Source organism: Vigna unguiculata, chromosome 3 (assembly GCF_004118075.2).
Source record: "Vigna unguiculata cultivar IT97K-499-35 chromosome 3, ASM411807v1, whole genome shotgun sequence".
NCBI classification, from domain to species: Eukaryota; Viridiplantae; Streptophyta; class Magnoliopsida; order Fabales; family Fabaceae; genus Vigna; species Vigna unguiculata.
The window spans coordinates 34,693,585-34,765,673 of NC_040281.1; the positions used below are offsets into that span (position 1 = coordinate 34,693,585).

The following is a 72,089-nucleotide window of genomic DNA, read 5'->3' on the forward strand; positions in this document are numbered from 1 at the left end:
GATATTATAGTAAAAGTAATATATATTGTGATATTTTAGTTATAATAATAGATATTTGTTATTTATACTTTTTTATTTCATTAAGCATCATATATTGGACTTTTATTTGGTATCTATGAATGATTACATAAAAAAAATACCATTGATTAGAAAGAAATTGCTTGCATAAGATAATACTTTTCTAAGAGTTTATATATTGATTACAAATATGAAATTAAGATTCCTCCGAGGATCAATTGGTTTACAATCGGTGATAGAAACACTTTTTTTTTCATTCTTTTGTTAAGAAGCGAAATCATGTTGTTGGTATTACTAAATTAATTGCGGATGGTAAACTTTTGGAGGATTCTAAACAGAGGATGATATTATACAATGCTTCTTAAGAACTTGTATTCTAAAGAAAGATCAAATTTAAGTTAACAATTGGATGATTTGATTGCTAAATGCATTCAAAGTCTCATTTCTGATGATGAGGATAATAGTATGATTAAGTGTCTTGATTATAAGAAGATTAGACATGTTTTTGCTCTAAATGATGATAATGCACCAGGTCTCAATGGATTTAGAGATCCTTCTATCATGCTTATTTGGACATTATTGGTGTCGCGATGTTTGTAAGGTTTTGTAATAGTTTTTTCTCTCTAATTGGATTCTGTCTGGGATGATCTCCAATGTGGTTTCTCTCATTTCAAATGCAACAACATATCAGATTAAAGACTTTTGACCAGTTGATGCGGCTAATTTTCGTTTTAAAATCATTTCCAATATTTTGGCTGATAGGTTGGGTCATATTGCTAGTTGAGTCATGTTTGTCCATTAAAATGGCTTCACTCAAGGTAGGCAAGTCAGGGATTATATTTGTGTTACTTTAATTAATTTGCTCTCTAAAAAATCAAGATCGGGTAATATTGCTTTTAAAATAGATATTTCAAAATCCTTTGACACTTTGAATTGAAATTTTTTTATAAAAGTGTTACATGGTTTTGGATTTCATAACACATTCAATTCATCGATTTTAACTATCTTCAAACTTATTATACTTTTATGTAGTATAAAATGGATTAATTATATTTTTAATCTCTTAACTTTTAAGTGAAATTAAATATGTCAATGTTCCAAACTTTAATTTATTTTCATCCCCAAACTTTATTATTGAATAGATATAGTCCTTGTGACCAAACAAAAATAAAAATTTGTTAATATGACAAACGACGTTGTGTGTGTCTAAGTATTGACACATGTACTTTGTCCAAAATGTTGTCATGGACAAGAATTTTTCAATGATGTGATGATGTGACAATAGAAGTTGAGAACAAGGAAACACTAACACAAAATAGACATTTTATGTCTGCGATTTTACGTCTGACCTACTAGAATCAAAAATAAAAAATTATCGGTGGCAAACTTGTAAATAAGTTATCAATTGTTTGTGTCTAGCGCCTTAGGGTCAGACGTAAATTTCATTTCTTACATCTGATTGCACACGCCGCATGTAAATTTACGTCTGATTTGTCTCGGCCAGACGTAAATTTACGTCTGAGTATAGCGCATTAGACATAAATGTTAAAATATAAATCCCTAATCTTCTTCCCCACAATGCCGCGATTGTGCGAGAAATCGAATTTGCGGTTTCGCGACTACACCACTATTTCATCACGTGATTGATTGTTGAGAGGTTTGTTTCTCTTCTGATTCTGTTTTGGAGCACCTTCATTTATGTTGAAACCCCCAATTTTTTGCAGACACAACGATGGCAAATTGGTGGAAGTGCAACGACATAAATGGATCTGTTGACAAAAAGAAGAAGATGAACATCTTCCTCCAATAAGGAGTTTTGATGATGATGATGACTTATGAAGAAGTATGGAAGACTTGATGATGATGCATGGAAAAATGTTGAAGACTTAAAAGAATGCTTTGATTCAAGAGATACATTGAAGACTTAGGGGTTTAGTTGTTTAGGTCTTGTAATTTGTGTATGTTATTTAAAATAATTAAATTAGTATGTCAAGAGTCAAGAAGGCAAAACCCAAGTAGTAGAGCACCAAGAGAATTTTATTTATCTGCAAAACTTACTGGAATAATCGATTATTCTTAATGATAATCGATTATCTTAGTTCAAACTGATTTTTGAGAAAAGCCTCTGGAATAATCGATTATCATTACTGATAATCGATTATCACCTGCTGATAATAGATTATCCTGACTGATAATAGATTATCACAGCGAGAAAAATGTTTTTAGAAAAGTTTCTGTGATAATCGATTATCACTTATGATAATCGATTATCTATGGTAGTTGTGACTTAACTTTTCATATTCTTAAACTAATTCCTAAATAGGCTTCTATAAATAGAGTAGTAGGCTTTCATTATCAAATACACAAGAGTTAGAGAAGTCTGAGTACTTGAGAACTCTCTGTAGGAAGGCTTTGAAAAACCTAGTGTGGGTAGAGCGATAACTTTCATCAAGTGGGATCTTGAGTGATTGAGTGCTGCTGCTGTTGCTAGGAGAAGCCGATCATCCTTTGTGGGATTCAAAGGAGGTGTTCATTCCTTGAGTGAAGGTGTTTTCATCCCTTGTGGATTTCAAGGGAGGTGTCTTCATCTCTTGTGTGATTCAAGAGAGGTGTTTTCTAAACCCTAATCTTTCTTATCATTGATTGTAAGTTTGGTTTATTTTAGTGATTGAGTTAATCTCGTGTTTTAGAGATTAACAACTGGACGTAGGATCTTTTGATCTGAACTAGTATAAATACTTGTGTTCAATCTTCTTCTCTATCTCCTTACTTCATCTCTTATTGTGTTTAACGAAATTAATTATTGATTTAATTGATAAATTTTGGAAAAATTTTAAAGTGTTAATTTTATTAAGAACCCAATTAACCCCCCTCTTGGTTTTGTCTGTACGCTCAAACATTCCGCTGCGCGATACCAACAGGATCTACGGTGTGGTTTGCATCTTCGTTTTCGGTAAGATAGAGTGTTGCAGGAAGTGGATCGGCTTCACCAAGTGGTCGTTGTGGCTGGTGGTTGATCTGCGCGGTGAAGGGCGATCTGTTCATGTATAGGTGGTGGTGCTCCGACGATTGCGTCGTGGTTGCGTGGTGACTTTGCGGAGGACCTGCGGTGGTTGGTGCAGATCTGGCGTGCGGATGGGCTGCAATTGTTTTTACGTTTCGCGTGGTGGGTTGACGATGCAAAAGCATGAAAATTTGTCAAAAAAATCATGCGTAAAAATTTACGTCTGACACTATGCACCAGACATAAATTTACATCTGTTAATGCATAGTCATATGTAAATTTAAAACTATCGTTACTATGTCTGACCTAAACCAAACAAGAAAAGCAAAAAAGCGCCGGACATAAAAAAAACCTTTTTTGTGTTAGTTAAAAGCGTGAGGAGGACGAGAAGGATAAGGGGGAGTTTTGGGGAGGGGGACGAGTTAGTGACAGTAGGGTCGGGGCATTTGACAACGACCACAATTACTAAGCTGGAGGAAGAGGGGAAGAAGAAGATCACACTAGTGCAACAGAGAGATTTTGGTCACGGTTATTTTGGTTATGTGACTACGGTTCTATACCCAATGCATATTAGGGATAGGTAAAAAAGGGTGGCCTTTTGACCTCAGTTAAAAATCGGGGCAAAAAGGTCCACATTATGCTTCAGTTCTACACAATCGAAGCATAATACCCTTTTTGATTTATAATTTTATTTAATCTTTTAGGACTTATTATCTCGGTTATAGGTATAAATGACGCCTAATATCCTTTAAAATTAAATAAAATTTTAAATAAGAGAAAAATATTGGGCCTCGATTGGTCTAAAACTGAAGCATAAAATTGTATAAATTATTCTACTCTTTTCTCATACTCAACACTGATGCGTGGTGGATTAATCGAATCTTTATTCATACATATATAAACTCAAATTGTGTGAACAATTTCAGTAATCTTTAAATAAATCACTTCGCTTTTATATTCAAGGTGTGACACCCATTCAAGAAGATTCAATTTTTTTAGTTTGCTGGTACATATTAATTCTAATCAACATATCTAAAATTTCATAAAATTTTGCTAGCATTTCGCATTGGTTTTCAGGTTACCCGAAATGAAAGTAATTATTAATCACAATAAAATATGCACCCAAATATCAATACAAAATACAGTTGGCAAAAAAATCATGAGATTTAAGACATGTATATTAAATTATATATGCATTAAACTCTAAAAAATGATTAATATTCTAGATTAAAATACCTTTTTGATCCCAATTTTTTGTTAAGTTTTGTCAAATCAGTCCTAATTTTATTTTTGTGCTCAAATATGTCTCAATTTTCGTCAAATTTGTTCAATTTGGTCTTTTTTTTCTAACACCATTTAAATCATTAACGACCATGTACAGTGACTATCACGTGTCACTTCGTGATTTTTTTTATTATTTTTTATTTCTTTAAAAAAATTTAAATTTTTATTTTATTTTTTATTCATTTTTTATTTAAATATCCACATGTCCACAGATAGACCTTCTTATAGACATAGGGGAGCCATGGCTCCCCCAATTTTTTTTAATTAATTTTTAATATATCTTTTTAAAAATTATATATATATTATTTATATTAATTTTTTAAAATTTTTCTTAAAATCTCATACATAGTCTTTTATCTTTTATCTTTTATCTTTTGTATCTCCACCTTTTTTTCACCTCTCCCTTATATATCAATCTTCACCCTCCATTTCTCATCTTTTTAAAATAAAAATGCAACATGGTAAAATTAAGGAGTTAAGTAATATTTTGGACCGATCAATTTCTTCTGTTGAATATGTTTATATTGTACCTTGTTTTTTAAAACAATTTGTTTTCCTTTTACATGTGAGAATGTGTACCACTAGGTAGTGATAAAATTACTTTTTCCAAAATAGGCAAGTTGAGACAAGTTTATATTAGAAAAATTATGATGAAGAGTAAAATAATTTGATTTTTTTTTCAAAAGAAATGTTTGTGATGAAGATGAAAAAAATGCATCTATATCAATTAAACTTAAGAAATTTCATGAGAATCCAAGAATTAAAGACAATGAAAAACAATTCTCTAACATTCTTAGAGTTATATATAATGAATTTGAAAAAATCTAATTTGGCACCCCTGAATATTTTGTCCAAGTTCTGCCATTGCACGTGTCAACCCAGTACCGTACCACGTAAGGATGACAAAAATACTTGTGCCCATGGGTATCCACGAATAAAATCCGTGATGGATAGTTGGTATCTGCAGGTATTTGTTACCCGCGGGTAGCAGGTATCGGGTATTTTAATACCTACTTATAAACGGGTCGGGTGCGGATATCATACTATCAGTACTCGCAGATACCCGTTACCCGTAAAAAGTTAAAATTAAAATTAATTTTATATTTTATTAAGTTAAACTTAATGAAATTAAATTTATATTTATATTTTATTATATTAAACTAAATTTAAATTTAATATAATTTATATTTTATTTTACATTGGTTTTGTAATTTTATTTATATTTAAATTTAAATATTTATAATTTTTTTTTATATATTTGTGGGCATCCACAAGTAGCGGGGTGGGTAGCGGGTGGATTTTTTGTCGCGAGTCGGGTTGCGGGTAGGCATTATCCGTGCCCGACCCGACCAGTTGTCATCCCTAGGGCCACGTGTCTGAGTCAACGTTTTATATTCAATTTGGTCCCTATATTTATTATTTTTATTCAATTTAGTCCTAATTTTGTTTAAAATTAAGAAATTTTGTCCCTCTCGAAATTGAGACCAAATTTATTTTTTATATAAAAATTATAATGATGTGAATTTTAATATATTTAATAAAAAAATTAATTTTAATATAAAAATTAAATGTAGTCTCAATTTCTAGAGGGAAAAATTGGTTCGTGTTAAAGAAAATTAGGACTAAATTGGACAAAAATAACGAATATAGGAACCAAATTGAATATAAAACATTGACTCTTACACGTGGTACCCTACTGGGTTAACACGTGGACATTTAAAAAAATAAAATTTTAAAAATTTTAAAAAAATTTAAAAAATAAAAAAACAACGAAGTGACACATGGTAGTCACTGTTCATGGTCATTTATGATTTAAACGATGTTAACAAAAGAGGACCAAATTGAACAAAATTGACAAAAATTGTGACCTATATGAGCATAAAAACAAAATTAGGATTGATTTGACAAAGTTGAAGAAAATTGGGACCAAAAGGGTATTTTAACCAATATTCTTAAACTATCCAACCGGACAATTTAAGATTCAATACTTATAAATTATTATTGCCTCCTCTTATATAAATTTTAAAAAGTATATATAATTTATTCAAAAATCCTAGAGACAGTTAATAATTTTTGTATTGAGTCTTAAACGGGAAACTAAGACTAACTCAATGCAACAATAACTTCAAATCAAATAAAATAAATCAATATATTTAAGCATTAGCACAATTTTTTCCATAAGTCGATATAATTAATCACTTATCAAACATACAAAAAAAATATTTTCATTACAAAAAATAATTATAGACTCATTCAAAATAAATTTTGAAGATAAAAATAGGAACCTAAGATTGTGAAACGTGAGCAACAATAGAGAATGCAATCCTATGAATGCTTTCAGAAGCTGCACAAGCCAATGCAATAGTACTTGTACATCAATGCAACAGTACCTATATCAATGGCAACAAAAGACTCAAATTTTACTAATTATATGAACAAAGCACCCAAGGGAAGACACAAACTCAATCAAAATCGCAAAAAAAAAAAAAAAAAAAAAATCTTACATTGCCACAAATCCTAATAGCAAGGGAACATGAATAACTCACCCAAAAATCAAAAAATTCAAAACAAAAAAAAACATTCACAAGTGTCGATGGAGGTAGTAGTGGCAATTTTTGAAGAAATAGCAATTGTGTCAGCTGCAAGCATGACAGTGGTGCAACTACAACGGCCTTCCCTCCCTCTCGCTAGTGTTGACAGAGGTAGCAATGGTGGTTTTCGAAGAAGAGAAATTGTGGCGGTGGCAAGTGTAGTGGTGGCACAATAGCAATGGCCTTCTCCCATAATAGTAGTAGAAACGGTGGCAGTGAACGGAGAAAAAGAAATAGTAATGGAGAAGCTCAAGGAAGAAGAAGAAGACTCATAAAAGAATGACGCCTTCATGGCAAGTGCAGCGGTAGCGCAACAGCAGCGGCCTCCTCCCACAACAATAGTAGCGGCGATGGCAGTGAACAGAGAAGAAAAAATACCAACGAAGATGTGAAGAAGATTGACCTTAGTTATTAAACCGTAGAAAGAACTTATGGCCTCAATTATTAAAGAAAATTGAGGCAGATTCAGTTTTATGGTTCAGTTCTACATATAATTGACGTCAAAAATGAACTTTTAGGTTGTGGGTTTCCAAGATACGAAAGCCTAAAATGCTAGCTTTAGTGGCAAATTTGAAATTTAGGTCAGCTTTTAGGTATCGGTTGCTCAGTAACTGAAGCATAAGGGAAACATGCTTCGGTTCTTTTATAACCAAGGTCTATTCATCTTCCCCTAGATAAAATAATTATAAAAGTGAGGAATTTTGAATATCTGGCTAACTTTTAGGTCTCTGTTTCAAAGTAACCAAAGCATGAAGGTAAACATTCTTCGGTTATTTTGCAATTGAGGCCTATAAGTTTGCGATATTTTCAAAATTGCCACTGTGTTTTGATATGTCTTGTTTCTGTTGGAACCACTACATATAAGTCGAATTAAAAAGCAAAAAATGCACTAGTGTCAGTAGGCTATTAATAATTTTGATTTACTGACAAATTTTAGACATTTCTAACAAATTTTGACTCTCAAAAATATTACTTTTTGTAGTGAAACACTACAAGAAAATATCTTATCAACTACCAATTTTAGTGACAAAAAAGTTTTAGCTACTGTAGTGACCAATTTAGATACCAATATTGGTTATTAAATAATTACTATTATGAATAAAAAATTATAATTGGTCTATAATTTGGTTTCTAAAATTTAGCTACCAATATTTTGTCTACCAAAAGAAACTGGTCACAAACATTAGCTACCAAGGCTTTTGTTACCAAAAGAATTAGTTTCTAAATTAATATCTAATTAATTAGTGACTAATTATAATTTTTATTCATAATAGTTACTATTTTAGTAACCAATAATTTTTTATTTTATAAATTGGTATCTAGATTGGTCATTATAAAACTAACATTTTTTTATCACTAGAATTGATCATGGAGGATTTTCTTAAGTGAAAAGTATCTTATAATTTTGCTTATATTTTATCTTTTATATTTCTCTTTTATTTGTTTATATATTTTATTTCGTACAATTATTTAAATAAAATATTATAAAATATTACTATGCAATAAACAATATTAAGCTACAATTTTAAATAAAAACACATATTTGAAAACATCATACTTTTTTATAATTTATTTTGAAATACAAGCTAAGAAGATTATGTAATATAATGTCAATAGTAACATTTATAATGTTTAAAAAAATAGTAATACATTAATCAATGACTCACATTAAATCATATCAAGAAATAAAAGATGAGAGTAAAAAAATGAGAGTGATAATATTATTTTTCTATACTTTATACTTCATTGGTAACAGATAGAATATCCTTTAAAAGGCACTCACACCTATCACAGTAACAGTAATAACTAAAACATTTACAAAATTATTTGTTGTTTAAACAAAACATATTAGTTCAACTAGTATTAATTTTTATTGAGATTTAGTGACAAATTAGAAAAATATCAGTCTATTGTAAAATTTTATTAAATTCTAATAAAAGTTTATTAAATACTCAATATATTTATTTCACTTTATTGTTAGCCGGATTGGTCTGCTCTAATTCATGTGGAAACAAAGAAAGTGGAAGTGATGTGGAATTTGCGATGGATAGATATTATATGTTGGACAACTACCAGCTAGCCATCAAAACAAACATGAATTCCATATGATATCACATGCAATTAACTTTAGCATTTTCTTTTTCGCTTTCGGAAAGAATTAAGGGTAGGATCTAATCTCTTTTAATTTCCCATAAATATACCATTTAATATAAAATTATATACTTTATATTTTCATGAATTCGTATATGTGAGAAATTACATCATCAACCACAATCACTTTCTCTTTTTCGACAAATCCTTATTCTTACTCAATGTTACTTTAATATTTAGATTTTCTACAATTATATTAGTGAAAAATTTAAAAATCTTCGCGATAAAAAAAATTCATGAAAAATAGCCATTTTATTTTTGCAAAAGATGTAAGAAATAATTAATGTATTATTAGACTTCTTTGTATAGTTAATCTTAGTTTTTTTTTTATTGATAAAAAAGAATGAAATAAATATAACAAGATATTTAGGATATTCTAACCAATATACAAAACATAGAGTACATAATTGGATATCGTATTTGGTTTATAAGAATTGAAAATTAAACCCTACCTCTTTCTTAGGAGGTGAGACTTTTTACCACTAATAACCTGAATTCATATATTTATGTATGCATAATTGTTCTGACCTCAAGTTCAATTAGATAATATCGTTAGAGTCAATCATTGTATTTGAGGTATTTTTGCATTGAAGTCTGAAACTCATGTCACAATTTTGTCTTTAGAAAAGGCTTAAGAGGGTTAAAGATGTGTTGTTCCAACCTTAAGTCCATTTAGATAGTATCATTAGAATCAATCATTGCATCTGGTGTATTGTCTTCTTTGAAGCCTGATTTTATCCCTAAAAAGTGCTTCAGAGGATTGAAGAAGGAATGTATATTTAAAATACTCTTGATCTCAACTCTTAGGCGAGGTGGGACTATTGAGAAATTAGAATAAACCCCTAGTTAAGAGCTAAGGAGTTTTCATTTTCACATACGGTGCGTCCATGTTTCAATCTTAAGTTAATTGACATAGCATCGTTAGAATCAATCACCTCATCCGAGTTCTTGTCTGCTTTGGAGTCCGAAGCTCTTGTCATGGTTTTGTCCTCAAAATGTGTTTTGGGGGATTGAAGGAGGAAGATAAATATAAATTATCCTTTACCTCAACTCCTAAGCGATAAAGGTATATATCGGGATACTGGAACAAAACCCCCAATCGGGGCTAAGAGAGTTTTTGTTTCTACATATTGTTAATGTTCTGACTTCAAGTGTGTTAATGTAGCATCGCTAGGGTCAATCACCTCATCGAGATATTATCCGCTTTTGAGGCTAAAGTTCCTATCACAATTTTGTCCTTAAAATGTGTCTTAGGGAGTTGAAGGGGGAAAGTGTAATTCTCTTTGACCTTGACTACTAAATAATGCAGGACTATTAGTTGTATCGAAACAAACTTTTTGTCAAAGGGTGAAGGAAATTTTTATTCCCACGAATGATGACACCGTTCTAACCTTAAGTTCATTTAGATATAATCATTAGGATAAATCACTGCATTCGAAGTACTATCCACTTTCAATGATGAAACTTCTATCATGATTTTATCTTTAAAAGATATCCTGATGTTTGAAAGAGAAATATATATTTAAATTATATTAATTTGAAACAAAGAAAAGAAAAAGAAGGTACAAAATAAAAAGTCTCATTTATTTTAGTTTAGAATTCAAAAGGTCGGATAACCTAATAAGTACTAATATTAACATATATATATACTAACAAAAACAGAAAAAGGTAATTAAGTTTAAAACTTATTGGATACCCTAGAAACGAATTTTGAATTTCTTAATTTTTGAGATTAATGTGACAATGTTTTGCACGGTTTTTTTTATCTCACGAAAGAAGTTTTTGAATTTTTAATATGCTACATACAATACCTTCTTGTGCGTCACACAATTGTTGACGATTTTAGTACTCATACCATATGCAGCAGTGGCAGGGCAACAAAGGCTATGATCAATTTATGTAAAAGATATGTCTGGTGATTTCATAGGGAGCCAAAGAGGCAAAGAAGCATTGGTCGGCCAAAGATTGCGAATAGAAATACCATGTTAGAAAAGATAAAAGGATACGTCATATGACGTGTATGCATGCATGCATGCATGCTTTATTTGGGATAATGGAAACCACGTATTCATCCTCTAAATGGAAAATGGGGTTCAGTTCCGTTTCTCTTTTGTGTCAGATTTGCGTCGCTAATCCAAGTGATTATCGGAACATATTGGAATGAAAACGAAAGTTACCATGAATGAATACACAACTCTATAAAAAACTATCCACATTAGGGTTTGAGTGTTTATGCTTCATTTTTTCCGAGTTTGATCATGGACAAAGTTGTGAGCCATAACCAAGATTGCGATACTTATCACGTGTCTTTTTCAGTAAATGAAAAATTATACTATTTTCCCTTAGTATACATTGTCTTTAATTTCCACTATCTTAAGAATATGAGATTGTTATCTATTAATTAGTATTACATTTTTGTACATTATATCTATGAAAAATAGTTATATGACTTCTATTTTTTACTTTCATCTTTTATTTTGTGACATGACTTAATATGGACCATTGATTCTTTCAAAGAAAAATATAGTAGTACATTAATCAATGATCAATACTAAATTATATTTAGTTGTAATGGTAACTAAATTTATTTAAATTAGTATATTATCTATTTAAATCTATTTGTGAAGTGAAGTTGAATTACTTCTTATTATTCATTGTAGTTTCATTTTCTTATTTGAGATAGTGTTGTTAACTCTCTCATTTCATTACCTTCCCACTTTTCACATTTTGATGAATGTCTTTTCCTTCCAAATATAATTACACTCTCATCGTTCTCTTCCACTTGCATGTCTCTAGTTCCACTCGAACCTCTTGCTATAACTACCACTATCAATTCAGCATGATGTTAGTTTCCTCAATTTTCAATTATTTCCGTTTTTAGGTTCTTACTCCGATCGTAGTTCACTTTTAATCTTTTATACAATTTATCTTTATTTTTTGTCTTCTTGAATCTTGTATGTAAACTTTGATTTGGGGTTTTTACTCTCTTAATTCCTAATTATTTCTTGTGTTAGTTAGATTTTGAACACTGAATCTTTTATTTTTGTATTCTGTTTTCAGATATAAAAATTTGATCTTGTTGACAGTATAAATTTGGATACAAGTTTTCTAATGTGACTATTTGTTTGTTCAAATTTTCAAAAATATTACATTTTTTTTATTAAAAAAACACCACATTCTATATTTGAAATAGTTTTAACCGATTAGATCAGTTGTAAATTATAATTGATATAAAAGGTTATACATTTCTACATCAATTATACTTTATAAATGATGTAGAAACTTGCTTTCAACATAAATTATCAACTCACATTGAAAGCTACTTTCTATATTGACTCATTTATCGATATAAAATATTTTGTAATTACATATTATGATAGTGATAATAAAAATTTAGATTATTATAATTAATAAAAATAAATAATAGTTTATTATGGACAAAATAATTATATATATGTATGAAATATTTAACTTCTTTCACTCATCACATAATCAAACTATATATACCGAAGATGAGGATGATTATAAATTATTTATGCTAATGGGAGCAAATACTTTATACTCATCTTTTACACTAAAACAAAGTTTATAGCCTAGTTAAAAAATATATATACTTCAGGATTGAGGAATAAATAAATTATGAAATTTATTAAAAATATGGTAATAATGTTTTAATAATATTAATTACATTGCCCATTTTCTCTTTGAAAAATAAACTACTTCCTCTATATATTAGCTATACTCGTATTCACACGAATATAAAAGGTTTTTACTCCTCCAAAAATTTATCAACCCTACTTAGAAAGTTTGCATATATACTAATTTATCGATAGTAATATAAATATTCATTTTATGATGTATGATACACGAAATAGAGAAGAAAGAAAAAGAAAATAGTACTATTTCGTAAAGAAAGTATCCCAAAGACGGGTTGAAATTTAGGGGTTTTGGAATTAATTCAAATAAAATTGTATGTATGAACTTATTGAAAATAATGGGTAAGAAAATGAGTGTGGGATTCTCCATATTCCTTGTACAGAAATGGGAGTTTTCAGTCGCGTATACACCAATCAAGATCAATCAAAGACGATGAAAATGGTAAAAAAAATTCCATAGCTATATCAGTTTGAGCTTACTTATACGTCTCAATCACCTAAAAACAGTAAAACTTAAACAGACATGGAGTTTAAGTTCTTATACGTTTAATAACTAAAACCAGATGTTATAGTTTCTATAAAATAAAAACTACACCAGAAATAGTTAAAAAAACAATTATTAATAATATTTCCAAAGTTATCTACTTTTTTTATTTTGACGAAAAAATGTATATGAGTGATATTTCTATTTAGCACAAGAAAGTACATGAGTGATAATATTAAAGAAAAAAAAATAGTTCTTAGATTTAAATCAACTTTTGATACGTATCGTTTCGTGACTTTAATTGTAGATTTGATTCTTCAATTTTTTTTAAATATATAGTTTTACTAAGCTGATATTATATAAAATTGCTAAAAGAATATATATATATATATATATATATATATATATATATATAGGGTTTCTTATTCACGTAAACATTAGTAGTAAGATTTAACAACAAACTTTAATACAGTGTATTTGCATGAATGTATCAATGTTTTCTTATAATAATTAAATAATATATTAATAATAAATCAAAATTACTTGACTTGAAAAAATTAAAGAATATATACAAATAATATTTATGGGAACCAAAATTTCAGTTTGCAAAACAATAAAGAGTCAAAATTAATTAAGTCTATTAATTATAAGTCTATGATTTATCTGGAATCAATAAATGTGTTTAACCATTATATGTAGTAATAGTTCTTAACCACCACAATCATACAATTATTAAAAAGTACTAAGTAATCGCTACCATTTTCAGATTTAATATTTATTTCTTAAAAATAGAAATAACTTTTTAAAATAGGTGAGAAATTTAATTTCGTTTGTTGTTTTACCAACCCATTCAGTAATAGTAGTTACTCTCTTCCTTGAAGAAGGAACGTGGAGAGATAGGAATAAGCCAACAAGATGCTGGAATTTAAGGGTGTGAAACCAATTCATTTAATGCGTTATTCAATTGGTTTATCTATAAGAAAATTAAATTATAATAAAACTATAAAAGAAAAAATAGATTGAGTAAAATTCATTCGTGAATGATTAATAATTTATAATTATTTATTAAAATCTAAAAGATCTTCTTATCAATATTAATAAGTTAAAATTAACTTAACTAATTTTTTTATAATTAAATATTTCTTAACTTTATTTTTCTAAGTTTTCAAAAATATTTTTGTAATTTATTTTAGAATTTTTATAAACTCATTTAAAAAAATATTTTTAAGTTTTTAACAATATTGTTGTTAGGGATGGATTCATCTATACAAAAATTGTTAACGGATGGACAGAATTTGAATTTTTATTAAGTGAATACGATTTTTAATCAGTTTTATTATCCAGTTCTTATAATTGGAATGAAATGTATTTTATCCATAGAGTTTTCACTCATGGAGGAAATAGGCCATGGAGATTGAGGTGGAGGTTTCAATTCTTACACTTCACAAATTTCTTATTTCACTTTTCGTTCACGGTAGAAAAGACTTTTTAAAATATTAAAAAAAAAAACACTCCATAAAATCTATTTTGAAATGAATAAGAGGTGAAATAAGAAAAATGTAACACGTTGAAAAACAATACTATGAATTATAATGATATATCTTAAAAGAATAATCAAATTACACTTAATCTTCTTTCTATTACAATTATCTTTCTTATCAAGGTTCACCATGAATGTAATATAATATTTTTCAAACCTAATGGAGTGCATGTGATGTAAAAATTGGATGACAATAAAATACTTCTAAGAAATTGAAAATTTGTATAAAAGTTTAAAAAACTAAGGTATTAGCCATAATTTGAGAAAAATGAAAAAGTCTTAGTGTAATTATGAGCTGATTTTTCTTAGGGCTGCAAAGAGCGATTTTTCCCATAACATTTCATAAGAGCCCAAAAGGCATTGCATACACTGGCATTCCTTTTTACACTTCCATGCGTACCTCCTGCACCCCATAATGTTAAAATCACTATTTTGCCTTTTTTTATATGAAGACTTATGCAATCCTAATCCAGAAGTCACTTCCAAATTATGTAATATGAAATAGAAATAAACTTCTGAAATGATTTTCTGTTCAATTTAGGACATATTGTGCTTTCAGGAAGTTATATAGGTTTATTAAAATTTTTAAAAGATGTAAAATGGGTTTATAAATTTTGTGGTGGTGCAGGAAGGAAATGGGAGGTGCAGGAAGTAATGTCCTAATCCTAAAGTAGGTGCAGTAGAAAATCATGGGGTTTCAAAATAAAATATTTGGCCCACTCTGAGTTAAGTTGAGAAGAGCTCACTCCAAACCTTAATAGGTCTTTACAATGTTATTCCTGTATTTCACTACAATTAAAATAAATATATCGATACAGTTTTTAATAATTTAATTATACTTCACTAGTAATATACAATATTTATTATCCTTCAGCCACTTAACTAATTTTCATAATAATTACTCCAAAATGTTATATTTACATGATTTTGAATTCATTGGACATAAAATTTGAGGTATTAATAATAGGTAGGAAAATGGGAAGATTCTGACGTTGAAACTTTACTGCATGCACATCCTTTCCATAAAATAACTTTTCTCTGGAACTCTATCATGGCATGGCCCGTTACCCATAGGCACTTGCGCAGACACGAAACACAAGCACAACATAAAATGCTTTGTACGGAGTGTACATGTCTTGAAACATCGTGTGACACAAGAATCCAACACGCACGCAACAATTTTCCCTTGGAGTGTGTCTTTCCATGATGCATAGCTTATGGCCAACATCTGTTTCTTTCTTGTTATTACAAACCCATACAACACAATGATCCATTTCATGTTTTGTGTTTCAAATCCATGTTTTACGTAAAATAATCTCTCACTCTGGATATGTTTCAACACATAGCAGATGAAGCATTCTAAAATGGCTTAAGCATTGATCACCGTAACGAAGGACACGCACACCTACTCATGCTGTTTCAATTCATAATAGCAATGAACCAATTGCAAAACTTGAAAAGAGAAATGTCAGCAACACTATTCCACCTGTTTTTTTTTTTTTTATCTCTTAAAAAATATTAAATGAGAAGTAACACAAAGTTAACTGAAATAAATTATCCATCAAATTGTGATGTTTGGTTGTTATCTTTTTAAGCAAAGATAACTACGTTTTCACAATTAATTGTAATTTTGTATTTAATTGTAAGCGTTGAATTTAATAATTGATATCAAAATGAATGTAGTCAACTAATTATAAGAAAACGTACCTTTTCTAAAACCGATGTGAATTTTTTAAGATATGTAGTTTTTTTATATCATATTTCTAATTTTGCATTAGGATAATTTAAGTTTGAAGTTTAGAAAATGGTAGAAAAAGTCTAATTTTACTTTTAAAATGTATTCTGAATTTTTCTTTAATTAAAAATGTCACCAATTCATTTTTAGTGGAGCAATAGCCGAAGAAATATAAGTCTATTAAAATTCACATGTGGGATTTTAAAGATACGTAGCTATTTTTCATTTAATCACATTTCTAAATTTTCATTCGGGTGGTTACAAGTTTAAAATTTTCTAGAAAAGTCTCGTTCTAGTTTTAAAATTTCAGTCATAGTTTTTCCTTATTTTTTATTTTGAAAATAAACTTGTTTTAAAAGTTGCATGCCGTATTAAAGCAAAATTGAAGATGTGTTTATGCAAAGGTGATGGCATAGATATTATTGGTAATCAAGAAGATAACTTTAGTTCAAATTCAACGTTACAAAATTAGTTTGTAAAATAAGGTTTGGACTTAATTCTAGATCTTCAATAAATAATCTGTATGTATCAAAATCTTTATATAAATGTATAAAAAGTTTAGTTTTTATATTAAAATATAAAATATATTAATTTTAAAAAATATTTTAATATATATATATATATATAATTATTAATTTAGTTTAGATTAACTGTTATTTTTATATGTTTTTTATAAAATTATTCTAACAATTTTTTTTCATTAATTAATATTTATTCTCTCTTTTTTCATTTATTTCATTTTGTTTTTAATAAATATAAATCTTTTTATATATTAACTTAATAATATTACGATATCATCAACTAATATAATATCATATATATATATATATATATATATATAATATTATAATATTATTAATTATTAATATAATATTATATATTTAAAAAATAATATGCGTATATAGGTAGCTTTTATGTTTACGCTACTTATTAAAATGTTAATTCAGAATCTAGTACCCAACAACCATATATTACTAGCCATCGAGAAATAATAAATTCAGAAAAGACCAAAAGGGGATATCAAAGCTTTAACAATGAGAAGTGAAGGCATGCATCTAGAACAATAAATTTAACCTAGATTTCGTGATACTACACTTCATGAGCAGAAATATGATTTTTTTTTTTTTTTGGAAACTTCACAGAAAGTTACACACAAGAAGAGTCTTTAAAACTATTTGAATCACCTTATATATATTTATTTCATATTCTTTATCTTCACGTTTTGCTTACATGATTGATATCCAAAGCTAGAGTTTAGTCAATAAAAGCTTCTACTATGGGTAGTCCACAACCTAGATGCATTATCTCTTAGGCATGTTACATCAACATTTATAGGGTTTTCTTTTTCAACTTTTGTTTAGGTTATCAACCCAAAAGCCCCAAACCCATGCCTAGGTTTCATCTAAAATAGACAACCTTACTCTATTCAAATTTTATGCACCATACTTCAATAAATTCAAAATAAATACTAAATACAATATCTTTTTTTCTTTTATAATGGTTTCTTCGCTCAGTTTTCATAATAAAAAAAATACAAAAACCAATTCATACAGTTAAAAGTTTCAGTCAAGATAACAATTATCATGATAAAAATAAGTTACCGAAAACATTAAAATAGCATAACAAAAACGGAAATAAATTGCAAAAAATAGAATCTTTATTAATTGATATTAATTAAAAATAAGTCAGTTACTAATTAGTAAAAAAAATCTAAAGAAATAATTACAAAAGTGAATCTCTTTTATTAACTGTTATAAATTATAGATTAAAAACCGTCCCCAAAACATTAACAATTAAAAGTAAAACAAGAAGAAAAAAGCACAGGCATAAAAAAAACGTCTACAAAAATAATTGCTTTATTAATGGTTATAGATTATTCTTGTGCATACAGGTGGAACGACCAGATACTGATGCAATAGAAAAAAAAAATGATAGTTGAATGGATTAGATATCTAATAATGGTGAATCAACCACCGAAAGAAATAATAAAATTTAATAACTAACTATAATTGATGGAATTAGGACAAAATAGTTTAATAACACTTCTATTCTAACCACATGTACACGTATTAGATTTGAAACTAGGATGAGAAAGCTAACAAGCATCTTTGGCTCCAATCATAATAGAAATTGTGGAATCAACGCGAGATATTAATTAATCCTCATTCCTCACACAAACATCAAATTAACCTTTGTGATGGAAAAGGTTCAAGTCTTTACCATGCGTTGAGCATCGACATCCCCCATAACTTTTAATTATGATTTCAAAAAAGACAAAAGAAATAAAGCACCGATCATTTATTGTTAGATAGGGAACTTGTTTTTTCATCATGCAGAGTAGCAGACTTGTGTCGTAATCAACCATTCAATCATTGACAATGCAGAAGAAGAAAAACAACTATGTTATGGTCCCAATGAAATGGTTAACTGAAAATAGGAGAATCAAGAATTAATAAACAAGTATGAGGAATTATTCCATCGTTGAGGCTAAGAAAATTATGATGATGAAAATCAAATATCTAGCTGTGTGTTCTTACAAAAGGAAAACATCAAATAAACAACACCAGTAACCTACATTTGTGTTGAGACTTACTTCAATTATTTAACCTATTCCTGTGATACATGATAGCAAGCTTTGAAAATTTTCATGTAAACGTAAATGGGGGGAGATAGGAATTTGAAAGGAAGATAAAAATAAAGAAGAGAATAGCCTCCTTGATGGAAAACTTTTCAGACAATGGTGAAGTGTGAAGTGAATCTCCTCCCGTCATCCCCCAGCGAGGAAAGAAAATTATGATCGAAAAAGAAGGGGGGGAAAGTACCAATTAGCAAGAATGAATGTTGAGGAAGTATGAAAATGTGGGTTGAGAAATTGTTCAGCATCCCATGACAGCACAATTATAAACAAAGTTGCCAGAGCGTTTTCTGGCAAGTAGATTCCACTGTAGAGGTCCTTCACCAGGGACACAGGAATTGAGTTCGATAAAACCTTCACCGTGAGTTCTCGGACCACCAATCACAATTAGCTTATCTCCACATGCCCTGAATGCAAGACCCCAACCATTCATCGAAACTACTCGTTCAGGCAGCCTCCCAATGCTGCGCCAAAATCTTCTCTCTTTATCGTATTTTTTCACCTCCATGTCAGCGTAATCAGCAGCATAAAGTTCATTATTTACAACCGCAACCAGAGGTGGTGCCTCCGCTGTTGCAGGCATGTCAGAGGTAGCACTGCGTCCGGGGGACATGTTAGGGATTTCTGTCCATGTTCTACTTTGTAAGTTGTATTCCTCACCACATGTAAGAAGCTTACAATCTTTTCCGCCGATTCCCCCAATAACATAAAACTTTCTATCCATGAAGACACCAGAGCACATCTTCCTGGGCTTGTTCATGCTCGGGAGAACCTCCCAGCTTTGATTCTCGGAGTTGTACAGTTCGGCCGAGTCAAGAATCCGACCCTCCGAATCACACCCACCCGCCAGAATAGCAATCTCCCCGAGGCTCGCAGATCCAAACAAACACCTTGGACCGTTCATCCTCATCCCAGATGACCACGAGTTCGTCAAAAGACTGTATCTGTAAATCACATGAGACCTCAGCTCCCTCCCAAACACAATAAGCTCCGTACCTACGGCCAGAGACTCCTTGTCCGAACACATGAAGCATTCGTTGGAAGCCATTCTTGGCAGATGCATCCACCTTTCACGAATTGGATCGTAGGCCTCCCATTCCAGAAGGGCACAGGAAAAATAAATCCAGTGTTCCACTATCCCTTTCAGTCTCCTCCACCTGTACAGCTCCCCACTTCTGATTGTGTTCCGAAAGCTCTTATTCAGTGACGCCAGAGAACCATAATCGGACCTCGAACATCGGCTCAGACATGCGATTGAGCTGTCCCGGTTCATTCTCGGCAGAAGAGAACCCGAATCTGATGAATCCCCACCTTGATGCTCTTCCTGCTCCATCTGCCGTTCACTCCAATCTGACGAATCTCCGGACTCATTCTCTTCCTCCTTGTTCTTAACTTCAAGGTCCTTCCTCTCATCCTCCTCCACAGAATCATCAGCATCATACAGTCGTTGTTGTTGAGAAAGAACTCGAACTGTGTCCCCCCCTGGATGGACAGATTCAGCTCTCCTGTTAATCTTCCTGGGCTGAGATTCTTCTTCGCAATCGGCATCATCAGAAGGGCGTTTGCCATTCTTCGTGTCCAAGTCTGGCAGGTATGCCATGAAAGACCACTTGTTATCTGCCTGACAAGAGCTCGGAAACAACCTAACCACGCACGAACGGCCTTCCAACATAGTCTCCACAAGAGGCAAAAGCAGCAGCAGCAGCAGCAACAAGAACTCAACCTTCAATTATTAGATGTCTTCTTCTATATATCTTTGCCTGAAGGGTCAAATTCAACACCACATAGATGATTGATGAACAGCCTCAGCGTCCCCCAGAAGGAACTACCTTCCGAATCAAGAGTCTGTAAAGGAATCAATCAATTTCAGTTACAAGTTTCAAGTACTTCTCTCTCTACAGTTCCATTTCTTAAATTAAATGCCCAGAATCGTCAACACGGCAAAATCACTGTTACAGATCGGGAATCCATTCAAAGTCACATTTTTTTTTATTGTATGAACCCCTGAGTAGAGAAAAGAGAAAAGGGGGAATTGCCGGTCCAGAACCAAATTCACAGAGAGATCCCAAAAATCAAAACACCATAAATAGCTGGCGACTTTAATTAAACAAAACGGGTTCAGTGAATCCGTCCGGTCCGGAAACATGTAATGAATCCAACATTCCAAGGCTATGACGAAAAACAATCAATTCTGAACAAAACCCATTAACCAATATCCCCAGGATTCAACAAAAAGCAGAATTTAGTTAGATCTCCGTAAATCTACAATCTTCACCAATACCCAACAACATAGCAGACAATTCACTTTGTTCATGAGAAAGCTAGTAAATCATTTACAAAGAGGGAGTGAAGAGATGGAGAGAGAAAAATAAATAAAAAAAGGATGCAAGAAACTTACAAGTTGGATAAGAAGCAAAATCAAAAATACAACAAAAGTACTTGATGAGCAGATTTTGCAAGATTGAAAAACAGTCTTCAACTCCTTCTTTCTCTATCTCAAACCCACTGTTTTTGCATGTACCTCACACACTCACCCACACACAGAGAAAGGAAAGAAAGACCCAGAGAGAGAAAGAGAGAGAAAGTGTCTTTCTTTCTCTCTCTACCCAGCTCTTAGAAGTTCTTTGGTTTTAGGTTGGTCCTTTCTTGGGTTAGTGCCTGCAAATCAGGTGAAGGGAAGGTTTTGGAGCAAAATCTCAGAGAGGACCCCTCACATGGCCTTATCTCCCTTAAATCATATCTTAATTTATAATTAAATAATTCCTTAATTCATTTCTTTCCCACAGTCATTAATTAACTAATTAATTGATTAATTTAACATCCTTCTCTGTGTCTTTTTCTTCTCCTTTTTCCATTTCTTTCAATTTTGTGCGTGTGCGTATTTTTGGGTTAAGCAAATTTTGATGGAGGAGGTTGGGTGGAGCCTACCAAAAGGTTTTCCGGTAACTGGCTACTGGTAACCGCCGGTGTCAACACGTGTTGACCAGTGGGATAGAGAAGGATGAGATGATTTGTTTTCTCTTTCTTTTTTTTCGCTGACTTACAATCCAATTATTTTACAAATTCATTTAAAATATTTCCTTAAATTATTTTTAATCAATAATAAAATACTTTTAAGAAAGTCTTAAATTCAAATCTCAAATATTTTTTAACTTAATAATCAATCTCAAATTCAAATGTTATTAAATACTCATAAAAAATTAATCATACTAATAATCTTATCCAAAAAATAATTCTCCCATAATAAAACATGAATTTAATTTTATACAACAATCTCAAGTACATTTAAATTTTATTTTATAATATAAAAATTAATAATAATACACTAAGTCACACAAAAATTGAATGAAAATTGTAATATACAATCTTGCAATATACTTTATTAATTTATAAAAAAAAACATTGCACAGATGCTTAAAATTCATTTTAAAAAAAAGGACAAATGAAAAGTAGTGTTCGATTTTCGTTACCCATACGTCTCTGTGCAGTTGGATTCTTATTCCAAATTCTCGGCTGGTCAATTTCTCGTGGGGAGCGGAGAATCTGATGCGGCAGCGGGCAATTAAGATTGGTGGAAGAGTTTTATTTTGTTGGTTAATGATGCAAAAGTAACCTCCTCTGGCTAGATTTTTAACCTAAGGTGAGACTTTTGACCGGTCAACTTTTGGTTATTATACTTATTAATTGATATTTTTATTGTTAGTTATGGGTGGGTGTTTACACACTGAAAGAGAAAAAGAAAGAAGAGAAAGGAATATTTTAACTTAACATTTTGTGATAATGTTGTTAAGTGTGGTGATGATTATGATTATTACTACCAAACACGGCTGAATCATGGCTAAGTCAAAAAAGCAGATTGTGCAACACTTCATTCAATTTCCGCTTGCGTTTTCGGCTGGGCCTCTCTATCCTTTTTACGCTCTGTTTTATCCCTTGATGGGACATCTATCTATACTATTGTCCTCTTTATACAATTATTTATTATTATACAATTTTTTATTATTTTTATTTCTCATCTTTATCTCACTGTTTAATAATGTGACAGACTATTATTTATAAACTACCTATAGATTCAAACTACGTCTCACGTTAAAACTGTCCATTTAATTTAATTTGTTGTCCCAAGGTGGATCATGACTAACGTACCCTTCAATTCAATTTCATTCATACAAGTTACTGGAAAATATTGTAAGTGCTCGTTTTTTCCCTTTTTAGAAATATATTTCATTTTTTTCCCTCATATTTAAACATAATAAGAATAATAGAATTCAGGCAAACAAGTACACCAACAAAATTTTGTTGCGAGCACTGTGTTGAGATTCCCTAATCATTCAACTTTTAATTATGTTTTAATAGCAATTACTAGCAATCTAATATCTAATCTTGTAGGCTTTGATGGACCTAACTTTTAGATTTTCGGGTCTATTACCCTTGAATTAAAATAATTATTTTCAAAAACTTTTTTTTCTACCTCCTTTTCTGTTTTCTACGTGATGATCACGGGTGGTAGCTTGGTCGGCATTTGCACATAATCACAACAGTTTGTAATCTTAATCATCCTCAAACTTCTTTCCTTTCATACAACAACATGATTAGATTGTGGTTTGTCGCCAATCTTTTTCTATTTTTTTTTTCATAAATGGAAAACTCTTGTCTTTCGTTATAGTACATCCCACCACCTTAGATTCACACACCTTTTTTTGGTATGGAGGTTAAAATTTTCAAACCCAATTAGTGTGTACACTCGTAATAAAAGGAAAAGGCAAAATAGATAACTAATAAAAGAAAAGACCGAAAAAAAAATAAAGTAATATGCAAATGATAAGATACATAAAGTGGATTAACAATTGAAGTGTGAAAAAACAAATGAAAACTGTTATAATAACACCTCCATTCTTATTCTATTTCTAGTACTGAAATATTACCTGTTGTATTGGTAGATCAAGGCATTTTACATTTTTAATTACTATAAATGTAAATGCCAAAAATATCATAACTAATTTCTTGATTTATACATGCGGGTAATCAAAATAGAAGAGTAACGTGCTATGACTGTCTTGTATATTTTCTTATATCATTTTATTGTTTTTTTTTTATTTTTCCTCACACATTATTTATCTTTTTTATTTTATTTTAAAATTTCTAGAGAATAAACGCTCAAAATTATTAAATTCGTTCGGTACACACAGTTAGGCATAGTTAGGATGCATTACAATAATTTCATACTCTTAACTTAAATCATTAGTTAACACTTCTTATAATCATTTATTATTGTTTCTATCAATAAGATTATGTAGTCTAAGGGGTCTATCTATCTATATATGGAAAGTGGTTTAGGAGGTTTTATTAAAAAAATTATTACATTCTTATGAATTCAACCAAAAACATTTACTCTAATGAGTACAAAATTAAATCTTACGAAAAAAATTGTGGTAAAATCATATTTTACATCTTACAATTTTTTCTGTATCAAGTATGTTGTATGAATGTTTATTTTTTTGAGAGACAATTTAAATACTTTTTTTTTGTTTATTTGAACTAACAAGTTTTTCGTGTATACATGTTAATTTCAAATTTAAATAAACATTCGATGAAAATGGCCTATGTTTTATTTATAATCAATATTAAATTGGAATACAGCACTAAACTAAAAACAGAAGACCTTTCAAGCATGTTATCATTATTTGATAAGAATTTAACAAATTTAAATATTATTAATTTTTAAAAAATTAAATATATTTCAAATCTTTATAAATACCGTTCTGTCGATTTTAATTAGCTAGAATAATAATAACTTTATATTAGTGATATCTGCTTGATGATTTCAATTATGGTGAAAATTTTAATAGCTATTATGCTTTTTAATGTTTTTTTAGTCTGTATCGTTAATCTCGGATAATTTAGTTTTGACATAACTAACAAAATAAACTGTTAATAATTTATACTATTATTAGAGAGTTGACCCTGTCTACTTTTTTTCTTTTTTAATTTTCCAATAAATAATTATATTTTTTAAATTAAAACAATTAATTATTAATATTATGATTTTTTTTAAATTAACTTATTTTTATTTGAGTCTTTTTAATTTATAATTTTTTAAACTAATAAAATAAACTTTTATAAAGATAATTTACCTATAAAATAAATAAAAGTTACATATAATAAAATTATAAAAGATTATTTACATTTAATTGTATAATTATAATTTTATTATTTTGTATTATAAAAATAGGAATTGTAATAATAATAATAATAATAATAATAATAAAGAAAAAATAATAAAAAATATTTTAAACTAAAATAGTTATGTTATTTTTAAATGTGTAATTCAATTAAGTAACGTATGTCTTATTGTTTCATATGAACAAAATAATTATATATAATATTTTTAAGTTTTAATATATTACAAACAATATTTTTGTTATTTTTAATATCATTCTTACTTTTGAATTATATATGTAATTTAATTTGAGTTATAACTTACTTTTAACACGTCTTTTACGATATCTAACCACATCTCTTTTTTACTTTATTCACATTACTCATATTTTTTCAGACACTTTATAAAATTTCTGTTCCAACCCAACAAAAGAAAATATTTCTGTTCTAACCACATGCTCTTTATTTATTTATTTTTCACCTCCTAAACTACAACTAACTTCAGAATTGACTGGTTGAATTGTTATAGAATATGAAACACTCTTAAAAACAATTTTTTAGCATTAAAATATTACATTTATAAGTAGAAAGATGAAGAATTATATGAGATTTATCTTAAGTTACAGTAGTAATTTATGACAAAGTGTAAAAAAGAGAAAAAAAAAAAAGAACAGATGGTTGATTATTAATATGTTCATACCGAAACATAGAAGATGTTAATAAGTTATAGTTTTGAAGATGAATGCTGGCATGACAATGAATAGTTTGTCTGAACATAAGATGATAAAAGTTTTGAAGGTTAATGAATGAGAGTGCAGTTGAAGAGAAGAACTTAAATGCGGCAACAAGTCTCCAAAAACAATCACATGGCTTATGCTATTACATCGCAAAATCAATTATAAAACAAAACAGATGAGCTGTGAATGAACAAGATCATGCCCCCACCCAACACACTCTCTCTCTCTCTCATCAATCTATCTATGCCACTCCATTCTGTCAATGGTCCCCACCAACCCTTTTCATTTTTCCTTCTTCTCTTCTCACCACCATTAATTACTATAACAATAAATAATAACCCTTCAAACCACAAAATAAAAAATAAATAAATAAACTCTTTCCTTTTTCTGATCATTTCTTAAATACAATAATTCTTTTTAATCATCTTATTTATTGTTTATTATGTTCTTTTCTAACTCTTCACTTGAAAATTTTGAGTGTGGGGTTGTTATGACATTTCACCACAATTTATCTTAACTTACCTTGTGAATTTGGACGGTAGTGTACACGTATCGTGTTGGTAAGTCTTATTTCTTTTAGCGTGTAAGCTTTGACGGCGTCGTTGGGAGCATAGAAAGTGGACGCATAAACACCACGTGCTCTGCATGTGCGCCATCTTAAATCTTTCTTAAAGTATTTATTTAATGGAAAGCACAAGGATTTGATTTGGTGTAATGATCTAGTCTAATCACAGACACGTGCACATTCCTCACACGTGCCACAGATAAGGTACCCTTGGGATTTCGAGTCACGTGTCGGCGCACGTGGGGTGCTTCTCAGTTGATTCTTTTCGTTTTTTTATTTGCAAAAAGCTGAAATGCTTTATAGTTTATATACATGTTTACAAGTTTCTATAGTAAATAATATATAGAACATGGGCGTAATTTATTGTGGTTCAACTTTAGAACTTTAGGGTTAAATTGTTTAAGGATAATCATTGTGATCACTTATTATTTACCCAAATTATTGTGTTTAATAGATGGTGCTTAATTTATAAATAAAAACCCACTATTTCAGCAGCACTCACTGAGCTTAATATTTACACTACCTGTTGTCATTTTTTAAATATACACAAAGGAAGTATAGGACGTGCGGAAAAAAATTTATTAAGAGAAATAAAACAAAAAAGAATTATAATCCTTAGATTGGATTAAAACGAGAGTTTCCATGTTTATTCTCTCACCACTTAGCGTTTCTTATTTTGTTGTAAAGGTCTTCATGTTTCTCACGCCGAAGCCACTTCCATCCTTTCTGCTTCCTCCTCCACTCTCTTCAAACTGTTAATGTTTTTTCTTTTCCTCTGCACCAATAGTAATAGTGGAATTTGCAATCAACGGAGTCAACGGATAAGAACGTTGCGTTAGCATGACTGAAGCATACGGTTACGGAGGGCTTCTTCACTTCTTTTTTCCTTTCTAACTTGCTTTAAATGTGTAAAATAACACTTATTATTCTTAAGAGAATTGCATTTTATAATTTTCAGAACACAAGTAACGTCATCTTATCTTCTTCATATATTTCTTCTGTATACGAATATTTATTTTTGGAAATTTCATATTATTAGAAATTACATTAATATTATATTAACAAATATAAATATTTTTTTATAATTTAATTTTGTAAGTTAAGTTAAATTAGAAATATATTCTTAAGATAGTATTATAATTATTTAAAATTTATCATATATATATATATATATATATATATATATATATATATATATATATATATATATATATATATATATATATTGATGTAAAGAGGCTCAATAAAAATGTCATATCAACTTAAAATAAAACTAATTTATATCAAATAAATAAATATAAAATTTATTTAACATAGAGTTAAACTTAAAATAAATTCCTTAATATTTCACCACACTCTCACTAAAAGCAAAAAAATTGAAAATAAATCTTTCAGAAACTAGATGAAAACAAGTTGAAAGTTGAAAATAGAAAAAGGAACTACTATGTGGTGGAAAAAAAAAACTACGAGCAAAGGGCACTTTAAATGAAAATAAATAAAATTAGTTATAATTTTATTCTTTCTTTTTTATAATAAACTTTCCTTCCATATAAATATTATATATATATATATATATATATATATATACACGGCGGATTAAGATCCTAAGTTAATGAAATAATTAAAAGTTATTTAGGTTTTAATTCAACATTTTAAAGTAAAATAAATAATTAGTAAAAACAAAATTGGAGAAAACAAATATATAAGATTAGGAGTAAAATATTTTTTTTCAGATAGATATTTAATAATAATCTTAAAAAATTTAAAAGGTGTGTATGTCCATCCTCACATACAAGTAGGTTTTCCACTCTATCTATCTAAAACAAAGCATAAGACAATTAAAATTCTTAAACACATTCAACATAATCAAATTAGGGCCATTTGAATGTTAAACGATACTTAAAAATATTATATTCTATATAAGCATGGTGGTCCTGTCACTCTCTCATAGACATGTCAAAGTGAGCCAACCCGACTCACACGGGTTGGCTCACCACGAGCCGGGTTCAAAATGAGTGAACCCAACCCGGCTCACTTTCTGGTGAGCCAGAAATTTTGTAACCCGGCTCAACCCACCACGGGTTGGTGGGTTAAGTGGGTTGGCTCACCAACCCACCTAAAAAAATTATTTATTTATTTTTTTTATTATTCAAATATTTAAATAAATTTTTAAGTAACCCATGAGATGACAATCATAGTAAAATTAAGAACCAATATTTTGATCACGCTCACCACCAATATATGAAGAATTATTTCCAAGAAAGTATTCATTAGTCTAAGAAAGCATGACTAATATTACAAATTTTCTGTCATGCTATTCAACAAAATATAAATAAAAAAAACTATACATTTTTTTCATGCTAATTTAGAAAAAAATTGTTTATAAGACGGTTACTTGAGTAATTTACTATAAAGATTATAGTTAAAGATTAAAGTATCAACATATATATAACTTGACAATCAAATTAATTAAACATTCAAATAATTCAAATATAATTAAGCAACATTCTAGCATTTAAAAATATGAAATTGTGAACAAATATAATTGGAGTAGTAAATAATTAAAAAAAATTAAAAGAAAATTTAAAAAAAATAAAAAAAAATTGTAAAAAAATGTTGGTGGGTTAAGTGGGCCAACCCACCTTCAACCCGGCTCGAACCCGTTTAACCCGTGGGTTAAGTGAGCCGGGTTGAGTTCAACCCACTTTTGAAAAAGTTGAATTTTTCTCAACCCAACCCGGCTCGAACCTGTGATGAGCCGGGTTGGCTCACGGGTTGAAACTCATTTTGACATCTCTACTCTCTCACCACAAGAAAAATAAAGGTGTCATAAATTTTTGGATCTCAATATTTGAAAAGGTTTATTTAATGTGATGTTTTGTTTTTCATTTTCAAAGTTTAGCTACCAATTTATTTTAAAGGAGATGAGTTGAGTTTGAATTTTCTATTGGTTTTACTTATTGTTCCCGTCTTCAAATTACACTTTTATGACCAGTAATTTTAAAATTTTAAAATATTAAAACAGTATATTTTTAATACTTGAGTTAATATGATCTTGACATCAATGAAAAGATAATTATATATTAGTAATTTTGGACATTTATAATCTTTTATTTTCTATTTTTATTCATCCACCTATATCTACTTTTTTTAACTGGGATTTCTAGTGTACATAGACACAAAAAAAGTGAAGGGTAGAGAGTATGATGTTAATATTAATTTAATGGAAGGACTACTTTTATCACTAAAAATTCTTATATTATAAAATTCGTAAGTATTTCCTACAAAATTATAAAATTTGCAAGTATTTCTTACAAAATTTGTTGTGAAAAGTGTTTTATACAAAATATTTTGTAAAAAAATTGGCAGCAATTTCTTGCAACTTTTTTTTCATAACAAAATTTATAAGTATTTCCTCAAAATAAATTTTAAAACAAAATTGGTAGGAAATATGAGTTTTTTTAGTAGTGTTTGACTCATTTTAAATAAAATGTGAACTAAATTGAAGACAAAAAAAGCTTTGTGCAAGTAAGGGAAGTTAGTGTTTTATTTCAATTTAGATAAATTGTTGGTAAGGGGTGACATAGTCACCAAACTAGATGATTGATAAATATACTTTGTGCATGTTTTATATAGTTAGTGTTGATGAGATTGTTAAAAATGAGTTTGATTTGTGAACAAATTCTTTAAATTGTTGTACTTGTGTATTTATTGATATTGAAATAAATGTTTATAAATAATATATTATTGTTTTAAGTAGTATCAATATGGATAAGATTGTTTTGAATGAGAGTTGGATAAGGATTTTGAATGTTGAATGAAAAAAAAAATTCACATGGTTATGTTGAGTGAGATCTTGAATGATTCTACAATATCATTTTAATCTATTTGTGATAGGTGCATGCATTTGTTAACTAAATAGTTGTATTTTAATATGAGAAAAGAGTAGAATTTCCTAGATAAACCAATTTGATGATCTAATATATTTGTTAAGTTTTTAAAATTATGCATACTCGCTAGGCTTAGGTTACTTTACTCGTTGAGAGAGCCAACACTCAATGAGTGAGCCTTGTTTACAAGGCTTCCAAGGTTTAGGTTGCTAGGTGAGTAAATCGCTCATAGAGCGAAATTCATTATAATCAAATTCATAGAACTCAAGGTGGTTGGGTCATTGAGCAAATTTGTTCTCGTTAAGCGAACTATTTTGTTGAGAGCTTCTAGTAATTGCTCACTAGGCGAGCCAATACCTTCATTGAGTGAAATTCAAGATATTAAGATCTAGAGAGCTCATAAGGGATTAATTGTTTGGTGAATCAAAAGTTCATTGGGTGAGTATACCTCCAAAGGTGTCTCAATGAGGAAGTGAGGATACTCACTAGGCAATATTTTATAATTAGTTTGTGAATTAGAATCTAAATTGGTCTAACATTAGCTACAAATATTTTTGCTACTTAATATTATTGATTCTAAATTATTTAATAATTTTAAATTAGAGACTAATTTAGACATTAATTTCTCGGTAGTTAAAAATTTGGTAGTTAATGTTAGAGACCAATTTAGACTCTAATTCACAAACTAATTATAACTGTTATTCATAATAAAAACTATTTTAGATGTTAATAATTTTTAGTTTGTAAAATAGTATTTAAATTAGTCAATATAGTAACTAATTATTTTTTTTCTCTAAAATTGGTTGTTATTTAATGATTTTCTTGTAGTAGTAGTAGTAGTTATTTTCAATGAGAAAATACTACATTGAGTGATTTTAGGATGTGTATTGAATGAGGATTCTGAGAATGAGATTATCCTAAATCTACTAATATTGGACACACATATAAAAGGAAATTAGGTGGTGAGTCATGTCTTGTAGGTCGAAGGAATTTACCATGTTATATGAGAAAAGTTAGTTTTTGAGTTGTGACGCATGTGACAGGTGCATAACCATTGATTTTAATTCAATATACGAGTATTCCAAGAGCAAAGTCAAGTGTCTATAAATATGTATTATTGATGATTGATAATATGAGATCGAGCCATATGGGTTGTTAGAAATAGATACTTGATTTTAATTGTAGTGGGTGATATTCTTGTGTGAATCTATGGTATATAATGTAAATAAAATAAAATACTTAGTATATTTATAAACCACTACCTTATCTTATATGGTGTCTATGTTGTTTTCAATTGCAATGATGGTGTGATACAAGAAGTAAATGATGTTTTAGGTGGAAGTGCCCAATAGGGTTAAATAGAGAAAAGATTATTTTTATTTATTAATGTATATATGTATATTTGTGTGTGTGTCTATATATATATATATATAATTATCTCCTTATGATAAGTTTTTATTTTGAAAATTTTATTAAAAGACATTTGCAAAGGTTCTTGGGTTGTCTGGACTAGCTTGAGTATACATAATTATGCAGATTCTGCAAAATTATGCAGACTCGCTGGGCAAGCATTACTTGCTGGGCAAATGGGCTAATTTGCAAAATTATACAGAATGATGATTTGCATAGTTATGCAGATTTGCAGACTCGTTGGGCGAGTTTTCAAGTTAGTGTTCCCAGACTTGGGAAATCGTTGGGCGAGGCATCTCGCTGGGCAAGGTGTCTCTCTAGGCGAGTTTCACAGTCATTGACTTCTTGATTTGGAAGTCATTGGGCGAGTAATTCTCGTTATGCGAATTAATTGAAATACTTTCCTCTGGAGCAAAAGTGATACACTTGTTGGGCGAGCAATTTGTCATTGGTCAAAAACGTACTCTTTGCCTAGTGGATCAGAACCTAAGCAAATGCTGATTGAACTATTTAGAAGCTCTTTAACTGTTATGAATGATGGGTATATGATATGAGATTGTTTATATGAGACTAAGTTGAGATTGGTTGATGCTAATCCAAAGAGGATTAGAAGTGGTTGTGGTAGTGTGTGCATTGATGTAGGGATTGTCTTGGCAGTTATCCTGATGCTCTAATAGCCATTCAAATTCTCAGATAGAAAGGAATGAGGTATGTGGTGAGAGGAGTAGAAGGTCCCAATCTAGGGGTTCTTCCTTGACCAAAGGTGTTAACAGACTAACCTTGTATGTGGTAAAGTATAACTCCTTATCTAACGCTCTGTAGAGCATGAGATGCCATTATAAGTGTACAACTTGCCTGGATCCAATATCAACGCATGTATCTGAATAATTGAGTTATACTTTTAGGTCTTTGTATGAAATAGGATGATTGGCTATGTATGATTTAAGTGATTGTGTTGTTTAATGATTAAAAACCCTTTTACACATTAGCTTACTCTTCTTTTTTGTTTCTATCTTGTGTTGTTTATCTTCCTTTTGTGATGATCACCTATTTGATAAAAGCAGTGGTGGTTGCGCTTTCAAAGGCACCTCTCGAGGATGAGGAGTTATCTATTAGATTCGAGGAAGGTCTCAGTGGGAAGATGTTGTAACTGGTTAGTCAATGTTTAGAGTTAAAAATGTTTGATTTGTATAATTGATATATTTATATAGTCATATCATTTGTAAAACTGTATGAATATACTTTATACATTGGTTTATCAGTTTTGAACGCTAAGGTAAAAGATCTTATTTTATTAGTTTTAAGATACTAAAATTGTGATGATACAAGTAATATTAAAATTTTAACATTTTTCTAAAATGAATATAAGTTAGTTAAATTAAATATTTATTGAAATGTTTAGAGTTTTTAAAATTTTAAAAAGACAAAACTTATTACAAATAAATATCTTACTATATATAATTAATATATTACAAAAATTATAATAAATTCACTAAAATTCACTTTGTGAATATATAATGTACAAATAATTTTTAAAATAATTTAATCTATTGAATATACAAACAAATTTTAAATTCATTAAGTGAATATATATTCACTTAATGAATGTATAATCTACAATGAATATATAAATAATTTTTATAATTCACAAAGTGAATATGTATCTACACTTATTCAAAATATTAGTGAGTTTATCACAATTTTTTAATATATTAATTTCATATATTAATATATTAATTTATAACAAGTTTTAATTTTTTAAAATTTAGAAAATATTGAATATTTCAATAAATACTTGATTCAACACATTTATATTAATTTTAAGAAAATGTTAAAACTTCAAACATGATTTAAATTTTTTTATTAAAAATAAAATAAATTATTTTTATATAACATAATAAATTAGTTGAAACTATTATAAGTTTAGTTGATATTGTTACATGTAAAATTGAAATTGGGTTCTGTGCACAAAATTAGGATGCATTACAATAATTTCATACTCTTAAACTATGACCATTAACTTAAATAATTAGTTAACAAATCTTATAACCATTTATTATTATAATATTACGTAGTCTAAGGGATATATATATATATATATATATATATATATATATATATATATATATATATATATATATATATATATATATATATATATATATATATATATATATATATATATATATATATATATATAGGTGTTAAAATGGTTTAAAATCAGCGAGTCAATTTGGTTCATCAGGAGTTCAAGTTAAAAACTTTTTACAACTTTAAGTGCGGGTTGATTTTTAACCTGGTCCACCTAGAACTCGATTCATCCAGATTGAACCTGTGGTGAATCGGGTTAGTTGCAAGTAAAGGATCACATAAGTGTTTTCTTTTAACACCCTAGACGAATATTACTTGGTAAAGCGAATTATAATTAAAATAAACATCAAATATCATTCCCAAACGAGGAAAAATTAAAAACTTTATCGATTAGTCTAAATGAAAGAAAGACCATAAATCTCAATTCATTATTATAACTCGAGAATCCAAAGCTAACTAAAAAGAAAATGCAAATTTTCCAAAAATATATGTCTTTAGTAAAATTTTCCCAACCTGAAATAACATTTTCTCTTGGTGATTGTCACACGATCATCACCAATCACAAACCGAAAGGGTGGGCTCAAACAAAATAAAACACGCATAAATAACATGAATACACCACTCAAAAGAAATAACTTCACTTGGCACGACTCACACACTTAGAGACCTTATAACACAAAGTAGATATGAAATCATAGACTCATAACCTATATGAGACTAGTACAACCAACCACATCGTGTACATACTTGACTATGATCTGAAGGATATCATATGCTTCTACGAACTTGCTCGCTCGTAATCCAACATTTACGAACCTCCCCGCTCATAGTCCAACCTCTACGAACCTCTCTGCTCATAATCGAACACATTCAATTACGAAGCTCCCTGCTCGTAAAACCCTTAAGTGTGAGCACATAATATACGAACCTCCCCGCTCGTATTCCCACACAAGAGTATCACCAATACAAACCTCTCCTTCCATATTAATCGTGCGTTCAAACCCGATTACAAACCTCCCTACTCATAATACTTTCAAGAATATCCTAGACTCAAGGTCGTCACATCTACGCATGCAAAACATACAAAGCGCACAACATATATTTATTTTAGAACGGGTTGCGAGCAGGCCCGATTAAACTCATGGGTTTGCCCTCTAGAATAACAGATTCAACAAACCGAGGTATATTGGGTTGGCAAGTTAAAATCTTTAATCCGACCTGTTTTTTTTTTGCCAGGCTGGTGGACTACCCATCAAACCTGACTTATTTTGTCATCCTAATATCAAGTTAAATAATCATAAAAATTAAAAACTAGCGTTTTGCAAAATGTACTTGGATTAAAGTATACAAAATGTTATAGCAAAGTGAAAAAACTTCTAATAGGATCAAACAAACTTTATGTCAAAACTAAATTGAGAAGTTTCGCTAAATTAATCACAATTGAAGACAATTAATAATATACAAAATAATATTTTATATATTTTATAATTAAAGTTTTTTAAAATTTCTTTTGTACAACGAGGAAATGAAAATGTTTGTTTTAGAATGAATCTCAATGATACAATATTAAGAATAAAATAAACAAAGCGGTATCAGGTATCTTTTCTGACATAATAATTGCATTTATGCTTTTTTCTTAAGCTTATGGGAATTTTAAATGCTAAGTGCGTATCACAAGGGAATTGAAAATATAATATAAGCATAGTGGTTTCTGTATGATTATATGTCATGGAATTATTTTTACGTAGAATGATTCTTATTTACTTTTTGTGAGAAGAATTGTTATTATATTTTGTTTTTTGACGAATGATTATTGTTCATTTAATCTAATCATTGAGTATAGTGAAGTATAATACAACATAATATAGAGTAAAATACCATATAATATGTATTAATTATTGTAATTGACTTATGCTGATGGAGGTATTTGATTGATAAATTATTGACATGTTTACATGGGTTGGTTCAAAAATAGTGAGCACACCTTGATTTATTTTATAGTGAGTCATAATTTTTATAATACGATTCAGTCTATCACGAGTTAGTGAATTAAGTGGATAGACTTATTAACCGTGTAAAAAAATATTTTTAACTATTCATATATTTAAATAATTTTTTTAAGCAACTCATGGAATCACAATGTTGGCACTAAATGTAGTTTAATGGATGAATGATTTACTTAGTTATGGCATAAGCATTTGAGAAACATTTCCAAAGAAAGAATGCAAAGATAAGTATAAAATTAAATCCTTCCGAATTTAGATTTTACTAACCTGAGTGAGTGTATGTGTGTGTGTGTAAATTGTATTAAAGGCAAACAAATAAAACATACAAAGAAAAGAGCCATAAGAAGCACTCAACTTCTTGAACTCATACACACTGATATATGTGGTCAATTTGATGTAAATTCTTCCAATAAAGAGATGTATTTCATCACCTTTATTGATGAATTTTTGCGTTATTGGAATTTCTATCTACTGCATGAGAAATATCACTTAATGAATGCCTTTGAAGTTTATATAAATGAAGTGGAAAGGTAATTAGACAGAAATTTAAAAATCGTAAGGTCGAATAGGTGTGGAGAGTATTACGAAAGATATGATGAAAGTGGACAACACCTTATTTATTTGCTAAGTGTAACATCCCAGTAGGATATTACTTAAAATAAATAATAAACAACAATTTATATAAATAAACCTCATTCATTAATGAAATCATTTCCCAAAAACCAAGGGAAATTTCCACTTTAAACCTTCACAATAAAATATTAATAGTCAAAATAGCACAAAATCCGCCTTTACAATTAAAATCCAAATCCATGAAACTGTAATCAGATTACATATAAATTAAACCAAAAACAGTATAAATCCCCTCGTGCACTGAACCCCCTCTCCGCCACTAAGCGTCTCCTGGCTCACCTGTAACATCATCTGCTCCCGGATAATAAATTACCCAATCATCGCCACACACAAACAGATAGGGTAAGCTATGCACATATCATAAACAAATATGAAATTAAACCCCAGGCCAAGCATAAGTATTCACTTGTTTAATTTGAAAAATACCATCTTCCCCACACTCATAACCAATATGAGTTCATGCATGTACTCTAAATTTGAGATTTCATGTGCTTCCACAACCCTCCTCGCTCGTGGTCCAACCTACAAGCCTATCTCGCTTGTAGTCATGCTTCACGGACTCCCTCGCCCGTCATCCGAACTCCTCGCTCAGACCCGGACTGCATACTTGCCTTTCCTACTATGAACTTCCTCGCTCATAGCATTCTCAAGTTGAGCATGAAATGAACTCCCTCGCTCATTCATCCCAACAAAAGTACCTCCGATGAGCTAAACAGTTCCGCATGCGGTCCACCCATCACGAACTCCTCACTCGTGACCAAAACCAAGCACATCCCAAATCCTATGGACTTAATCCTTCAAGCCCAAACACCACAAACACATGCATATAACTTCCTATAAGTTAGGAAATATCAAACAACAATCCAAACAGTGCATAAGAACATAGTTCCTCACCATTCTCGCTTAAGCCATGCCTGTTCGCCCAAGCTAGAACCCCAGTCTCGCTTAAACTAGCCCACCTCCCCTGAGCGAGCGTGTAACAGTGGCTATACCTCTTCATCTCGCTTAGGCGAGCTCTTCTCGCCTGAGCGAGACCTCAAGTCACTCAACACTCACAAAGCTCCTCGCCTGGACGAGGATTAAATCAACAAAACACCAAGTCTCATCGCGACCTCGCTTAGACAGGTCTTTCTCGCCTAAGCGAGTATGCTTGTCGCTCAAAACCCCAAAACCCTCTCGCTTGGGCAAGAAATCGCGCTCAAAACGTCTAGGTTTCCTCGTGACCTCGTTTAGGCGAGCAAATCTCGCCTGAGCGAGATAACGTGTCGCTCAACCCCCTAACTGGGTCACCTGAGCGAAAAGCTCGAGCCAAAACCCTGTTCAAGCTTCTGCATCTCTCGTCTAGGCGAGAGAGACTCGCTTGGGCAAAACTTGTAGAGTTTCGCCACTACTCATGCACTCAAACGCCAAAAACATACCCAAAAACCAATTCATTTGAATCCAAGCATTTCATTCGATCAAGCAACCACAGGAACATGTATTAAACAGGTCTAAATCACCAAAACTAGAGGTTTGGCCATAACCAACAACAACACATGCCAAAAATTCGCACAATTAAACTCAACACCCCTAACCTGAATTTTCTTGATTGAAATTGGGAAGAAAATAGGGGTTCCTTGGTCCACCAATGGCTTTGCTTCAACCTTTCTCCCAATTCAGCCTTTGCACACACAAAACTCAATGGTTTTTCAGCCCCTATTGCTAGGTTTGCCCCACCTTTTCACATTCACTCCAGTCTAAAGTTGGCAAAAATAAAGGTAAATTCCTATCTACCAAGGTTTGAACTCGTGACCTTCCACCCATAAGGCCAAAGCATAACCACTATGTCAATTCACATTCAATGATAACTATTATAATTTTATAATTATAATATCACTCACTATTCACAAATATACTATCAAAAACAAACAAGAATGCTTAAATAACACATCAAATGTCATTTCAAGTCCTCTCATACAAACAAAGTACTTTCAACCATTTAAGCTAGTACATTTCCATGTCATACCCATTAACATTTAATGACTTCAAAGCTTCCCACCACCCGCATTTATTACTTAATTAATTATTTAATTAATTAATTTCCACGAGTCTTACACTAAGTTCCTTGAGAAACATGGTATTTGTGCTCAATACACAATGTCAGGTTACAACTGAAGCTTAATGGGTATGCTTAGGAGTATGTTAAGTAATTCATGTTTACATGCATCATTGTGGATGTATGATTTAAAGATTGTCATGTATTTTTGAACAAGGTTCTTAGTAAAGTTTTTCAAAAGACTCCTTTTGAGTTATAGACAAGTAGGAAACCTAGTTTGAGACACCACGTTTGGGGTTGTCAGACAAAAGTAAGAATTTACAATCCATAAGAAAAGAAATTGGATAAAAGAACAAGCAATTGATATTTCATTAGTTATCCAGAAAAATCAAAAGGGTATATGTTTTACTATCATACCCATAGTACAAGAATCATTGAAACTAGAAATGCTCGATTCACTGAGAATGGTGAAACTAGTGGAAGTGAAGATTCACGAAATGTGGAGATTAAGGAAGTTATAGTACAAGTTTTTGTAGCTAGTACCTCTTTTTCATGGTTTCCCGTGTTGTAGAACTACACAAAAATCAGCAAGAACGAAAAATTAATAATCCCGAGGTTAACTCGGAATCGATAGTAGAACAACCACAAGAAGTAGTATTAAGAAGGTCTCACAAAGAAAGAAAGTTTACTATTTTGAATGATTATGTGGTTTATTTACAAGATCGAAAAATGACTTAAGTATTGATAATGATCTAGTTTCATTTTCAGAAGTCCTTAATGGTGATAATTTTGATAAGTGGTTAGATATGATGAAAGATGAACTCAAATCAATGGCACAAAATGACGTGTGAGACTTTATGAAATTTTCATAAGAATGCAAATGATTTGGATGTAAATGTGTCTTTAAGACTAAACATGACTTTCATGGCGATATCAAATGTTATAAGGCTTGAATTATTGCCAAGCATGTTTCTTAGAAAGATGACATAGACTATAAGGAAACATTTTTGCTTGTTTCTAAGAAAGATTCCTTTAGAATTATCATGTCATTAGTAACTCATTATGATCTTGAGTTGCATCAAATGATTGTTAAAACTGCCTTTCTGAATGGGAATTTAGAAGGGAATGTTTACATGGACCAATCAATGTGGTTCACTGAAGAAGGAAAGGAACACATGGTGTGTAAACTTAAGAAATCAATATATGGATTTAAGCAAGATTCTCGATGGTGATATCTTAAGTTCAATGATATTATAATGTCTTGTTTTTAAGAAAGTTTTAGAAAGATTTAGAATTGATAAATATTCAACATCTTACATTCCAATATAGAAAGGAGACATGTTTAGTCTCATGCAATGTCCTAAGAATGATTTGGATTTGAAACACACGGAAGATAACCCTTATGCATATGTTGTTGGGAGTTTAATGTATGCTTAAACATGTACGAGGCCAGATATTAACTTTGCAATTGGCATGCTTGATAGATACTAGAGTAATCCAGATCTGGATCATTGAAAAATTGCAAAGAAAGTTTAAAGATACCTACAAGGAACAAAGAATCATATGCTTACTTATAGGGAATTTGATTACCTTAGGGTGATTGGTTATACAAATTCAGACTTTGTCAACTGTATGGATACAATAAAGTCTACATTTGGTTATGTGTATCTTTTGGCCGGATGAGTGATTTCATGGAAAAGTGCGAAGTAATCCGTCATTGTTGCATCCACCAAGGAAGCTGAATTTATGACATGCTTTAAGGCCACAATTCAGACTAATTTGTTGTAGAACTTTATTTCAAGACTTGGAGTAGTTGATAGTATTGTCAAGACAATGAAAATTTATTATGATAATTCCGCAACAATTTTCTTTTCTAATAACGAAAAGTATTCCAAAGGTGGTAAGCATATGAAATTGAAATACTTTGTCGTTAACGTAAAGTGAGAATATAACATATTAGTACTGATCTTATGACTGGTAACCCTTTAACAAAAGGTTATTGCCAAAATCGTTGGTTGACCATGTAAAGAATATGGACATTATGTCAACGATGAATATTAAATGTTGAATATTAATGTTATTAATGCTTATGTGTCACTCTACGCTCTTTGATTTACAAGTTTCTGAAATTTATGTTTTTCTTATTTTGTTTATGCATGCAAATTAAGATGAAGAAAATAAATTATGTTATTGTTACTACTATTGAAATGATATTATGTTTGGACTCATTATGGACTTCTCATTGTAAAGTCATATTAAGGAGAAAGGAGGGATAATAAATAGTACATGGAAGATAACATATCGAATAAATGATTTGTAATTGTCATAACTTTTGTTTTTTTTTTTTATCTTTAATTGAATAATGATGGAACTATTTTATGTAAGGTGCTTTAATGTATATTATGTTTATGTATTAAATCAGATAATGTTACAACATCATACATACGAGTCAAGTGGAAGAATATTATAATTAATTGACGAATTAATTATATTATGTGACTCATTTAAAATATTATGATGGACCCATATATGATTTAATAAGATATAATGACCTATTGGTTATTAAGTGAAGTTATAGTAAAATAAAATAAAGATAAAATAAAAACCAACTTGACAGATGTTGGTTTACAAAAAGGAATTAGGGATCTGTCTCTGGTCATAAGGTTCTTTCACAGTTACCCATCAAGAAAGTGAGAGGAGAAAGGAAGACAAAGAGATAAATTGAAAAACGAAAGTGGAAGAATAAACAAATTGAAGACCGCATTCTCATAGGATCTCTTATTGATCAAGGTTAGTATTCTATTATGATTTATTATGAGAATTGAAAATCTCAAAGTGTTAGAGTAGTTTTCTAGAATGAAATAAGAATTTGGAAAAACTACAAAATAATTTACATACACACTATTTTACAAGAATATAAATAGTTCTATTAAATTTTACATATTTATATTTAAAATGAGTAAATTAATGAACTTATTTTGTAATTTAATAAGTTATCAGTTATAAGTTTTTATTTACTTGTATAAAAAAAATTGGTAACAATGATATAGTGACAATAATGAGAGTCAATGATCAAAAGAAAAAGAAAAATGTGCATTGTATGGTAATTTCTTTTTAGAATTTTTTTTATTGTACATTCGATAATAACCAGTATGTCATTTCATGCAGTGCCACTACAAATAGTATAATTGAAATTTTTGATTTATGATTTTCTAGATGTATTTGATATCTCTCAATTTTATTTTGAAGTAAATAGAGATCGTTCCAACAAGATCCAATGAACATTTAATTGAGGAAAACATATGGTTATTAATATCTTTCTTTCTTGTTTGTACATAATTGAATTGGCAAATGAAATCAATGTTTGTCTTTTATTTCTACAAATGGAAGGGAATAAATCTCCATCTAGCAATGCAAGTGAGGTATGAGACACCACCTTGTGCTAGACACATGTCAAACATGGATTGAATATATGTTTGGCTCTTCAATGTGAGGTTGACCTTCTTCATACACACTTCATTTAGAGGTAGCATATGTTCCCACTCCCTCACTCACATACTTGCTTCAAATCATTTTTAGTGGCTAGAGATGCTATATTACAACTTCATTATTTCCTCTTTTAGATAAAAACAATTCATTTTATCTTTAGCATTATCTTTCTCACAAACCAAATATACTATTGATGGAAAATATTAAGATAAGGCTCAACCAACATGAAGATATATAGTGAGGCAAACTCATATCTTTCTCAAATTATTTTAGTTTGTGTAATTTGACTTAAGATCGGTATTCTCCATATTAAAGGGTTGCAATTAAATTTGCAAGATCATCATAAATTTCATAAATATTATGTATGTTTAAAATAAAATATTTATCTTGGAGTTTTTAAATGTCTTCCATAAAATGGATAATTTGTTGATTGATATATTAAGTATACGAATGTGATTTTCAGTGAATATGTAAAAGAAATTCTGGAACTCAAGTCAAATTACAAATTTACTATAATTATAAAATAAATAAGATACTTACAAAAAAAATATTAGCACATATTTTATTTATAAAGAGTTTGAGCTAGAAAATTTCTTACACCTATAAAACATAATATAGCCAAATATAAGGGTACATCAATTAAAATCACCCCAGAATAAGGGTACACCAATAAATCTTTTGTCTCTATATAACAAAAAAGACATCAACCAATGAATGAAATAACACCGGTGCAGCAAAAGTAAAGTTTTGTTAATAACCTTTTTAAAGTGTAGTATTTGATCAAACATTTAAAAGAAGTATTTTTAAGATTTGGCTGATTTGTTTACAGAAACCTCCAACTAAAACTTAGAACATGGCCACGTGCTGGGCCACTTTTAAATGGTATAGTAATTATGAACATTAAAAGGTGTAAGTATATAAATAAACATAAAGTTCATGCACTATTTTTAGAATAATAATAATAACAATAATAAATCATAAAATTTTTATTGACAAATATTCTACAGACATTGGTTAGAGAAAAGAAAACACTTCACATGCCTCACTAATTCTCTTTATTATTAAAAAACGTTGAATTTATAATATTAATTCATCCCATTTTGTTTCTTTTATAGCTGTTTTAAAATAATTTTGTTCATATATTTTGATAATATATATCTATATATGATGAAGAACAAACTTCAAAACCAAGCATTCCACAATCTCCCAACCCACAAAAAAGATTCTTGGCGTGCACTAACCACTTATAATAATTCCAACCTCTGGCACTTTCTCCACTGCCATTCTCACACGTGTCAATCATACGTGTAAAGACGTGTGGTCATGTGAAGCATTATTGGGCGGTGAGAAAGGTTGCAATTTGTTTCTCACAAACACAGCACGCTAAACAAGGAATATCATTCTAATTCTTCTCAAACAAAAGGACAACACCTTAGGGTTTAGGGTAGCAAACTATGAATGTATATATATTTTTTAAAACATCAGAAAAATGAAGAATTAATTTCACATTTTTCTGAGAATTTCGTTGAGTTAATTATTTCAATATTTTTAAATGAAGAAAGTGTTTAGGGTAAAATAGAATTTTTTATGAGTAATTGTATTTTTGTAGTAATGAGATTAATTTTAAGATCCATTAAGATTTTGTTGCAAGTTGTGCATGTGTATGACTACATTGCTGAATGAGGCACTAAGGGGGGCATGGTGTGGTGCGAGTGATCTGTTTTATTTGACGAGAGTTCCCATACATGGAAAAACATGATACCTTTATTTGCATTTGAGAGAAATGAAATGGCCCACAATAATCTGGCCTATTGAGCATTGAGTAAGAACAAACAAAGCCTTAACTTTTGGAATCAAATTAAATTAAATAGATGGATAGAAACAATGCTCATGAGGGGTGTCTTTATGGGACATCCTAAACATTTTGTTTTGTTTTTGTGGTGTAGATATCTATGTTGTGGGAAATAATAAGGGAATGGTTGATCACAATTAAAAGAGAAGTTTGGTTTTAATGGTGGTTGTGTTGATCACTTTTTGGAATAGAGGAGAACAATAATAAGTGGAGGTCTTATAGGGCTACCATGTGACTATGTAAGTTGTTTACATGACACAAATTGCATATAGTAGCTTTGTTTCCATATTAAGATAGGGAGCAAGCTCACTCATACCAAACTCTTCAAATAAAAGCTTAATCTTAGTTTAATTATAATTAAAGTATTTACTTATTCTATGGTAGTTTAATTGTGAAAAATACAGTATTACTTCATATTAATATATTTTCAATTATTTGACAAATACACCATTTTTAAAATATTAAATTAATAAAAATAAATATCAAAATGAAACCCTCTTTTATTTGTTGGAGAAGCTCTTCATACTGTTACACCAGTGGTTATAGTTTTTCACTAGGTTTCTATGATCAAGACTTTGTAATTGTTGTTTCTATTGACGTGAATTTGGGAGATATAGATACTTCATTTATTTCCCAATACCTCTTTGTAGATAGTGGTGTTAAAGACATATTTTATATATATAAACTATTGACAAGCTTAATTTTAATTGCTTAGTTAAGAGGTTTAATTTGGTAACATTATAAGGATTAAAATTGATGAGTTTAATGAGTAGATATCAATATTAATTCATTAGAAGATTATGGACATCTCATATACCAAAATATAAGTAATTAATTACTTATATTTTTAATATTCCAAATCAAAATTGAATTTCATTAGGAAATAGAAATAGAGAAAATAACAGCACGGAAAGGAAATAGGAAAACTATCTTAATAGTGTAAAATTTGGAAATTACAACGATGAATTATACTTTTTTGAAATCAATGTGAAATAAGAACGCAATGTTATTATTGTAATTATAAATAAAACTTTACATAAGTTGGTTTTGTAACCAATATAACAAATATATATTACATTGGTTGGTCGAAGGATCTTAAGTTATATAATATTTTAGTTCTTTTTTACGTCGGTTGTTTGTTTTAAAAAAGAAATTGAAAATAATGGATATTACATCGACTAGACAGAGAATTGATGTATTATGTAGTTTTAGAGTTTAAAAGAAAATTAAAATATAGATACTACATCAGTTGTTTTTAAGAATCAATGTAGTATTTTTTACTATTTATTATTTTTGTTGGCCTTTTTCATCACCCTTTGTTTCACGTTTCATCTTACTCGATTCACTCTTCCTCCATTATAGTTTATTAAATTGTTAGTTAAACTTTTCTTTAAACAAGTTTAGGTATATGTGATCATTATATATTGTTGTCTGGTTGATTACATTTTAAGTAACGTGCAAATTTTTATTTAAGAAAAAATTTTACATATAACATATGTTGTTACCTTAATCATGTTATATGTGGTTCTTAAGAATATATAACATCAGTTATAATCTCTAACCAATGTAGTATCTATTCTTGAAAAGAGATACTACATTAGTTAGAAGTTGTAACTTATGTTATACGTTTTAGGAACCACACATAATATCGGTTATAGATTCTAATTGATGTAGTATATCTCTTCAGAAATAGATATTACATCAATTATAGATTGTGACTGATGTTATATGTGGTCATTTTCAATTATTTGGTCATGATTAGACATTTAGTTATTGTATTAACTGATATAACATGGATATGTTCTACACCAGAATCACCCCTCTCTAGTCTGGTAGGAATTCCCTCTCTTCTGTAGTCATGCCAGGGAGTAAGGAAAGCCGCTTGAAAGCCAGTACGGTACCACTCTCTCTGCTATAAGAATGGGGTAAGCCGATCCCATTCATTGCTTTCAATCAGGGTGAAAGAAAGGCTAGTTAAAGGTCTTTTCGATAAATGACATCGTATCTCCGGTCGAGTGGAACCAAGGCTCCTGGCCGATTTAAATTGAATAATAAAAAAGATCCTCTAAATAAGATAAGGTTATATGTTGCACTTTCTACATCGCTTAATTCTATATCAATTAGCTTACCGATGTAATAGGTAAAAAATAATTGATGCAAAATGCAATTTCTATACTAGTGTAAAATATACATATTCAAGACATAAGTTATGATAAACTAAAATAGATATGTAAAACATAAGTTATGATAAATTCCAAAATTGTAAGATAAGTGCTTTGGTACACCATCTCGTTTAAGAGTTGAGGTCAAAGACAATTTAAATATCATTTTCTCCTTTCACCCTCTAAAACGTATTTTAAGGATAAAATTGTGACAGAGTTTCAAGCTCCAAAGTGAATAGTATATGAAATGTAGTGATTGATCCTAATACCGAATGAACTTGGAATTGAAAAAATATCCAACGTATTTGGTTAAGTATTTACAGTTAAGAAAATTAATGATTAGTTAATATATAGTTATTAGTGAACAGTTTTACTTATAATTATAATTAAATTTTAAAACATTAAATTTTGTGATTATAATAACAATCTTACGGTGAATGAGTGTTTCAATATAAGAGAATATTCTTTCAATTATGATAATTGTTACACTTCTAAACACAACAAAACTTTGAATATATATATATATATATATATATATATATATATATATATATATATATATATATATATATATATATATATATATATATATATTAATTTGATCACTTGAGTGTTAAGGTACCTTGTACTCCCCTTGTTGACCAAAGAAAGGAGAATAAAATGAGTTCAACTGTACAACATCACTTTTAGACAATTGAGATTGTATTTAGATAAGTTTTAAGAACGTACACTTTTATAAAAGTTTATTTACAATTCAATTTTTACCACTTAAAAAAATGAAAAAGTTGTCTAAAATATTATATTTTATGGTTAAAGTCAAGGTCGACTCGAGATAAAGATGGTAAAACACTTACTTAGGCTTTCAAAGTAAGAATGCTTAAAAAAAATCCAGTCATAATATTTTTCTCTTAAATTATGTTTAAGAAAAAAAATACTTCTATTAAATTAATTATAAAATTATGTTTAAGAAAAAAGAGTTTCAAAATTTTTTTTAGTACTAATACACCTCTATTAAATAAATTATAAGTTTATGTTTAAGAATAAAATTTAATTAAATTATTATTTGTGTGTGATAATTTTTATTGGTATTAAAAAGGATATTTAATGAGTTAAAATATTTTTGTAGTAAATTATAATTTCGTTTATGAAAAAGAGAATGATTAATTATCTTTGTTATCTTATAAGTAATCTTTATTCTATTTTCTTTCTTTTATCTGTATGTGACTGTGACTTCTCTTACCTCTCCTTACTTTCTTCTGTTCTAGAATTCTTTTTTTAGGATCTTGACATATTACATTTCTTGAATCTCATTAGTGTTTGTGTATACCAATTTTTTTATCTCGTTTCTGGTTAATATGTTTTTTCTTTCTATTTGTATTGCTGTTGTTTTTATTCTATTTATTGGATTTGAATTAGGATTAGAAATGTTTTTCACTTGTCTGGTTTTGTTTTTCGATATTTTTTGATTTATAGGTTTCGAGATTTTTTATACATATATTTTGATGAGAAACTATTTTTTTCTACAAAACTATTAGTTAGATTAGAGTTTAGTCTTTTGGTAGATAAAAAATTAATTGGAGCATAAGAATTAAAAAATCAGAAATGTGACAGGAAAATAAGATCCAAATCTAAACTCTACGTTCAAAATTGAATTTTTTGAAGAAAGATAATTCAAGTTCAGAAAAAGAAAATAGTTATCCTTTTTTTGTAACAAAAATCATATAGAATAACTCTCCTCAATTTTACAACTGTCATTACCTTTATCCTTGTTTTGGTCTCCTCCTTTGTCCATTACTCAATCCATTTGATCATTCTAATTTGTTTTTATTTTATGTTTATCATTACTTTCAATTTTATAATATTCCATGAATTCTCATTTAAGAACAATGTCTAAAGAAAGATTAAACGAATTAGTCTTATTAGATATTAAAAAACTCTTAAATAAAATTAATTATAACAATTTTATAAATAATTTTACATAATAATATAGTTCAAAAAATAACTTAAATAAAATTAATTATAACAATTTTATAAATAATTTTACATAATAATATAATATAGTTCAAAAAATAACTTAAATAAAAGCTTGCTTCAAGCCTCCTAAATTCTTGAACCACCCTGATTAAAGTTCAATAAATCTCTCATATAAGGATAGATTCTCACGCCTACGCCACGATTTCTTGCTCTAGTGATTTTAATTTTTTTTATGAAACATAATACTTAAATTAAAGAGTCTTTTTAGGATCTTTACATCAAAGTTTGTTTTTTCATTTAAGAGATCTAATACTTAAATTTAAGAGTCTTCTTAATATATTATACTTACATTAAAGGTGCACATAATATAGAAAAATGACATATTAACTAACTAACTAACTAATTCCAAATCTCCCACGGGCTAATTAATAATGAAAGATTGGAAATAAAGCATTTTGTATAATTTAGTCTTTTAAGTTTCTATTTGCACTTGAAATAAAATAATACTTGAAAGTGAACATCCATAATCGGGTTAGTCTAAAATTAAAAAGAAAATAACTAAAATGATAATATTAATGTATATTTTGAGAGATTGAAATTACTAAAATCTATTTAGCATTTGTGATATTAATTTAATATCTTTAAATTTCAAGTATGAACGAGGATTTATAGTCTTTTTTTTGGAATTAAAGTGTCAATTAACTTAAAAAGAATAGAAGTTGGACATTGCTTGATAGTAAACAATAAAAACAAGGAAAAGGCCGAACACTGGTAGGTCAATTGAAGAAACTTATCCCTTTCTAGGAAAATGATTTTTTTATTACTAAATTAATAACTTTCTCTTACAAACTTAGGTGTTATTTCTTAGGTGATTTTTAATTTTTCTATTTTCTCATTTTCAATATTTCAAAACCACTTAAAAAATGTCACCTCATATTATAAGAAAAAGTTGTCAAAATTTAATAGTCAAAACATCATTGTCCCTTCCTATTCACTTTCCTTTCCTATAATACCTATTTCCTCTTCCCTTCATCATTTCAACAATCTCAAAAACTTTCAAACTTTCAAAAAACAAAACAAAAGAAGGAATAACAAGTTGAACAACAATGTAGTTAGGCACCCATCATCTTCAACCTTGCCTTCATTTTCATTAATTTCTCATAATTTTATTTTATTTTTTAACAACTTCTCACCATATTTGCTAATAATTTTATACTTTATTTCTTCAAAGAACTCAGACATATTATTGAGATTTCAGATATTTACATGATTTATGCTTTTACAATAATAAAAAGTTCATAATATAGATAGTTGGCATGAAATCTAGACACGTATATTGTGTATATGGTGTCATCTTAGCTGTAATATTATATTAAAAAAACTTAGCTGTGGTATTACATATATATTTATATTGGTAGTTCTTAGCTGTGATATATGATATGATAGAACTTTATGTCGTATTCAAAAATAATAAAGACTAGGTGTGAGAAATCCGTGAATTTCGCCTAACCAAAGGAAACCGCTCCTTTTTTGGTACAAAGGAACCTCTCTCTCTCTCTCTCTCTACATATTTTTTTCCAGTGAAAATGACCTTGCACCATTAAGGCTTTGCCAAAAGATACAGAAAAAAAAAAATTAATGTGAGAAAACAACTTATCAAGTTAATTAAAAAACCTAAGAGAGATCAGAGTATTAATTAAACTATAAATTTAAATCAGCTCTTTTTATTCTCTTAACTCTTCAAATGAAAAGAAATTAGAGAAAAGATTAGATGCTGTAAATGACATGATTTGGAATCTGTGGCCTCCCAATTACCACAGCCATTAAGGACAGTTTCCCTTTATTGTTTCTAATGAATTAACTTTTTTTTCTTTCTTTAAAGTTGAGTTTGTTTCCATTATTTAAGAATCTTCACACTCTTATACGAAATGCAAAAGAATAAGTAAAGAAAGAAGTTAGTAGCACGTCAAGCTCTCTTAATCATGGCTAGGTTATACAATCTATACATAATGAAGAATCTTGGGTGAGAATTTACGAAGGTATGAACATTGAATTTTATTCATTCATGGTGGCTCAGACGTCATGCATGGCAAGTGATCAATGATCTGTATTATTCCCCTCCTCTTTCACCGAACACACTTTTTTGTTTTTGTTTCTGTAATAATATTTAATTTTAAATAATAAATCATAAGTCTAACTCAATCACACAAAATTAGATTGAAGTTTGTACTCTTTTATATAATGTAAATTTCTTTTATTTTTAGTCGATATATAAAATCTCAAAAACATAACTCTTACACAGAAACATTTACATCTCTAACATGAGACTGCATTAATGATAGTTTGATAACAGGTGGTACGATAAATCTAATATAAAAACAAATCTTTAAAGAATAAATTTTTGATAATTTTGACATAATTTTAAAAAGTAAACTTTAAATCTAATTTAATCTTACAAAATAAGTTTGTAAAGTGAGATTTACATTCATTTATATATAGTGTAAATCCGTTTGTTCTAATCTATGTAAAATGTCTAACGTTAAATAAAAACTTGTATTATAATTTGTTTTCACTATCTTCTTTTAGCATGTTAATTTTGTTTCATGTTTTCACTTCATAATTTTTGTCAGTCGTATATCTTTTTCACATAAAATGTTATATTTTTAACTATCGTCAATGAATATGCTTGCTTAGTGGTGTGATATGCCTTATACCTAATTTCATGGATGCTTTTGTAGCGGTAAGAATAACTTAATTGGGTTTATATCATGATATAAATAAATACTTAGAATTTGTTGTAGTTTATTTCTACTTATTTTATAACATAGTTAATGTTTGCAACTATGAAAATAGTTTCTGATGTGTATATAAATAATATTTTCAGGTTATTTAGATTATCGCTTTAGGATAACTTATAAAAGTAAACTTGGTATAAAATACCTAAGTATTTATTTAAAAGGTCTTTCATTAAGTTGTTCTAGACATTTGGATTAATGTTTGAGAAAACTATAATGATATATTTATATTTAAGTTATTTTAGATTTATTATAATAATTTTGAAGATAACTTACAAGATGAGTTTAAATAACTAGTACGAAATTAATTTAACTCATCTTAAGTGTCTACAAATGAAGAACGTGTGAGTTATTATCTAGTTATATTTAATATATCTAAGAAAATATACTTTCTCCAAACCTTACCTAACGAGTCTCAAATTAATCACATAGTTGTATAAAGGAAAGACAAAGTAGTTGGACCATAAAAGGTATGATACAGGCCTAGTGTAAACTATAAGACCTATGACTTCGTTTAATATATTAATTTTTACCACTGTTCTACGCATTTTTTTCAACAAGAGCAGTGGCTTTGACTTTGAGTTTTCTATATTTTCTATTTACTTTTTTTTTTTATTATTGTTATTGATGTTATTAAACAAATAATAACAAAAATATGTTTCAGTTTTATTCGCTAACTAACTGGGACATATGGAATGCAACAATTCAAAGATCCTACATTTCTTTTAAAAAAGTAATTAATTTTGGAAGGTTTGAGATGGGATATTTGATAACTGTTTTAAAATTATTGTTGTTGTTATGTTTTAAAATATAGAATATGTTTCTACCCCATCCAATAATCATAGTTGAGAATTTGAGGCCTAAGACAGTTTAAATATCTTTTCCTTTTCTCATCTTTTTAATTAATTTTTAAGGACAAAATTGTGATAAAGCCGATGCTTCAAAACAGATAATACTTCAAATGTACGTTGATTGACATATGGAATCAAAATATTAACTAACACTCACCGTAGATGCAATAATGGAACCATCGTTTTCAAATGGGGACTTATGTTTTTACCGTTCCCAATAGTTTCACATGACTTAAAAGTCGAGACTAAACCGGTTTAAATACTAATTATTTCTTCCACTCTCAACGGTTAGGGAACAAAAATTAACTAATGCCCATTGTAGATCCGATAATGGAACCATCTGTCTCAACTAGAGACTTATGTTTTTATCACACCCTATAGTTCTGCATGATTTAAAAATCGAAACTTAAGATGGTTTCAATACTCATACTTTCTTCCGCTCTCCCCTTTAGAAAACAAATATTATTAATAATATTTTAAATGTAACAATCACAACAACTTAATCATGTTAAATTAAATTAAATCCACAAACGAACAAATTTTCAACAACTAGGTTAAGTATTTGGGAAGAGAATTGTGGTATTTTTTAGTAGACTTTATTTTGTTTACATCTTTTTCTTTCTTTTTTTAATTTTGTCATTTTTTTCTGTACAAAACTCGTTTGTCCAAAAACATCTAAAAAATAAACATTTTTAAAAAGGTTAAATATGGTTTTGATCCATTAACTTTCAGTGAAAATTGAAATTAGTCCATCTTCGAAATTTTGGTCAAATTTAGTCTCCAAACTTTATAAATATATGATTTTATTTCTTTTAATCAAATTTTGTTCAGTATATATTTGACGTTTTAAACGTGTTCCCTAATAATATTTGAGTTGTTTACACCGTTTGACATATTTTTGCTTTAATGTTAGCTAAGAAACAATCATGAAGAGCATTTGAAACATTAAATAACCTTAACAAAATTAGGTTAAAATGACTGAATTCACACATTTCTAGAATTGAAGTACTAAATTGAACCAAAGTTTTGAGAAAAGACTAATTTCAAATTTTACCGAAAGTTTAGAAACTAAAACCATATTTAACACTTTATAAAATTATTTACCATACTTTAGCATCCTTTTTAAACACAGCCACCGAATTAATTTTTTTTAAAATTAAGATAACTATATATTAATTATGTATTATTCTTTCTATATAACTATATATATTCATAAATATACACAAATATATTATATTTATATGTAACATTATAAAAAAAATAGTTATTAATACAATATATATATATATATATATATATATATATATATTATAGGATATTGTAAAACTTAAAAAGAATTACTTATACTAAAATATACTTATAACTATAGTTGATTAATTGATTTCTAAAAATATAAAAATTTATATGAAAAGCTTTAATATTCTATGAAATTCATAAATTATAATTTTTTTCTTATTGCTTAGAATCACTCTATACGTTTATATATTATAATTAAAGTCAATTCAATACTATCATTAAATTTGTATGTTCATAAAATTACACAAAATTTGTTCTCCTATTTTTTTACTTCTTAATTTGTATATATTTAAAATAATATATATATATATATATATAATTAATGATTTTGAAAATTATATTTATCAATTGAATTAATAAAATAATAAATTTCTTACAATTATTATATTTAATATTTATTATTAGTAATTATTATCATTTGCTATTTTCATTAATAAATTATTAAAAGAGTGTATTATTAATAATAACTGGTATTAAAATTATTATTATAAAAATTTGTGAATATTAGTATTATTAACTATTAATTATTTTAAATTTATTTATACCTAACTATATTATAAAGGATTTCTTTTGATGTTTGCATTTTTTTTCACATTTACGCTTTAAATAATTAACTGTTTTTTTAATTCAAATAATTTATTATTAATTTAATAATTTATTATTTGATCATTTATTTAATTTAACTTTTATAATAATTTATAATAAAATTTTGAAAATTATTTACTTTCACTTTTATAATTATAGTAATAATAATTGTATTATTTTTTGTTATCATACAAAAGATGTAAACACGCTACGCGAACGTTTTTACACCGATTTATATAAAGGAGATTCTCCTCTGTTGTATACATTTTTCTTCGTTTACAATAATAATCTTTATTGGTGTCAACAAATAACTATGTGGATTACTTAGTATGTTAATACAATATGTGAATTACTTAGTATGTTAATATAATATGTTTATCTGATATATGATGCATCTTTTGTATATTAACTTACCCTCTCATCTTTTATGGTATGTTTTGTGTGTATGTTCTCTTTTGCAATAATAATCTTTATTGGTGTCAACAGATAAGAAAGTAAAAGACAATACCTTTGGAGGGAAATGATAGTGCAATCTTATAGTTCAAAGACCGTAGTTCTTATTATATAGGACCACGTTGAAAGACTTTCGATCTCTTTATCTTGTTTATAGTTTCTTTGAGTTATATATATATATATATATATATATATATATATATATATATATATATATATATATATATATATATATATATATATATATATTTATTTTGTTGTTATAGTTATAATGTTGAAATAACTGCAATATCATACTCTAATGTGTTTAGGATTATTTGTCTTTGGGTTATTAATTATGAAATATTTAACTCATCATGATTTATACTGTTAAATGGAATATTACATATTTAAATCCAGTTTTTTTTTTCTAAATTAAAATGATTATCTACAATAAAAAGGACACACATGTGTAGCGTTTCACCTGTTTAACATAGATTTAATAAACTGTGTATACCGATTTTAAAAATATTAAAATTTATTTAAAATAGCAAATTAAAAATATGAAAGTAAATCTGACCAACAAGAGTGATTTGTGAACATTTTTTCATTTCCCTGTAAGTGTATGTGATGGGTTTATACGGTAGATGTATTCATTATCATGATAGATAATCTTATCTCACTTGATAGAGATTGATGATGAAATGCAGTGGGTTAATTTGATTAAATGAAATCATGGTTATTAATTTGATTAGAAATATGATTATGTAATTTGGTGTGTTGATCTAGTTATATCTAAGGATGACTTTGTATGGAATGAGTTAGGAATATGATAATGAAGTATGACTATTGTGTTGATTTTTATGAAGGGCATATAATATATGTTCATTTGATGAAATTTAATCATGATTATTGTTGTTTTTCCTTTTCATGACATAATACATTAATATTGACAGATGGAGGTATATGAAGATGTAAAGTAACCTAAGAAGAATAGGTTAAATGTTCATTTTAAAATTAACTTGTAAATCTTTTAAATATATAAAAGTAAAATTAGTGTAATTTTATGAATGGTAATTTTACATTTAATAATAGTATTAATCATATTAGTTATTATATTTTTAGAAACTAACTAATTAAATTATGATTATAATTATTATGTATATAATTTATTTTTTTAACTTTTTATAATATCATATTTATATATTTTTACTATTTTTTACTATTTTTCTATTAATAAAGTAATTTTTTTATAATTTTATTTACAAATATTGTTTATGTATATTTATAAATTACTAGTTATATATAAAATAATTTAAACAAGATTTAAATCTACCTCTTTTTAAAATATTTAAAATAAAAAATTTACAAAAACCACTTTAAGTATTCGATTGCCTACCAGCCGAATTCTCACCTCTTTATTAATCAGGTTGAGTATTGTAAATAATTTTAGAAGTGTTTGCTTTTCGTATATGTTTGAAAAAAATGGTCCTTTTCATAAAGAAAGAAAAGTAAGTGATTTAAAGTTGGTTTTGGGTATCATTATTCATAATAAAAAAATTTGAACTCGACTATGTAAGCTTTTAAAACCAGTTTTTCTTTTTTATATATATTTTAGTTTTAGCAAATAAGATATAATTTTAACTCAATTTAGATAATATTATTCAAATTAATAATTATAATTAATGTATTGTTATTTTAGAGTTTTTAACTTTGTTATGATTTATCCTTAAAAGATTCTTAAAAAGTTAAAAAAAATTATATTTAAAATATCTTTTATTTCTATTCTTAGATTATATGAGACTGTTGAAATTATTCAAACACTTTAGATTGGAAAAAAATTGAAAATTTTATCTTTAACTTTCAATTTTAATCATGCGAATGTTAAATGAAAGTGATACTTTGCAATTAAATTAAGAAATTGTGTCTTGTTTGCATTAAGAATTAATAAGCGAGTATGTAGCCATTGAAGAAGCTTGTCCACATCTGAAATGATTAATCTCCACAACTTAAACAATGAATTAAATTGTTTTCGAGAACACACATCTGAAAATATGAAGATTTTAAAGTCACTTTCTGTTTTACGTGGTCTTTTTTTATTTTGTTTGGGTGGAAGTAGAGGAACAAGGTTGCGTGAAGATTGACATTGTAATTGTTTGAGGTGGTTGGAATGGTTATACCCACAGTTATGCCAATCTTTCTAAATTTGTAGGCAGACAACTAATGCGTGCTATATCAATGTCTATTCTATGCCTAAGATAACCACTGAGTCACTTTCCCTTTCTTTTATTCTTCATCACATGATTTCTATCACTTTAAAATTTCAAAATTTATCTTGCGTTACATCCACATGTCAAAACCAAATCACAAGTTCAATTCCTAATGAACAATTGTTAAAGAAAAAAATTGTTGCAGGTGACATCAATTGTTCTCTAACAGAAGCCAAGTGAGTCAGATTACAATGAAATCGTGTCACTTGAATTATAATTTTAAATCTAAGGACCCTGACTAAGGACCATAGCTTTTGACCTAATGGTAAGCGCTCAATTCTAGGTATTAAAGCCAAGTTCATGTAGTAATTGACTCAGACGAGTTCCTGTATCAAAAGTCTTTCTAATAGTAGCTCAAATAAGTCTGTCCCGTTAAGGAAAAGCGGTAGTACAAAATGTGAACTAAAATATATCAGATATATTGTTATCTTCAAAGTTTTTATAGTGTTATCGACTAATTTGAAATAATAGCCTAAACTATATAACTACATATAATAATATGATTATTTTTTTACATGCAACTCTTTGCTTTGGTAGTTTTCCCAAATGTTAAGAATTTCAGTAGTTTTCAAGTTGTGTAACCAAATCGACAATCTCAACTTGATTGAATTATTTATGACATTATTTCTCTTAAATCGTTAAAGATTTAATGTCATTTAACTTTGAAAATGTTTTATAGAGAATTTTAAAAAGGTAAATCATTTTATAGAGAGTTCGAAATGTTTTAAGAAGTAACTCATTTGGAAGTTTGGGAGTAGTTGAATTACTTAAAATTAAATATTTCAAATATTATTTTAAAAGTATGATTTGAATTTCTTCATTATCTCAATTTCTTATCACTTCTCTTTGTATTTTTTTTCCACGACTTTCTTTTTTCCGAGCCTTTGATCAAAACCATTAATTAGAATTGTTTTTTACTAATATAGTTGAAAAAAAATCAGCTAACATTGATAAAAAGTATTTGAAAATAAATTCTGACAATATCGTAAAATAATTGTAATTGTTGTTAGTTCAAATAATTGTAATTAACATCAATCGAAAATAATTTTGCTTGACATTAATCGAGATAGTTTATTTATCAATTTTGACGAACTTTGTGTGAAAAATAACATAAATCAAAATTAACTAAAAGAGATAATCAATATTAATATATTTTAATTATTTATAATTTTTAAAATTTTAAAATAATTTTTTGCATTTGTTGATTATTAAAATATCTTTTTTAAATAAGTTAAAATTCAATAAATTTAAATTGTTTTATTCAAACAAATATTTGCAAACTAAAATTGTTTGAAATAAAATAAATTCAATTTTTTTAGAAATTGTGAATTTTTTTTTTATCATAACACAGTGTTGTTAAGAAAATTGAGAAGTATTCAAACATATTAGAAAAAAAAAATAGTTTAATTTGATTTTTTTACTAGCTCAAAGTTTATTGATGCAAACATAGTAAAATAGTGATATTAATTAAATTTATATTTTAAATTGCTCATAAGATTTTAGGTAATAAATTAATATAAAATTGGGGTGTTAAAAAAAAATTAAACTAAATGACTAAATTGTTTTATATATATGTATAATATATATATATATATATATATATAATATTATTATAAGATAATAGTAATCGATAAAATAATTGAAACTTATGTGAAATATTTCAATGTAATACTTTTATTAGATTATAAAGATAAATTAATTTGAAAAAGACCGATTGAAACCTATATTTTAGACTAATCTTTCACAAATTTTGGGCTTGTTTGATGAGTCTTTTATTACTTATTTAAAAAACTTTTGGATCTGTCATCGAATTGATTATGATTTGGACCAAATAAAAGTAGTGAGTGGGGTTCAATTTTGGAATCAGGAGTAAAAACTGAACACATGTATTATTTATTGATGATAATAAAAGTAATAAAGTAACAAGGTCGGTGATTTGTTGTTGTGGTTGAAAACATGATGATTATGCTGAGTAGTGGTAACCATTGTAGTGTAGCAAAAAGCAGAATGTGATAAGCTCCTAAAGTACTATGTTAAGGGTGTTTTGTAATGAGAATGTGTTTGGTTGGGGTTTTAGAACGGAGAATTAGTGTGGGAAACGGCAACGCGTGTTAAGATTGTGATCTGTTTGTGTAGTTAAAACTTTTGCTTTTTCAACTTTTTTTACTTTTGTCTAAATTTCCTCCCATCTAGAATCACTGGTCGGCAAGTAATTATCGTTGTTAACATTTTTTTATTCTTTGGTGCAAAACCCTTTCTTTCTGTTTATGTTGCAATACCTTCCAAGAACCTAAGAAAACAACAATGGTTTTCAAAATACAATGCTTCACTGCCATAATTTGGCTGTTAACTTTTGCTTCAAAATTCCAATAGCACCATCACAGGTTTGTTAACTTGGCACTTACGACACTATTCTCCTCCTCTTTCTCCACGGATTCTCCACCTCCACATTTTTCATATTTTGTTTTTTATGCCTGTAAAATAATTTTATTTGGTTGTAACCTTTTAGAAATGTGTACTTTATAATAAGATATTATACTACTTTAATCTTGAATAACAATAATTAATTTTATATTGAAGGTAAAGAATATTGTTGATTAAATGAGTATTATTTCGGGATACACACTTACTACAATCAATATTTACTTAAATTCATACTCGTTTAAATTTGTATTCCACCTAAATTTGTATTTAGAAAGGAAAAATTTTCGAATCAATAATTTTGTGACTTTATTTTTAGAGAAGATCACGTAAAGTTATTTGACAACTATTTTCATTCATTCATTCATATGTGATTGTTGATTGATCATTTTGTAAAATGCAACAAAGGGTGAAGAACCCTTAGTTTGATTTAACTGATTTGAGTTAATCTTTTGCAATAAGACAAATTGCTTTTTCAATTGCTTTTATAGAAAATATAGGATTTATTATATGACCAATTGTTGAAAATATTTACTTAATATATTTTTATTTAAATTAGATTTTAGAAAATTTTTGTTTTTAAAATTATCTTCCAATTTGAGAAATTAGTTATTATTTTAGAATTAAGAAATATTTTATATTTGTACTCTGTTACATTTTGTTTTACACACACACACACACACACACACACACATATATATATATATATATATATATATATATATTATGAATAAAATAAAATAACAAGTTTCTCGATTTAACATATCTATTTTATCTATCACATATTTCATAGTTTCATAACCCCTAAAAATTCCCATCACCCACAATATTTCATACTATAATTATATGACTCCTAATATCATATTTAATTATATGACTCTTAAAATTTCATAAGTTCGCATCTTAATTAAGTCAACATCAAATTTCCCAGATCAAAATGTGAATTAAACTATAAGTTAAATTATAATTTTTAATATTTTTAATAGAAGACACACAAAGTGTGCGTATGTATGTATGTATGTACGTATGTATGTATGTATGCACACACACATATATGTATGTACTAAATATCTAATTATAATTACAGTCCCTTAAAATAATTCAAAAGACATTAATTCAAAAGACATTTAGATGGTATTTGAAAACAAGTGGACTATATTTAATACAATTATCCCAAAGGATAATACACATCATTATATAAACTAACTCTTATTTTTATCCTTGAGTGACCTTCTCCAACACCTATGTTACTACAACCATATGTGCCTATCTTTGCTCACATATAATTATACGATCATTGTAGAAAAAAAGAAGAAAAAGAAACAAACACAAAGAAGAAACACAATGGTAAGCTAATGCACTTAAAGAAAAGCAAGGAAAATATAATTTGTAAACGACGAAGGGATATAAAATTTAAATGTTAGTTATTCACTAAATCCACAATTCTTCCTCTTTTCTCCATATCTCTACTTCTCAATTACTCATTCAACAAACTTTCTTTTTAAAGTCCAACATAAAAATTCACATAATTCCCAATCATTAGACATGTCCTATCCAACATCAAACCACATTACTCTATCCAAATATCTCAATTAACAAAAATTCAGCCCACAATCGCAAACATTTCACATTCATCAAATAATAAACTACGTACACATGGCTCAACCCAATGGCTCAAACAACCATCAACCCAATGTTGCTCAAACAACAAAATTAAGTATAGACTCTGCTTGCAAAAAGCTAGTGTATTGAATGGACTCGTGAAACTTTGCACTAGTCATGCTTTCTACCAAATCCTCCATTGATATTCCATCACTTAGGACTAATGCCCCCAAACCAAAAGCCTTGACAGGGTTAACTCCACTAGCTCCCTAAGTATGATCCTCTTTCATATCATATTGCTTGCCATGTTGAGCCTTTTTTGACTCACACCACCTAGATTTTGTACTTTATGTGAGTTAGACACTAGTTGGGTCAGGATAGTCTCACCCTTCATAGCTTTCTTCAATACACTTTGACATACATTCACTAGTGGTATTTTCCTTTGAAAATAACTACTTTGACACAAACCTCATAATATCTAGCCAAATCTAATTCACAAGATTCTATATTTACAAACCATAATCATTCATAGAAATCGTTCACCGCAATAGATCCACCGCCCAATGCCTTCTTACTATAGGCCAATGCTTATGCCACTACAACTAGGGTGTGCAACAACACATAAATTATGCCTAGTGGTAACAAGTTAAAGGCTGGTCTTTTTAAAATTTTCAAAGTGGCGCCCAACGATGAGACGCTAACGCCCATCGGTACATACAAAAATGAAGTAGCAAGCCTAAAATCCTTGACTTTTGCAGATTCCCAATAGTTATAGCATATACTTCTTTCAGTTCTTTTCATTTAAGATTCAAACAAGCACACTAAAAGTCTACATACTAATATCATATAGACATAATTGAACACGAGTTAACACATCAAACCCATCAATTTAGATCACAAAATCATGCATATACCACATAGAACTTCAATTGAATTTAACCTACTAATCTTTCAAACCTTATAGATACAACAATCAACCCATAACCCAACCCTCTCAATACCATTTCTATTTCTATAATACATTCAATTTAGATATCACATAATAATTCAAATACATCCAACAACTCAATCAAGTCTTACTTAAATTAGTTTACGTTCTTAATCTACTTAGCCTATAATCCTACAAGAGCAAAATAATTGGAAGTACAATTTCAATGCAACATCAAAGACATATAATTTATTCAACTCAAGGTCATCAATTCACTTTACCATCATCAATATCACACTCATTAAACAATTTTTCAAAAGTCACTTTCTTTTATAACCACATTCATACAAACTTCAAATAAATAACAACTTCATTCACAATTTACATCATTCAAACAATTTCCCTTCATAATTTTATAATTCCACAGATCAAAACAAAAAACATTTATGCAAAATTTCTTAACTTTCTCTATATATGACAATATTACCAATACTAAAATATTCTCAAATTTAAGCAAACATGTAACCACAACATTTATACCACGTCTTTTAAACTCAATCAAAAGGTTTTAACCTTCAGTCATGACCCCAAACAACTCATCAATCCACCATGTTTTAAATCACATACTTTTCAGCAGGATCCACGGACCATACAGATACTAAGAAAATTCACAATCTCACAATAACTAGGACCTCAATAACTTCACCTTCTATAAAATTTTAACTATTTATATTCTAAAAGTTGTAGGTTCTTCCATTAATCATCTTTCTCACCACTATTTTACTACATTCAACTTTTAAAATAAAATTTATAAAGAAAAATTAGCTTTCCTTACCTCAATGTGGGTTCCCAAAATAGATCACCATCTACACAATTTCTCCTCTTTGATTTGCTCTTTCTAGACATGCAATAGGAGCACAACAAGATCAAAATGTGATTCTAAAACTGCAAATGGATAGAATACCATCTACAAGGTAGAAAAACAAAGTGTAGACAAGAGAAGACTACATGTAAGGTAGAAAACATATTGCTTCAATGAAAAAGGGGGAGATAATAAACTTGCTCAAAAGAAGAATTTGATTGGTCCAACTTGGCTCCTCAATTTCGACGTGGTGCACTTATATTTTCTAAAAGGATGAGAAATGAAGGAGAAATTTGGAGAGGAAGAAAAAAGATTAAGCATGGTTGTGAAAGGAAGCAGAAGAGAGGGGTTTGCTAGTGATGTTTTCTTTTTGTTTTTTTATTCTCTCTTCCCTTTAGTATATTATCCTTTTATTATAATTTTATCTTTCTTCTTGTTTTTGGCTTGTTACACGATCAAATTATGATACTTAAGCCAATAGTTATTGTGAAAATGTAGAAAATGGAACATTGATAGTTTTTATAAAAAGATAACACTACAACATTTTAATAATAAAAATTTTAAGTTATATAAAGATTTTTAATAATTGAATTTCATTTTATATAAATCCACCATCTCTCTAGAAACAATTTTTTTAGAGTTGTCTACCTTCTCTATAAGTTTATGATCTTCTCACTCATTTGTTTAACAATCATAGATCACTTCTATGATCATGGCATCAAGTTATACAAGGATAATTGATGTCTGCTTCTCAACAAACATTTCCTAGCAAGTGCACTGGTGCATAATAATATCAATAAGTGTCATATCCACAAGGATTAAACAAATATATTGATAGTTAATTTTTGGGTTTTTGGATTATGATAAAGAGTATATTTAAATATAGATAGTAGTAATTATAGTGGAGTAGGGGCTATGATTTGATTTAATCTCATCTTCTTCTACTACACCACTACCATCTTGTTTACTTAATATGCAAATCATCCAATGTCTTGGGATTGCTCTTTCTGTGTAGAACTACACCCATTCCTTCAGCCTATAACCTAAGGACTTCAAACCCAATGTCATTCCTCCACTCCTGGTTGAATGAATCCTTACATTAATGTGCAAGACTCTTTCATTTAGCATACCCTCTAGTATCCAATGAAGCATCTAGTACAAGTATTATGGTTTGATTGGACCTAAATTTGAGACTAGTCTTCTAACTCAATCCAAACCAATAATATAAGATGGGTTGTCAATTCATCATTAAGTATAAATCAAACCACAAACCATAGATAAATATCCAAGAAATAGAAGTATATCCAAGAAATAGAAGTATATGAAGTCATAATTGAATACATTAAATCTGGACATGAGAAAGTTCAGCTACTCAAAGAGTATTACAATACAATTCTAGTAGCATCTAGACATAGATTTTACAATAAGAACATCTCTTTCTCTTGTCCCTCACATACCCTTTTTCTACCTTACTGCTACATTTCTAACTCTCCACTCAATGCTTAGAATGAAGACATGAGGTCTTTATTTGAAGGAATTTTTGGGTGGTGCTCAACCTCAAGGGTTTCTTCATAAGTGGGTTCCTTCTCAGCTCAACCTTTGTCTTGGTGCTTAGCACTTGACCTTTCCTTCTTGGGAGGGTTTTCTTGGTTGCTCAACCTCATGGATTGGTGCTCTAGATTTCCTTGCAAAAAATGTTTCCTCATGTGGCTCAGCTCCAATTTGTTATACTCAACTAGAAAGTCAAAATATGTTGTCATGTCTTTTCTACTTCTATGACTCAGCGCCAATGACTTTGGCTCAGCTACAACTTGATATTTTCTTTCATATTCATTGCTAAATAGCAAAATATCATTGCAATTTATAAACCTCCAATTCTCAAAACCTCATTCTCTATCTTAAGCTTAAGGAGATTTGTTTTATACATAAATATAACCATTTGATACGTGATAGGTATCAAATTCATAGGGAAAATTTACTTATTCTTGACACTTATTAATAATATATCGGTTTCTCCTTTTGAGTAAGATGATTTTTTGTCCTTTTTTTTGACTCAATTAGTTTTTCTCTTGTGTGTAGACTTTCTCTGTTTGCATATGTCTCTAGAGTCCTCAATGTGAGTCTCCATTGATCAGTGATCATAATGGTATGGTGTTATCATTCTTGTGGTGTTTCTATGTGTAGATGTGTAGATAAGCATCTATGAATTTGAATATGGTTTGGAGTTTGTAACATTCCGGTCGGATATTACTAATTTAAATAATTAAAAATAGGGATATAAGTATAAAATCGCATTTATGATAATTCATTTTCCCAAAACGCGGGAAAATTTAAAACTTTTATTTCAACGCGCCAAACTAAAATAAACTCGCGGCGTTCAAGTATGACATCTATAAAATGTTTATAAAACTAATACAAATAATTCATAATCTGCCCATAGAAAACTAGTGAAAATCCCCAAGTGTTTCCCACTCTGTCTCTACGCATCCACCTATTCACCTGCATCAATCCCTGCTTCCATGTAACAAGTTACATGATCATCGCCAAGCACACACAGATAGTGTGAGCTCATGTAAATAAACAAATAAAATATTACATTAAGTAAAGCATCTCAAAACTATAAAACGTGTTAGCAAATTTCCCTTTTTCTTAGTTCTTCGGCTTTTAACTCTTTCGTTAGACGTCTATTGATTCTACACCCTTTGGTGAGTCCATTGATCGATTTTTGCTGCACGAGTGTCTACTCGCCCCTCCAACTACAGGCCACCACTTAATAGTCCACACGCGAGAATAAATTTGCCACGGCCTCACACCGCGACACCAAGTGGAGTTCCCCAAAACGAACAAGAGTTTGTAGTTGTTCCCAGACTACCAAACTCTATCAAATGCACTTAAGAGGGCAATCATCTGAAACCCCGCCGTACGAGCCACAATCTCGCACGCTCCACTGGACTTCCTAAACCACCAGGCTACAACCTAGAGTGGCCACGTGTTACCCCAATACAAGATACACTCGTAACTGGGCCCCCAGTCAAAGCATCGCATCATGAACATCACCTAAAGTTGTGTAGAAATCCTCCTCGCGTACCAACTCTACACCAAAACCGCCTAGCGCGCCTCTTGCATCGCTAGACGGAACCTGGTTCCAGACCGCCTGGCGGGCATCTCACACCGCCAGGCACAACGCGCCATACCAAAGCCTTGTGGCACCGTCACCGCCTGGTAGTCACCTCACACTGCTAGGCGCCATACACTCTCTAGCGCCTCTACCAGATCTTTTCCGCTTGGCAGGATCACATTTTCCACCAAGTGTCATGCGTTCCAAGCTTCTCTGGTTTTCCCTTATCACCCGGCAGCACACCCCAAGCTGCTAGGCAGCACACCCTAAGCCGCTAGGCGCCACACTAGTAGCGTCACTACTACTGGTTTTTGGCACTTTGAAGCAAGTTCCAAAGAACCCCAAGCACTATACATACAATCCATAACATGAGATATGCTTATCCAGTCATAATCACATGACTGGATCATAGTCCAACACAATCCTGAACAACCAAACAATATACAAAAGCAGGAAAAATACATAACCATTGCCCCAAAATATCGCACGACAATAAAACAATAATAATGATAGTAATAAAAAAAAACAACAACAATAACAATGATGATAATAATAATAATAATAATAATAAAACGAAATAATAAAAAAAAGTAATAATGAAAATGAAGATAATCATAAAATAAAATGAAGCAATAATAATAGAATAGTAATACTAATAAAATAAAATAATAATGATAAAATAAAGCAATAATAATAAAACAATGATAATGTTAATAAAATCATCAATAAAACAAAATAATGATAATAAAAAATAATATAATTAAATAATAGTAAAATAAAATAAAATAATAATACTAATAAATATAATTATAAAATAAAATGAAATGAAATTAATAATAATAATCAAAATAACAATAATAATAACAATAATAATAATCAAAATTAAAAATAAAAGTGATAGTAATTGTAATAATAATAGTAAAATAAATAATAATAATAATAATAATAGTAAAAATAACAGTAATAATAATAAAAATAATAATAATAATTATTATTATAATTATAATTATAATAAAACAATAATAATAATAATAGAATAAAATAATAAGAATAATAATAACAATAATAATAATAAATAATAGTAAAAATAAAATAAAATTAATAATAAGAATCATATTAAGTGTGTTGTATTTAGAAGAAAAATTCTAAATATCTCGTCAAGTCAAAAAGAAGAATCTTGGTAATCATAGCAATGATTGGGTCACAAAAGCCAAAAGAAGAATCATGATAATCGTAGCAATGATTGAGTCACAAAGAGAACTCAATACAACGAAAACCACAAGCACACACATACTCTCTAAAATCACCTACTACAAACATCAAGATAATTAAACGATACAAGAATTTGATTTAGGCGAAAACTTTCATGCATCAATATATAACACAATTGCATATAATATCATTAAAACAAGAAATTGCAGCTCCCCTAACCTGGTTTCCTTAGCTTATTTTTGGACTTGTTATGAGTTCCCTCTTGATCACCAATGATCTTTCTTTGACTTTATCTCAATACAACTCCTTGCTTGCCTCAATCCTCACCTTAGACTCTCAATTTTCGTATACCTATGGCTATGCAACAATAATAGTCCTTAAACCACTCTTTCTTTCTCTTAATTGGTCACTAATTGTGGTCTTAATGAGAGGTAGTCCCTAAACCACTCTTTCTTCCTCTTAATTGGTCACTAATTATGGTCTTAATGAGAGGTAAATGGTATAAAACAAAAATACCATTAAACTTGAGTTTAATTGTCATTCATTGGCAATTCTGTGATGGTTTTCCAGCCCCATTGGCTGCTAATTTGGTTCTACCAAGGTTCAAACCCATAACCATGCCAACGTTCAACTCAATACACAAGCATCTAACCAATTCATGTTCATGATAACTAATATAATTCTATGATTATATTATCACTCAACATGATCAAGCATATTGTCAAAATAATAATAAATTAAATAACACACAAAATGACATACTTAGGACTCAAACCCAAGTCCTCTCACACAATTAAGTACTCTCAACCATTTGAGTTAATACTTTTCCACATCACATCAATCAATATTAAATGCCATAAAGGCTCCCACTACCCGTATTTATTAATTATTTATTTATTTAATTAATTAAATTTCACGGGTCTTATAGGGTCTGATAGCAGTTTTGATCTGTCTTGCCAAGTGAGGGAAGCTAATTTTAGCTTTTACATGTTGATCTTTGTTCTAATTGTTTGCTGAGAATATAACGATCTGTGACATTGAGCCTGTGATTATTTATTATTTTGGTTTGTGCTAATGGGATGATACATTAAATCTGTTAAGCCTAGTATTGTAGTATGTGATATATTAAAGTTGTTATAAATGGTGTTGTGGTATGCTTGATGATCATATATGGTGGAATTGATCTTTTAATGGAGAATAGTGTTTAAATATGTAATTTATGTTCAATTGACTTCAGCGAAGCATGAAAACATTGGTTTTGATTGTTTTAGGAATGTCTATGTGAGATCCTTGATTTGAGTGATCTGACATTACTTAAGTTAAGAACTTGAACTTTAAAATATTAAGAGGTCTTTTAAGAGGAGATTAACTTAAGATATGTTATATTACTCAATCACATCTTAAAGAAAGAGTTTAGTATTTTGATATATTACTAACCACCACTTTTCTAGCGTCAAGCGCCACCTTGTTTTCCTAGTATGAGTCATCTTGGGAAAAATGGGATTCCCGCTTCGTTAACCGTCAGATTCAACTACAATTTTCACAATGGGTCTTATGAATATTGTTCTTTAAATTGAGCAATCAGATCTTCAACTAGAGGTTTGTAGTTAGATCAGTTGTTTGCGTAAGATTCTCATAGTTTAGGTTTTTGACAAATTTGACCTTTGTTGCTTGTTTGGTGGCATTTTGCACAGTTACTCAATTGAGTTGATTATTTTTGCATTTCATTCTTGAATCAATTACATTTAATTTGAATGTAAGAACATAACATTCAAATTTTTGTGGAAGCTGCAATTTTACTTTTTTAAATCCCAATTAGTTTGTACATGTGTTGTTAAGTTGTTGGGCAATATACTTGAGAGAGTGTGATATGAAGTGTAAAGTATGCATGTTGATATATTGTGAATGATGAATGAGGTTTGATTAAGATACAATATAGTTTTAGGTTATGGTGTGATTATTTTTATTTCATATGAAATGTGTGATGTGAATATTAATTTGTTAAATCTTGGTATGAATGTTATGATAAGGTACTGATTTTTGGTGAATAAATCCTATTTTATGTGTTTCCTTAATGTATGCATTGATGTAAGGATCTTGAGGTCGAGATTATCTTGATACTTTAATAACAATTCAAACTCAAAATAAAATAGAATGAGTTTTGTGGTGAGAGTAGTAGAAGGTCCTAGTCTAAAGGCTTTCCTATGGTCTAAGACGAGAAAATGACTAACCTTGTGTGTGGTAAGGTAAAATTCATTGGCAATGGCCACTACTAAAAAACTCATATTTCCTGCCAATTTGGTTTTGAAATTTCTTTTGTAGAAAATACTTATAAATTTTGTTATGAAAAAAAATTGCAAGAAATTGTTACCAATTTTTTTGCAAAATATTTTGTATAAAACACTTTTTGCAACAAATTTTGTAGGAAATACTTGCGAATTTTATAATTTTATAGGAAATAATTACCCACAAAGGAATTACCTACCAATTAAAATTATTAAAAATAGCAGGAAAAAGTTTTTTCTTGTAAATTTTTTTAACAAATTTGCAAGAAAATTTCCATATGATATGAGAATTTTCTAGTGGGCCTAAGGCGGGGGGAGGACTAACCTTAAAGTGTATTGCATTGTGATGAAATTTGTTTACTTATTATAAGATTTTTTTTTTTTGTAAACTAACTTACCTTTCTTGTGCTTGTGTTTGTTTTCTTCTTTTGCAATGATCATCTTTACTAGTATGAACAGATGAGAAAATAAATGGGAATGTAGCTTAGGAGTGAGATGTCTATGCATTTGTCTACTTTATAGATTTTATGTTCATGTTATAGGACCTTTTAAATCTCTTTTATCTTGTTGTAGATTTCTTTGAGTTGTACATATTTATAGATATGTCATGTTACTATTGTTATAATTTTGGATAACTGTATATTACAACTTATGGATTATATGTTTCTCATTATTGATTTTGTGATGTTCTATTTCAATAGTATTATTCTATTAAAATGGGATGTTACAATTATACTTTTTTTTCCTAATAGTAAATGTTTGTTTCTACAAAATGATCAATTTATCTCTTACAAACGGGAGAGATTTTAAAATACATAAAAAAATGTTTATCATGGAATTTAAAATTCAAATTTTATTAATTTTTCATTTTTTTTTGCTTCATCAAAACCTTCTTCATAAAGTCATTTTATGAAAAAGACCAACAATAAAAAAAAATACAATAATTTTACAATGTTCATTGTAGTAAAATTTGAGGTGTGTGAAATTTTACCTTCTCAGTACGATTTCTCCAAAAAGACATTCTAATTGGTATGCCAAAATTCTCACATCAACGCTCCAAGAGGATCCCTCCCAACTGGTCAAGAACTTCCTTTATTCCTCATATTTTGCAAACAAGGTCACCTCAATGGAACTTTCTCAATTTCAACTTAGAATTGTATCTTTTTGTTGCTTGTTCCTTAGAGGCATTGAAGTTTTTTTTTATCTTATTTGCAACTTATTGATATAGATCGATTCATAGACTTTGTTTATAACATTAAAAAAATGTATAATGAAATGTTTTTCATGTACAATATTATTTATAAATATTTGTTATCTTAAGATAATGAAATATTTGTTATTTTATATATATAATGAGTTAATTTTTTATTTAATTATCTTACTTTTTATGTTTCGGTACTTCAGAAAGTTAGAACAAATTGTGAAAGTTGTGTAAGACTTTGAGTCAATGATAATATTTGATGTATATCATAAGCTTGATATACTTCAAAAAAATAATTAGTATAGTTGAATTTGATAATAGAATTCATGTGAATTGCATGGATTAGACACGTCTCTATTGAAGGTCATTTGGTATAAATTTCAAAGTATTCTTTTCATAATATCCTTCCACTACAAAAAAAATTGAAATTACCGACGGAATTTTATCGATGGATATACTTCTGTCGGTAAATTTGAATTACCAACGGATTTTACCGACGGATTCTCAAATTTTAATTACCGACGGAAAAATCCGTCGGTAAAAAAAAATTCATTTATCAACAGAAATTCAAATTTTTTTTACCGACAGATTTTTCCGTCGGTAAAAGAAGCGGAAAATTTCTCGCCCAAATTTGAATTACCGACGGATTTACAGACGAAAAAATCCGTCGGTAAAAGAAGCGGAAAATTTTTTGTCCTAATTTGAATTACCGACGGATTTATCCGTCGATAAAAGAAGCGGGAATTTTCCCGCCCAAATCTCACCTTATAAGAAGACGAGGAGAAGAAGAAAAGAAGAAAAAGAAGGAGAAGAAGAAGAAGAAGAGAAGAAGAAGAAGAGAAGAAGGAGAAGAAGAAGAAAAAGAAGGAGAAAGAGAAGAAGAAGGAGAAGAAAAGAAGGAGAAGAAGAAGAAGAAGAGAGGAAGAAGGAGAAGAAGAAGAGGAAGAAGGAGAAGATGAAGGAGAAGAAGGAGAAGAAGAAGAAAGAGGAAGAAGATGACAACGGCGGCGGCGGCGACGGCGGCGGCGGCGACGGTGGCGGCGACGATGGTGGCAGTGGCGACGGCGATGGCGACGGCGACGACGGCGGCGACATTGACGGCGACCACGAAAAAAAATAAAAAAAAAATTGAAAGAGGGAGGAGGAAGAAGATGAATAGTGTAATTAATTTACCGACGGATTTTTGGTAATTACCGACGGATATTTAGGTCGGTAATTACCGACGGATATTTTCTGTCGGTAATTACCGACAGATTTACCGACGGATTTTTCCGTCGGTAATTACCGACGGAACATGATTTCCGTCGGTAAAATTTTACAGACAAGCATTTTACTGACAAAATTTTAACCGTCGATGATCCGTCGGTAATGTTGATTTAGTGACGGATTTTGGCCATTACCGATGAATTTTGACCGTCGATAATAGTGATTTTTCTTGTAGTGTTCCTAATTTATGTTAGACAATATTTTCATATATTTATTAAATATTTTTGTGATTTCAAAAGTTATTGAACGCAATTTAACTCTCTGTTTGCGTGTTTCTTGTTTTTATCATATATATATATATATATATATATATATATATATATATATATATATATATATATATATATATATATATATATATATATATATATATATGAAAGGTAATTAAGACACTTTAAAATATACTTCAAAATAATTGTTTTTATTCTCACCTCATGTTTTCATAGAGTGCTCAGAGATAACTACTTTTTATTAGTAATTATGCTTATACAAATTTGAATTGTGATTTGTTGGAAGTTGGTGTAAGGTATTATGTTGAAATTCATATGGAATGTGTTTTTTTAGCCATGTACACAATGAATGGCTTTTCTTTTTGAAAATGTTGTAATATGTTTTGGTTTGATTTTAAACATTTAAGAACCTATATTACAAATTTGTAGATTTTGATCTAAACCACGATATTTTCGTTCAAGTGTAGTATTAAGCATGAAATTCATTAAAGAAGAGATTAATTACGACTTTATTAGTGATCAAATCACATAATATGACATTAAGGGATGAGGAGTTGAAAAGAGAATCTTGTACTACCTCTTTAGTAAGTGCAAGTAACCATCTTAATAAATTCGCATTTTATCGGTGATTCTC

The 72,089-nt window shown here is 28.9% G+C and overlaps 1 protein-coding gene across 1 annotated transcript; it reads right to left on the minus strand.

Moving 5' to 3' along the window:
* Positions 1–18,912: 18,912 nt before the first annotated feature.
* Positions 18,913–21,827, minus strand: LOC114176124 (F-box/kelch-repeat protein At1g26930-like). Its single transcript, XM_028061060.1, has 2 exons — positions 21,497–21,827; positions 18,913–20,943 (listed from the first exon to the last, which is right to left on the minus strand). The coding sequence occupies exon 2, from the start codon at positions 20,768–20,770 to the stop codon at positions 19,340–19,342; it is 1,431 nt and encodes a 476-aa protein (XP_027916861.1). The 5' UTR covers positions 20,771–20,943; positions 21,497–21,827; the 3' UTR covers positions 18,913–19,339.
* Between the last annotated feature and the right edge of the window lie 50,262 nt (positions 21,828–72,089).

What these genes read in the sequence shown, in the direction of transcription:
- LOC114176124 (XM_028061060.1), bottom strand. Translation starts at nt 20,770, where the DNA reads ATGTTGGAAGGCCGTTCGTGCGTGGTTAGGTTGTTTCCGAGCTCTTGT.